The 72,089-nt window shown below is 37.5% G+C and overlaps 3 protein-coding genes across 5 annotated transcripts in view; 1 reads left to right on the top strand and 2 right to left on the bottom strand.

Moving 5' to 3' along the window:
* Window positions 1-5,152, bottom strand: part of LOC135597205 (uncharacterized) — a 16,187-nt gene extending 11,035 nt beyond the window's left edge. The window contains exons 1-5 of one of the 2 annotated variants that reach the window (XM_065089849.1): window positions 4,694-5,152; window positions 3,501-3,663; window positions 3,320-3,413; window positions 1,159-1,236; window positions 871-973 (exon numbers count right to left, since the gene is read on the bottom strand). In XM_065089849.1, coding sequence (XP_064945921.1) covers window positions 871-973; window positions 1,159-1,236; window positions 3,320-3,413; window positions 3,501-3,663; window positions 4,694-5,122 — 867 coding nt within the window. In that variant the 5' untranslated portion in view covers window positions 5,123-5,152. Of the gene's footprint in view, window positions 1-870; window positions 974-1,158; window positions 1,237-3,319; window positions 3,664-4,693 lie in introns of both variants that reach the window. The other variant, XM_065089848.1, reaches the window with a different exon arrangement.
* A 6,864-nt stretch (window positions 5,153-12,016) lies between these two features.
* LOC135596426 (paired amphipathic helix protein Sin3-like 4) lies at window positions 12,017-19,342 on the top strand. Its single transcript, XM_065088477.1, has 10 exons — window positions 12,017-12,147; window positions 12,331-12,458; window positions 12,555-12,809; window positions 15,094-15,521; window positions 17,608-18,240; window positions 18,322-18,422; window positions 18,509-18,647; window positions 18,730-18,879; window positions 18,976-19,139; window positions 19,210-19,342. The coding sequence occupies exons 1-10, from the start codon at window positions 12,017-12,019 to the stop codon at window positions 19,340-19,342; spliced, it is 2,262 nt and encodes a 753-aa protein (XP_064944549.1).
* Window positions 19,343-20,903: 1,561 nt separating this feature from the next.
* LOC135597204 (uncharacterized) lies at window positions 20,904-35,228 on the bottom strand. 2 transcript variants are annotated; one of them, XM_065089846.1, is made up of 12 exons: window positions 35,071-35,228; window positions 34,850-34,964; window positions 33,435-33,513; window positions 32,604-32,700; window positions 30,232-30,334; window positions 29,956-30,089; window positions 29,704-29,881; window positions 29,453-29,610; window positions 27,322-27,531; window positions 26,853-27,200; window positions 22,326-22,452; window positions 20,904-21,315 (listed from the first exon to the last, which is right to left on the bottom strand). In XM_065089846.1, the coding sequence occupies exons 1-12, from the start codon at window positions 35,179-35,181 to the stop codon at window positions 21,164-21,166; spliced, it is 1,812 nt and encodes a 603-aa protein (XP_064945918.1). In that variant the 5' UTR covers window positions 35,182-35,228; the 3' UTR covers window positions 20,904-21,163. The 2 variants fall into 2 exon arrangements, with proteins under 2 accessions (XP_064945918.1, XP_064945919.1); XM_065089847.1 differs by having other exon boundaries at window positions 33,435-33,510.
* Window positions 35,229-72,089: the final 36,861 nt, after the last annotated feature.

The raw sequence follows: 72,089 nt of genomic DNA, 5'->3' as shown, positions 1-72,089 counted from the left end.
GTCTACACTATTTGAAGACATGGAGATTGATTTCATAGGGGAGCAAAGGATTCCTTATTGTCAGCAATAGTTTAATCTTCCTCAGAATGTAAGAAAACCATGACAACCTTCCTCAGAATTAAAAAAAAGATGGAAAAGATCAAGGATATGATTCCTCCCTCTCTCTCTCTCTCTCTCTCTCTCTCTCTCTCTCTCTCTCTCTCATATGCAGGAGGCCAACTCACCTCAAAACAGAAAATACCAGACAGAATCCTATCAAAATGGCGTCAATTTTTTGCTTTCTCTCTAGATTTAAGAGTTATCAAAGAAAGATGTTCTTTTCTTTATCAAAAACAGATGTTAAGGAACTAAGTAACGTTATAGAAGTTTCATGAGGCATTTTTCAATGAATTAAATTAGACCATAACACCAACTTAAACTTTGTGTTCAAAATAAAAGCAACAAAAAAAAATGCAGCGAAGAAAAAAAATGAAAATTAATCATAAAGAAAATGTGCTGTCCTAACCAGTTAAAGAGAGTGCAACTAGATGAAAATCATATTAATGAGTGTTATTGCAGAAAGAATACATCCTCCCAAGTGCGGAAAGCAACTGTCCAACATAAAGAGGATGAGGAAGCTATGGACATGCCACAAAAGTATCATTGGGATAATTGGAGCAGAGAACCAGAAGAGCATATGATATCTAGTCAGATTATTCTATGTTAAGTAACATGACAGGAAATATTACAGATCACCTACAAACAAGTGAAAGAATTATTATATTAAGGAAATTAACACAAAAAGAAATGTGGAAACATTCAAGAACATCAGTTCAACATACTCATAAATGAGAACCTTCATAAAGAAAATTGATAGGAAGTTTCTCATACCTCCTCAAAGCGCTCAGCTTCATTTGCAGATGCAGCTTCAGCAACCATGGCAGGTGGAGGAGGCCCAATAAGCATATCATTGTCAATTTCCAGGTGAGCTTCCCTGGAAATTTTTATAATGTATTAAAAGAACTTGAATTGACATGCACACTTTGCTCAATAAGCACTAGCTGTCCATTGTGCAAGATTGACAATGAAATGAGAAACAAACTCACTAAAATACTACAACAAAAAACATTCTGACCAACTTGGGCACAAACATAACAGAAGTAACTTGTGTTCAAGTACCTTAGCAAACTCTCTGCCTCCATCAGTTCAGCAGCAGCAGCCAATAATTCATGAGATGGCATTTCAGGTCCAATTAACCTGCCAAAGAGCGTTCACTACAATTTATCACACACAAGAAAAGTGAGCTAATTTTCCAAAAAAGGGACTAGTAAAATGCCTGTGACATGTACCCCCTACACTAATCCTAGATTATAAATTTATACATGCCATGTTGCATCCAGAAAGTAACATTTCTTTCATGTGCTCCTCGTCCATAATCATATCAAGTATCCATATTGGAATAATATGATGTAGGAACAATTGTATTGTGCTGATATCTTGCCAGCATACTAAAAGAGAGACAACGCGAAGCAGCATGGGAAATCCTTGTTTCCAAAATTCGCTTGCATGAAAATAGCCAAATGATACCATATAAAAGCAAGTAAAGGGATCTCCAACATTTATGTCAATCTAAGACATCTGTTTTATAAATCTAGAACAGTTTTCTAAAGAGGTTGGGCATAAAAATTCCAAAACAGTTTTATTGAAAATGCCGACACAACAATAAGTTGGAGTTCAGACTTAAATAAGCAACCAACTAGAACAATTAGTACTAGATCCAAACCCTTGATTTAACTATTCCCCAAGAATAGAACCCTTCACACCAAATCATCAATTGAATGAGAATAAATGGGTAGCTAGTACACCTAAACATATACAACTAATATAAACTAAGTGGAGCTAACTACAGAACAGTAAATATGCACACAAAACATGAGCAGGTACTCCGCCATCACTAGAAGTATGGAGCATGGGTATAGCTTAAAACCATTTAAATAATATCCAACTTATAAATAATAAAATGATGGATATAGGATAAGTCTTATCTTAGAAAAAATAAACTCAACAACTTCCTCATCGGTTTCCTCAACCATGAAGTTGCCCAGTCTTGAGAGAGAAGAAAAGATTATACCAGCCATATTTTGCTTATTGCAGTTACCAAGGTTCACCTTATCGAGCATTCAAATCCATGTTAGTTAGGACATACCATGCCATCAAGATACTAGCATGAGACACTGTTGCATCCAGGTCCATGCTTATCAATGTGAGCATGCGACCAGCATAGGATCAAACCATGCTAGTGGCTTACCTGCATACATCAACTATATTCTGTTTATTGCAGTTACCAAGGTTCACCAAGCCGAGCACTCAAATGCATGTTAGTCAGGACATACTATGCCATCAAGCTACTAGCATGAGTCATTGTGATGCATCCAGGTACATACATGTCAATGTAAGCATTAGATCAATCATGTTAGTGACTTACCCATATACCTTAGCTCTATAACAGTTCTTTTAGTGTCTACAAGTATGTGAAAATTCGAAGTCTAGTACCCAACAACAACCAAACACCAAACTCCTAGGGAAACTAGAGTAAAGAAAGCAATTGACAGATATCATTTTCCAACAATAAAATGAGATTCCTAGACATAAAATAGCACTGACCTAAGATCATCCCTGCTACATGACATAAGATACTAGATTCTACCATACTTTAGAGAGCAACATTTATGATGATCAGTTGAAAGATCAATCTAGACTACAACAACAGAAACAGTAGCCAGTTCACAAATTCATGATTAGGAATCGTTAAATCAAATTAAACATTGAGTATAAATTCCAAATCCTAAGTGAGCTCTTATGAAATCAGAACTTGACCTAGATAAAGCCAATTGCTGATCCAGCAGAAGGTGCAGCTTGGATCCAGATTGAATCAATATTGTTTACAAAATTGAGCCTAAAATGTAACACCAACTGTCATTATTAATCACGTTTTGTTGTATTATAAAATTAACATGATTATAGAGTAGGAAAACATGATCCACTAAATTAATTATCTGGTTGTCTTAAACAATCCATTTTAGGTCACTAATTAAAAGGATTGTTTCCCCTTCTAAGTGTCCATTACAAACCTACATAGAAAAAGTGAGTGATTACTTGTGGGTGTAAATTCAACCAACACAATTAGAAAGGATAAAGTAAAGACAACATTCTGAGTGGCTACATAACAGGAATGATAGCACAGCTGCAAAACAAAGATGGTAACTGAAAAATTCAAGCAATGAAACAAAGTTCTCCATCTCAAGATGGACAACCTTCAAACGATAGAAGCCCATATCACCTTCTTCTTCCAGGAGTAGGTAATTCATGGTTTTCTTGTGCTTCATCCAATTTTGCATCATTACTATCAGCTTTATCCTTCTTATGAATATGATCTGATAGTGAAGGTTGTTGACTATCACATGCTTCAGACATAGAACAGAGATTGTCTCTACTTTTCAAATGTGACAATAATGTCATACCGACAATGTCTAAAGTAGGAATACCCTTTGGAGGTAATAAATAAACTCCATTATTTCTTTTGAGCCTTAGAGACTGGAAAAGCTTCTTCAGTATTCTCACAAGTGACCTATCAGAAATTCCCCCAACATCAACACCCTGTCCACTGTCAACCATTTGAAGAAGCTGCCACAATGGGGTACAGAAATATTAGAAAAGCAGTTGAGAAAAGAGAAACACACACACACACATGTATATATATATATATATATATATATATATATATATATATATATATATATATATATATATATATATATATATATATATATATAATGCGAAAAAGAAATTAGGATTCAAGATGTAAATCAATAAATGTTAGACATGATATCCAATTGAAGTAAGATAATTTCTAATTTTTGAAGCTTCATTTTCCTTCAAAATTGGAGTCCATGTTACAATAAGCAAGAATTCCATTCAAATGCAAGTTTTAAGCAGCATAAATATATACAGGTGCATGGCTAAGAAACGACCAAGAGATTATACTAGTCACTGTTTGAAGATAGCAGTAATACCACTTATAAAGCCTATGCCTGCCACAATGACCTCACGCTGATGATAAACGATGAATGAGTATTGAGACTTGAACCATCTTTCACTGACTAAGGTCTACAGTTCCAAACATTACAAAAAGTAATAAAAAAATCCAGATAATAAGGCCACTCTTTAAAAAGCCCAAATTATTCAACCACATGTATGAAAGAGATGTCCCTAGCAGCCATCAGATTGGTTACAATAAGTGAGAAGTTAAGTATCATAATATTCGGTATCCATTGACTCCATTGGATATCTCTAATGTTTAGAGAAGTGACAGTATTTAGCCTGGACCAGTGTCTCCAGTGACATCAGACTGACATTAGTCTAACTGAATAAGGCTTAACTTGGCCAGAAAAGAAGTTCTTGAAGGAAAGTTAGTTTGGATCCTTATAGTTAGGTTCATGAGGATCAAAATTCCGTGGTTTCCTTTGGTTTACAGTCAGTTTCGCAAGCTCAACAAGGGAGCGGCAGCAACATTTGAGGTCTCAACAGTAATTTTGACAATTCTAGAATTTTCTTTTCGGTTCTTTTTAGAGAGAGAGCAGATGGAACAAATCCCTAAACAGAGAAAACTGTACGAGCATAAACCTAATTTGTGTCAAGACGATGAATAGAGAACCTGTTTCAGATCATCAGCGGCGTTGGGGAACTTCCGTAGGAAAAGGCGAACAATCGATTCAGGTTTGAGCGACCGAGGCTCAGGATCATCACCAGAAGAGGATGAAGAGCGAGAATAATCAGAATCATCGTCATATTCCCTCCCACTCAGCCGCCGCCTCCGCTCCGACTTCCTCTTGTGCCTCCTCCTTTCCCGTCGCTCCTCCTCGTTCTCTCGCGTCCGTGAATCGGCCTTGCTGCTGCGAGAGTGCCTGCTACTCTTGCGCCTGCGGCTCTCCTTGTGACGGCTGGATCTAATCCTTTCCTTCTTGATCTTCCTTTTCCTCCTATCGGAGCTCTCGCCATGAGAGGAAGACGACGACGAAGGCGATGAGGAAGACGAGGAATCGGGGCTTCGATGGCGTTCGGAAGTGAGACGATCCCGCCCCATACCCAAAAGTGAGTTCCTGCCTGGAAGCGGGTCGACCCCTTAAATTCTATATTAGGGATCGCAGCAGCTCGGGTCGGGTTTGCTCTCAATTAACTTGATCCGTTTAAATCCGTATTGCTTCGAGATTCGTCATCTTTGATCAACATCAAATTTTTTATTTCTTCAATATTTATTTTCTTCTGGTCGATTTCCCGAAAAACTCTTTTTTTTTTTTCCTTCTTTCCTACTCCAATCTATCTTAAACTCAATCTAAGATTTGATACTTTAATATGACTTAAGTGTGTCTGACAGATGTAGATATAAAAATATATTTATTTTTCCACGTGAAAACATCTCCAACCTAATTATCGGGTTTTTTTAATCGATTTAAGCGGATTAGTTAAAGCCGATACCCGATAAAATCCGATCTCTAACAATACTCTTGCACGAATCTTGATGCACTAACCCAAGGTCTTCCCACCCACCGCCGTAAGTCGCTCATATCTATTCTTGCGCGGATCTCAACAGTTAGTTCCTTGCACGAATCTTGACGCATTGATTGTAGGCATCTCAACAAGGTCCTGGGCACGAATCGTGAAGCACCGGTCACCTCCCTCGACCCCGCGCGCGAAGAGTAATTGCCTTTCATATCCCCGTCTCCGTTCGAGAACACGAAGAAACCTTCTCTTAAACCCTTTCCATGCATAACCGTGTCTCGTTCATGAATCTGCCTCGCAAACGACGCGTTGCAATTTCGCCTCCTTTAAATCCCTCTCTTCGACCGCCCACCGAAACCCCGATTCCTCCACGTTCCATCGAGACCTGACGTCGTCGGCTGGTTCTTGTGGTTTGAGAGTTGAGACAGGGTTGAGATCTTGGAAAGAGAAAAGAAATCCGATCTTTCGGTTGATTTCTTCCGGTTTTCGTTTCGTTTCCCTTCGTTGGTAGGGATGGAAGGGTCTGGGGACGACACCGACGCCCTATGCCGTAAACGGAAGTGGATGGAATCGCCTGCAGACGATCCGTGAGTTCTTGCTTCCCCCTCACTCGTTGTTCGCCCTCTTGATTAGGTTTTGATTGTGCATTGGGAATTTGAGGTTCTGATTCGAAATTGTATTTCCTTTTGGGAAACCACAGTGCGGCTATGGCAAGCGGCAGTGATGGAGATCAGAAAATACGATTCCAAGATGCTGTGTGGTTCTTGGAGGTTTTGAAGGAGAACCTTGATGATGACAAGTATCAAGAATTCCTGAAGACCATAAAGGATATGGGCTCTCAAAGGTTTAGCTTTGTGGGCTATTTCTTCTCTATAAAATTACCACTTAAATGACCAGTTTATTGTTGATCTTCAATATTCCATTTTGGTGTTGATTGCAGAATCGATCCAGCTGAGTGTTTCAAAAGGGTGAAAGCGTTGCTTCAAGGGCATCCCGACTTGATCCTCGGGTTTGACAACTTCATGCCAAAGTGCTGGCGCCGGATGGAGCCTTCGACATTTGAAAAGAAGCCAAACTATAACGATGCCTTAGCTTTTGTTTACAAACTGCGAGTAATTCATTATCCTTCTTTTCTGAAAAGTGCTCAACTACCTATTTTTGCATCAGTTGTTTCTGCAGTCTCAATTTTTTTTCCTTCCTGCAGAATCGCTTCTCGAATAATGACGAGAGGTATAGGTATTTTTTGTATACCCTGAGCATGATTTGGACTGAGCACAAGTCCATCGATGAAGTATTCGAAGAGGTTTTTCGCTTTTGCCATATACCATTTATGTTACAATTTCAAATTTTGTTTCTGGAGATCTCTCAAATCATTTAGTTCTTCAGGTAATGGTGCTATTTCAGGATGACAATGACTTGCTTGAAGAGTTCTGTCGTTTCATACCTTTTGGTTCAGAAAGATTACCTTCTCATCATGTGTCATCTGTTGGACCTTTGAGGCACCACGATGAAGGGAAACCAACATATACGAATGATGCTCAAGGTGAAGAGGTACTGGAGTTTTGTTAACTTTTTCTCAGTATTCTGGATGTGTGGGTCATAAATGAGTCTGATTACATGTAGACGTAGATTATAAGTGAACAACAATCTTCTTTATTGCATATGGTCACTAATGGTATATTTCTGCATAGGAAAAGACTTTAGGAAGTAGGAACTGCTTGGTAGTGATACCCTGTTGTATTCAATTTAACATACTCTGACATGACACATTGTGTCTTCTAGTTGCTTCAGAAGAAACAAATATGCAATTCACATGCTGAAGGTGAATTGAACAATGAATTGCATGACCTAGAGCACAACAAGAGAAGAAAACACCTTCAGAGAAGTCACAAGGATCGGAGAGAGTATGAGTCAGCCAAAATGGACATGGAGCATGAAAAGGATTTGAACAATATGCTGCTGCAGAGAGGTGACGAAAGTACTTGAAACTTTCTAATTCATTGTAATAAAAGCTTTTTCCTAAGAATCATAGGAACATTGTGCATAGTAACTTGGTAATTAATTAGTGATTCATGCATCACAGGACTTTCTATGTGCATTCTCATTGAACATAGATGCTAAAATGTCCACAGACATGTCAATTGTTTTTAGTTTCAATTGTTAATTCATCTTCGTTCCTGCTCAAACCTTTTACTGAAAGTAAAAACTGTGAGTCTTTTGTAACTGGCCTTTGCACATATATGATGTTTATGATTTTTCATTCTAACTTTAAACAAGATGTTGTTAATTCTTTCTTAAGATATGCTGTTATGATGAGATTCTGAGGGACTGTAGTTATAGTAGTATTGCCTTTACAAACCAAACAATTGCAGGCCTGCTTGCAGTTGCCACATCATACCTGCTTCAAATACCAACACCTTCTCCACATCATTCCAACAACATAAAGGTCTTGTTAAACATACTCTACATTTGATTGTGTGCCCTCTCTCTTAGATTTGTTAAATGTCCTATTAGAAAAAAGCAGAAAAGTGGTCAGGTTTACCTTTTCTTTTTAACTTGCTGTATGATAACTGAGGCATTTCTCATGTATGATCTAGAAAAATCCCACCTCTCATTTTCTATAAGCTGGTAACTAGATTTTGGCACCAAGTTACCTTTTATCTTTCATAGTTGTTGTTTCATCATGCCGACAAACCTCCTTGCTCTATTTAGTTATAGTATTTTATCATAAATTACTGCATCAATATTGCAATCATGTTATTTTTCCTGCTGTGTGGCCCCTTTCTTATGAGGAAGATTTCCATGTGGTAAAAATGATAAAAGGGACAAAATAGGAGTATGCACAAATATACCATGTACTAGTGTTGTCAGGGATGTCACATTACAACATTGTAGGAACTTGCATATTATGGACAACATTTATAGTAACTTGCATATTATGGATGTTATACAAAACATTGTATTTTTATCCACATTACAACAATAATAACAAAAACAAGCCATAGTGCCTGGGGTCTATAACATCTCTTACTCTCTTACACAACTAATCCTAATCGGCTTCACTGACTAGTTGGATCATCTACTGATCTCCTTTTGATATTTCAATATTATTTTAAATACTTTTCCTCATTTTATTTTCCATCAGAGCATCACCTGATTGTTCAAGGTTGTATATTTTTCTTATTTTGTTTTTTCTAGTAAGCTGCACATCCACATTAATATCCTCATCCAGAAAACGGTGAACCCTGTGCACTCAGCAACATTAACTTGTTGTGTGTGTGTTTTTTTCCTAACCATCCAATATTCCTCTCACATTTATTTAAAATTAATTTTTAATTTGACCCAACGGTATTCAGATTTTTTCTTATCTCCATTTTGACTTGATCACAAGCTTACCAATATTATTGTCTGATTGCTAATCAAAATCAACATGGGTTAGTCTTGCTTCAAGATGACTCAGCAAATCCAGTGGAGTTCGATACCCATTTAAGGTCATTATTCCTTCTCGTGGTGGTGACCAGTAGGATTCCCATGACCACCAATAACCCACTAGAAACAATTAATTTTTTCTTCATTTTTATCTTGAACATATATAAATAAATGTATAATATCTTTCTCTGATATTATTCTTTGAGAAATAGATCTATTAAAAGGACAGGTTGTGAATCTGAAGAAACCTTAATGTAAATTATGTCCAGTTCATGGATTTATAAACTATTTAGTGCAAAGTTATTATATCAAATAAAGACTTGATTGTAAGTTTGTAACTGTGAAAGATATGTTTTTTATTAGAGAAGAACAAGAAATATATTTAAACAAGAAATTATCATCAAAATTGATGAAATATACTCTTACCTTGTGTTTGATAAACCCATGTCCAAATATATGTTATCGTTCAACTTGGTGTGACATCGAAATCAAGGCCATGTTGCAGAAAGAAGAGGATGGGAAGGCAGGAGGAAAACAGTGTAGGTGTTACTTAGGAAGATATACGCCATCACTCATTCACAAGTATATATATCCCATCCAACATCCACAGTATATGGCGAAGGTTTGAATAAACTTGTAATGCAAGTTATTGGGATTGTGACTTTATAATTTAAGTGGACATAGATGTAAAATAATATAAATTGGAGGCATCATTTGACATGTATGTGTGCATGTGGATGTATGCAATCAGCCATTGACAAGTATATACATCTCATCCAACATCCACAATCTATAGTGAAGGTTTGAATAAACTTGTGATGCAAGTCAATGGCATGTGATTCTATAGTCTATACAATAAACACACAGTACTCCATTTCATCTTGTATAACAACATTGATCATATCCAACATCAGGCAGAGATAAATGATTTTTGTTAGATGATATAACCATATTACTATTCCAATGGATATCTAGGGCTCCATATTTTCTCTATTTATATTCCCCTTGGTTCGAGGCCAATATCCATGTTATTTTATGCAGATGCTAAAAATACATTTTTCGTTCTTATTCAAGGCACTTATATTCTAATATTATCACATACTAAAAAGGGAGATATGCATACCATGATATGCAAAATTCAAATGTTGGACCAAATGTTTAAATGGTAAAACAAGCCTCATTTATAAATTGGAACAAATTTCTCACTTCAATGTTTGGTTGAGCTAACTCCTTATAGACAAACTTACTGTTAATGGACCAGATACAATGCGCTCAATGTCTACACAGTTAGGACGCTTTTCATGCAGGAAAATAACATTCACAAAGTAACACTATGATTTGAGCAATCTTCTAGAAGATGTCTTGCATGTAGTGGGCCTTTCAGACCCTGTCAATGTGTATTAGGTTTGGGAATACTATCTTTGTGCATGTTCGCCCACACAGAGAGATCACAATGTTGTCCTGTTACCACCATTTACCATGGCCAAAACTGATTTAGTAACTCAATAACTTGTATAAAGCAAGCCTTGACAATATGTTCTGAAATTCTTAAACTCAAATCATATGTAGTATGCCAATCAGGTAATACAATGTCACACTTTTGACTTTACTTTTCTTGATATGGGAATATGAGGACAAAACCAGTAAAGATGATTTAGAAGATGAACAATCTTCCAATTCGTGAATCCAATTAAATGTTTTTATTAATTAGACATTTTTTTAAACAACATATGGTAAATGCAACTATTTAGTCAGACCCACGAATGGAGTTCCCAGTTCCCATGACACTCCATTTCATGTCTATTACCAAAGTTATCATTAAAATTTTATTTAGAGCATGAAAGAATTAATGTTATTTTTTGATTAATATTGATTTATTTGAACATCAAAACTCGGTATTTGAATATTGATTTATTGATTTCATGTCTATTGCCTTTTCCAATCACATAATATATTTCTTTCAACATGCTAGGCTACTAACATTTTTTAAAAAGTTCCAATGCCTCAACATATAAAAGAAAATGAAGAATATGTTATTTACTTTTAAAAATGGAAAAGAGATTGTTTTGTTTATTAATTTATGCTAAATATCTGGTTTTGAGTTGCCCATTTTATTTGGTGACAGTGAGGAGTTAGGTGGAGTGGGATTGTTAGACAATATTTTGTGATGATTTAATTAAGGATGACTGAGTTGACTTTCATTCACACTTGGACATGATCTCTTATCCAAATAATAAACTGGAAGCACAACCTGATTCTTTTTCTTTCTATTTTGCTCTGATTTTATTGTACTTGGGTAAACTCTTGCTTTAGAAACCTCCCTACATGGCATTTGGCCTATGTTAGTCTACTGTGTAAAGTGTAAACAACAGCAGTTTGCATTTCTGAAGCTTCTTCATGACATATCAGTCCATGCTTCCATGATTATGTATCATTTTCTTATAGGAAAACAAGATTTGATGGGGATAAGTTGCAGGATAATTTCCATTTGTGACCCGATTTGTTGACTCTTAACATCGTGGAATTGCTTCCTGGATCCATTATCATGCCAAAATGGCATGTGCATGTTGCCAGTGCCTAACTTGCCAAATCTATATTTGGTTGTTATTTTCATCTTATTTAGCATTTAATATTCAATAAAATTATCATCCTATTCTAATGCAGCTCTTTCTCTTGAAGGCCATCAAGCTAGACTAATCATGGAAAAGGAGTCTTTCATGGATGTGGACCTTGAAAGAGATGATATCAAGAATGTAAAATTGTCCAAGAGTGATAGGAATATAGAAGGGAAAAGGCTAATTAAAAAGGGTCCTTCTTCTAAAGATGCAGATGTTTCTAGAGAAAATGAAAAATGTGATCTCAGAAGAGCAGATTCAGAGCTAGATCTCTCAAACTGTCAGCGTTATGCCTGTAGTTACTGCTTTCTTCCTAAGAATGTAGACTTCAGATCTTATATTACTTTTTCTGTCTTTTAGGAATTTAGTTTTCTATCTTTTGCTAATCTATTATGTGTGCTTTTCAATAGTATCCAGTACCTCCAGCAAGCGGCATGACTGAGCTTGGTGCATCTGTCTTGAATGTTCATCTGGTATCTGTTACTTTTGGAAGTGAGAATTGTCCTTTTAAGTTTACACGCAGGAACAAGTATGAAGAATGCTTAAATAGATGTGAGGATGATAGGTATGTTTAACTTTGTAACCAATGTGAAATCTTGCATGTAGATTGTTCAAGACCATTATAGCCCTTACAATAAGGTCTAGCACTGAGAAATGCGTCATAAGAGCCCACAACCACATCTTTTCTTTCATGACTGGAAGATGCATCAATAGTTGAATTCTTTTATAATATCATGACTGTTTCCAGGTTTGAGCTGGATATGTGGTTAGAGATTGCAACTTTAACTGTCAAGAGAGTGGAGGAGTTACTAGAGAAAATCCACTCTCACAAAATTGAGCCAGAAATCAATATTCGAATTGAAGACCACTTTACTTGTAAGTATATGCATAAAGTGACAAAGCTAAACTTGTTTGGAGTTTGCATTAAAAATTTTGGATTGGAGATTATGTTATGTTTATGTTATGCTACAGCTCAAGACTTGAGATGTCTAGAACAGTTGTATGGTGACTATGGACTGCATGTTGTTGATATTCTACGTGAGAACGTGAGTGCTTCATTGCCTGTCATATTGACTCGTTTAAAGCAGAAGCTAGAGGAAGGGTTAAGAATGCGAGCAGACCTTCAAAATGATTGGGCTGAAGTTTTCGTCAAGAACCATTCAAGAGCACTTGACCACCGTAGGTTCTATTTTAAGCAGCAAGATCCAAAGACCCTGAGTTTCAAAGGTAACTTTAGCCTGACTAGATATCATGTACATTCTTTTCTGTTTTCCTCTTTTCTGATTCTTTATTATTTCATAAAGTTTGGCTGGGCCTTAGACCTAAAGAAGAAGAAGAGAAGGAAGAGGAGGAGAGGAAGAGGGGAGAGTAGGAGAAGGGCAAGAGGAGGAGGAGGAGGAGAGTATGGGTGGACTGGCAGTGGCAGTGACTGATGGGCAGCGTGACGGAGGTGAATGCGAGAGGAGAAATCATGTGCAAGAGAGAGGCTGGTGGGGGTTATGTATTCCTAGTAAAAAAATAAAGAAATAATTGGGTATGGACCAGATGGTTAGCCCTATTCGATAGACTTACCAGGCAGCAAGCCATGTCTTGGATCTGCTTTGCAACCTCAGAGCAAACACATTGTTGAGAGGGGTAGGATTTCCGTCATCAATCTAACTGTTATCTGATAGCCTGGCCAAGGGGATGAGGTGTCAGTGGAAAGGAATCCTCTTCCCTAGATACCAGGGCGAAAAATCTAAAGGGATAGTCATGTCTTAGTTCATGCTCGGAACCGGCTGGTATGTACTGGTTTAGGTGAAATGAAGTTCCCTGCTTAGACCATTCTATAAATTTTGTATAAAATTGGGTTCTAGTTTGTTGTGGATTTATTTCAATTGGCATGCATGGGTAGTCCATTCTATACAGAATATCAAATAGCCATTAGCTGCAAACAGATGCTAATGTCCATGCAGCAGCGACACAATTTATCATTATCTAGCAATTTATGTTTCTTTGTTGTTTCAAGCAAATTGGCAACTTTAAACTTGAGGTAGTTGTTGCTTCTGTTACAGTCAACGAGTTTTATTATGGCATAGGTTCTGCAAGACTTTGGATACCTATGTTTGTTCTTTTGACAACTAATTTACTATATTTTATAAACATATCTTCATAATTTGTTCATCCTGTAAGAACTGCCCAGAAGCACTGATTGTTCTCTGGTGCCCTGCTCATGCACATGTCTGGCCACATTCTGGAGAGTTGAGCAATCAGCAGTATGGTGATGAGTGACCTTGTTCTCAAAGATCATATCCTAGTATTATTTTAATGAGTAGTTTTTAGGAGTTTGCAGACTTTTGCTGAGGGGAAAATTCATCGCCTAATATAAGGTACAATTTATATCAAAGTTCACAATTTCATGTACCGACAATGGACCTTTCAAGGCACAGACCGGTACCATACCAGTCCATACGACTGTCCTGAGTGTTGGTATGCCGGTACATATCAATTTCGAAAAAAATCCTGAAAAAATACTTAAAAAACAATAAAATGTCATGTGGTACAGGCATTATACTGGCTGCCTTTAAGCATAGAATATCAGGCCTATGGATTCAGAGTACTTGGCTCCTTGTTAAGGAAGAAAGTTTTTATTGACCTATCAGATGAACATCTCTTGGTATGTACGGTTGCAACAACCTAGCTGATTAGAAAAGAATAATGCATTAATAATCAAGTGAGGTGCCAAAAGTCACAATATTCATTTTTTAAACCTAGCTGATTAGAAAAGAATAATGCATTAATAATCAAGTGAGGTGCCAAAAGTCACAATATTCATTTTTTTTTCTATTTCATTTATCTAATTTGAATGATCCTTGTGCATTTCTTTATCCACTAATGTGATGACATGATTGTTCAGCTATTCAATGATAATATCTGCAAGTATCCTACCTCTTCATTATACGCTCTTTTATATATTTGGAAAAAGGACATTTAAAAAGAAAGCAATTGGTGTTTTACACTGAATTATGATAATCTAACAATCTAGAAGCTAAATGAGACTGGCATGGCAAAAGAACAACCTTAATATGCCACCTAGACTCACCTGCATCAGTGGAATAAATGATCATTCTGCATGATTATTTTTTGTGTAATCTTTATAGACCAATTGGTTTTAGGTAGAAATTTATTATATCTTCGTGAACTTCTTTTTTTAGAAGAATTCTTAAAAAGGATAAATCTAGTGTACAAGGCTCCCGCCAATCAATGCACTTAGTCTTACCCCTTCAAGTAGAGAGGTGTTGCATTTGTTTTTTTTATAGAAGTTCTTTTGTGCAAACCTATAGTAGACAATCTGTATATTGCATTTGTTTTTTTTTATAGAAGTTCTTTTGTGCAAACCTATAGTAGACAATCTGTTGTCATATTGCATCTGCTTTTTTTTTTTTGTTCTATAAAGTTGTTTTATTCCTGCTGTACTCAAAATTTGCTGTGTTCTCAGTTCATAGTTTGATGTTTTTTGTCATCTCTGTAGCTTTGTTGGCTGAATGTAAACTACTAAATGAGAAAATGGATGAGAACAATCATCTCAAGAGTGCTGCTGGGAATGGACATATTATATCTAATATGGTATTTGAATATACAGACACAGAAATCCATGATGTACTGTACAAAATTATTACGTTATCAAGTGTTGAAAATTGCACCTCAAAGGATGAGCTGGACAAGATCATGAAGGTATGGACAACATTTGTGGAGCCAATGTTTGGAGTTTTTTCACGGCTCCAGGACACTGAAATTAACAAAGAAACTATGAAACATGATTATAAAGGTAGTGTGTCATCCTCATGGCAAAGCCATGGTGCTCCTTGTGCTAGAGGTTTTTCAACACATCTCAAATCTGGTTACCTTTTCAACCCATCTGTTCCTCAACTTGGAAAAGAAAATCTTAAGAATTTTGAGGTATTATTCTGCTTATTTTTACATTAGCAAAAATTTTAAGTCTGAAGTGCATTGTACATTTTATCCTTGCTTTTACTTTACATATTAGCCATGATCTATAAGTTTGTATATAAGTTTATACATTTTATCCTTTTACATTTTTCCTATTAGCTTAAGCTTTTCTAAGAGGTGCTACCTTAACTAATAATCTTATTATGCAAGTTGTGGTCTAAATCCTGGTTCTAGCCCCTTTAATGTTTAGTTTGCTCATGCAGGGTCTTTTGGCAAAGCCCGATGGTTTTTGGCTTGGGTCCACTTGTCAAACCCATTAATTCTTGCTTAGGCTTGCAATTTGATAGGGGATGTTAGAATCTTAAGTATAAGTTGGGCCTATTTCCTATCATTTTAATATCAAGATGAATTATTAGTGTTGTAGTTAGAAGAGGCAACATAATTAGTATTAGTGATGTGAGAAGAGGTGGAGGGAGACATAGAAAGACTTTATTGTAAACTATAAATAAAAATTATAATTTTTAAATTTAACTAATGACATTGTTAAACGATCCATGTAGCCTATCCCAAATCGTTGAAAGTTGAAACATTATGACTTGTTATTCTTGTATCAAGATAAAGAATGCAAGTAGATTTTCTTTGTAGCACTATTTTGTTTATTGAAATATAATTTTACTTCTATCTACCAATTGAAATATTTTAGCAAGGATTGTATGTACCAAGAGTGATTGTACATAGCATTCCACACACACATTCTCTCTCTCCGTCCCTCTCTCTTACTCTCTCACTCTCTGCCAACCACCAGAGACATGCCAGAACTAGGTAAGTATTTGGTTTTTGTATTTGTTCCTCTTTCCATTTGATCAGCTTTTCCAATCCAGGATGGAACATACGGCACTAGCAATGCCAATGAGCTTCCAGCACAGTGTTGATAATGTTTCAATTTTTTTTTTTTTGGCATAAAATTCATTTAAGAAAAGGAATAAATGTGCTAGAGTAGGTTACATCCTAATCAATGAGTTTTGTAATCAATTACCTTCTTTTGGAACAGTGGATATTGGCACTAGTCAACGGAAATTATTTGACATTTTTATTTCCTCAGTTATTTTGACACATATTCTTCTTTTTTATTTAACATTTCTCCTATTGTATTGTACTTATTTTATTGTTGGAATGTTGTCTATAATTTTCGATCCTTCAATTCCCAATCTTTTGTACTTGGTGCATGTTGGGTATTTGTTTGATTCCCTGCATTTCTGGTACTTCTTGGGGTAAGAGTTTTTAAATAGCTTGAATATATGAAATTAACTTGAGTTTATGTTGGAATCTAGTGTATGCACTAGGACAGATACTTTACCACAGTCTTCCCAGCAGCCAATCACCATAGAAGTCTAGAAACTTAGCCAGAGGCATTCCGGGCTTCATCACATAATAACAAAATGTTGCTGTGTAGCCTTTTATGAAATATTCAAGTGGAAGTTGTATTTTTCAGTTTGTTTGGTTTAACAGATTCATTTTCTGAGAGAGACTGTTAGTGTTATGTGAGTGGGCCTTCATTTTGTATATATCCAATCCAAAAGCCTTGCATGTATATAGTTTGAAATGATGCCCAAACAAATACTAGTCCTAATTCTGAGGTCTTTTGGTGAATGATCACTCTTCATTGTCGTCTTACTGAGCCATCATTTGAGTTCTCTTATTTTTATAGTATATCTTTTCCATTTCAGAGTTCTCACTTCACTTTGTCTCATTAGTGCTATCGTGCTATTTGAGCAAAACCTTTTCTCTATGCTTTCTCTCACATTTATGATCCAAACATGAATCAACTACCTCTTCTATGCGGTCACCAATGTACATACCTTCTTTCTTTTTTCTTCTTTTTGTGCTGCATTGTTCTTCACATTGCTGATTTTGTGCTTTTCCAACCTTATGTTGCAACCTTATCTAAACATGTTCTTCTATGTTCTCTTTTAGCTAGTAATTGGTACCATGCAAGTCTATTTGATGACCTATTGTGAAAGTACTATGCACCTTCTATTCTATATTACTGATGAGCATAGTCTGATTGAGTAATAATGTTTTGTTTGTTCTATAGGGATCTCAGAATCGTAAGTCTATTGCGCACAGGACATGTGGTGAACAACTAGAAATTTTTGATGAAGTTTATCAATACAATGAACTTGCTGCCATTTGTAATTGTGAAGATGGAAGAGAAGATGGTGAATTGTCACCTGAAGTACATTTTGAAGAGAATAGCCTTTTAGATCTTGAAGGTACTGTGATTGACAAAGTTGAAGTTAAGGATGGTCCAGAAGGCAAACAATATCAAGTATGTCCTGGAGAATCGATGTGTGATGTTGAGGCAGAGGCGAAGACCAAAGTGGATGATGTTGATGCTGTTAATGATGGTGATGAAAGTTCCTCAAGGCATTTGAGGAACAGCCCAAATTTATCTGAGACAGTTGTAGATGCATCTAACAATCAATGTGATGATGTTGGTTATGATGTCCAGGAATCCTCTCATGAACATGATGGGGAAGAGGAAGGTATAGATCATGACGCCAAGAGTGACGAAATGTCTGTTTTAGACATTTTTGAGGGAATTTGTCATCCAAAAATGACAAAACCTCTTACTGAGCGTGCACCTAGAGTATTACATCACAAAGACAGACGATCAAGGATCTTCTATGGCAATACTTCATTCTATTTGCTCTTTAGATTTCACCAGGTCAGAAGAATGTATTTCATTTCTGTATATATAGCTAGAGAAACAATTTTCTGTAATTTTATATAATATTTTATTTGGCAGATATTGTATGAGAGGATACTCTCTGCTAAAACCAATTCATCAGCAGCTGAGATACAATTGAGAACACTGAAGAATACAGGCCTTCCTAGTTTTTACGCCAAGTAATGTATCATAAATAATTTATTTATATGCATATATATTTAATGCTATATCATTATGTGCTATAACATTTTCCATGTCGGTGCAGATTTAAAGAATCACTTTACAGATTTCTTAACCATTCTATTGATAAATCAAAGTTTGAAGATGACTGCTATACTTTTGTTGGGCCTCAATCATATTTGCTTTCTACATTGAACATTTTGATATCTAAACTCGTGAAACAGGTACAAATTATCTAAACTCGTGAATATTTGCATTCTACTTTTGAATTTCATTAAACTCAAGTAATTCACATCTTTCTGTCAGCTACAAGCAGTTGCATCAAATGAGATGGACAATAGGTTTTTTCAGCTCTATGCATATGAAAATTCAAGAGGACCAGGGAGATTCAGTGATTTGGTTTATCTCCAAAATGCTTGTGTCATTCATGATGGGGACATTTTCCGATTTGAATGTGTAGGTTCTCATGGCTCTCTGTAGCTGAATTATAAGTTTCTTTTTGTTTTGCGAGCACTTTTCTCAACTCATGACTCATCAAATTTATTTTTGCAGTCTCTAAACCCTACACGGTTATCAATCCAGTTGGTGGAACATGCCTGTAAAGAAAGTGACTCAACTAATATTTCTCCAGGCTCTGATTTTGCAGATTACTTGTATAATGGTTTCCTTAAAAGTGTTCCAGATATAAAGGAAATGAGCAATGTTTTTCTACGGAGGTATCTTTTTGTATGATGGTTGAGGTTTTCTTTAATTGGCTGTTTTTTTAGGATTTATGTCTAACTGCAGGAATATGCGTAAGTGTAATTGTGATGATGAACATTCTGCAACTTGCGAGGCCATGAGTAAGATTCAGATGATCAACGGTCTGCAATGCAGGATGCTCAGTTCTTCTCAGGCACTAATCTCAAGATTTAACTAAACTTCGTGGCCAACTATGCTATGTTCTTAGTTGGTAATTAACTCCTTTCTTATTTGACACATGAAATGGATGTTCTGCAGGTATTATATGTGCTAGGCACAGAAGATTTCTTGTTCCGCAGGTGGAAGAACAGGAAATTGTCGGATGGTATAGGCTCCTTACACATGTACCCGGCAAGAGTAGAGGACGTTTGAGGCGCTTTCTCTCAAAGTGTTTAGATCAATAAACTTTGAAGGAAGCAGCAAGTATATCAAATGCTCTGATGACATTTCGTTTTAATATATGGCATTGCTTCTTCAGTGCCATAATCTTTTACTTTCATACCACTATTTAGGTTTTATGTTAGAAGAAATAACTTTGACCAATGCATTTTTATTGACCAAGAACTAACTCTTTCTTGGTTCTCCGCTTTTGTTTCTTATATGCAATTGTGGAACTCAAATCTATTGAGTTAATTGTTAATTGGCAAGAATGCGAAATCAAATATATGGACAATTCTATTCATTCTTGTTGGTTGCAGGATTGTAGTTGATTTTTTATGATGCGGAACTTTTGTGGATCAACACAAGATTTTACGGAACCTGTTTGGATTATCTGAGCTACACAATTTCAGTTTTGTCGATGATCTGATCTTCATCTTTGATCCTACACCAAACACGACGGCTCAATTTTTCACATCATCATCACCATCCACATAAGGACAAGCCATATCAGGTCAACAAGATCAGTTAATTGGCTCAATCGACAAAGATATACAAACAAGTAAGCTGATTTCTGCATAATTTAAATTGTTTTTTTTTTTTTTTCATTCATTATTGTGGACAAGCTAGATTCATCCTATTTATCATTGCAGATAGAAGTCCAGAAAATATGCACATGATGTTGATATTTAAAGTTGCAGTATAGATTAGAACAAATTGATTGTTCCTGTGCATTCGTTATCGTGTATGATTTTAAGTGCATATCAGTCAGTTAATATAAGGCTGGGTTTAGGGTTTACCATGCTCTTAATCACCACATTAATATTGGATGGCGGAGTGCGAGCTGCTACCCCACCATCCATCAACATTGAACTCCATGAACAATTTGATGCATAAGTTGGCTTTGGATACACGCACGCACGCACTTGCATGCACACACACGTACACTTAAGATATAGAATTGCCCTGCGCGGTTGACATGCCCGCTGTAAATTTATTATGTGAGACCTCAATTGAGTATGGTAGCAGCAGCTCTTTGTTTTTGGAGTTTGCTTTGTTTGCTATTCTTGGCCTGCAATTCAATATAAGTGTGATATTTCAGCACCCAATGTTTTCTAAAATACAAACCATAATATCTCAACTATTTGTGATCGACTATTAATATCCCTTACAATAACATCCTGTAATTAATTATTTCTAGTGACCACAATAGATTACGTTTATTCGGGTACCTGCCATTCTAACCCACTTAAGCTAGATTTGTGTAACCATTAATCATATTTGGAAAAGGTACTAACAAAAAAAAAATAGATATATGAGTTGGACCTAAATAAAAAAAATTAAAGCACCTGTATAGAAAATAAAAATAAAATTCATGATATCCTATCCATTATCATTCTTAATTTTGGTGACAATGGTATTTATCATTCTACCACTTTCACATGGATATGAAACCTGCAGCAACAAAACCATGACAATCCAATGAACGAGAAAACAAATATTATATTATTTGCCTCCAGTCACCATGCGTGTAGATTTTGGCTTCACCATTTAGTCTTGCTTCTGAACTGTATTCCTCTGTCAGGAATTTTCTCTTCCATACTTGGAGAGAAGATGGTCTTCAGTGCCTGAAGTGTCGGACATTCGTAAAGACAAGAGAAACTCCATATTTGTTGCAGCAGTCCACGGCATCTCCGTCTCTGATACTGCCTCCAGGTTCAGCAATAACTCCGATACCGTTCTGGCATGCCTCTTCGACCGCGTCCTTCCAAGCTGCCAATGCAGTAATCTCGTTTCAATAATAAAGCCACTACAGATCATTTTGTCTATGTCTTGACAAGGTACACTAGAAGCCCACCAAAGAAGTAAACAGAAAAAAACAAAACAAGGTTAAGGTAGCTGTTGTATGAACACTTTGCCATCAAAAGTTCTCAGTGTCCAGTTGGAGGATAAATAAGTGACGGTGATCCCCTTTTTGAGAGACCCAGTCCTCAAGCAGATATTGTTTCACTTGGTTTGCATGGTTGGTTCAGTTGCAGCACCCAGATAGCCCATGATGGAACTATCGACTATTATTTCTATTCTTCTGCCTATCCGGATCATTCCCTCTCCCAAAAGAGAGATCATAGTGTTGCGGGATTGAAAATTGTAGTACAGATTTTAAACTTTATCAGCACGCAAACACTAAGGATGCTACGATGAAGATACTCAGATGGATGAATGCGATTATTAAAAAGCTAAAATTGAAGAACAATGATACAAAGCTTTGATAGAAAAAAAATCCGAGAGAATCAGAGAATCATTTAAAACAGCATGAAAATGCTAAAAGGAAACTTATAAATTATTAGTTAAACAAGGTGAGTCAATTAGAATTAGCTGGTATGACATAGAGGAAGACCTATGAAAATCTATTAGAGACTCATCGATTAGAATTAGAGGTATCGCATGATTTTACAGCCAATACGACAGACTCATCGATCCCATGGAGTATCCTCGATTATATAAGGCACAGAGGATGATGACACAGAAAACAGATCGATGTAGACACATATCTAGAGTACAAAGAACAAAATCATGTATCTAGGAGTTGATATGCATGTTTGGTGGCAATTTAGCAAAAATAAGATCAAAATTGGCTATCATCCTATGTTGAAAAGATGATAATGAAAACCACACGTTCAGAAAATTCAAAATAAGAGAAAGAAACATGATGTATAATCATTTGATGCATATGTAAGAAAGAACAATGGCTGCAGCATGTCTGTTGATTTCATAGTTCTTACCAAATGGGAAGAAAGCATCACTAGCCAAAGCAGCTCCTTTTGCCTCTTCTCCTGCTTTACTAAAAGCTATTCGTAAGCTCTCCACCCTATTTGGCTGCCCACTCCCCATTCCCAACATACAGTTATTCTGCAAAAAGAAACATTCAGTTTCCTGTGTATGAGAACACTTGAGGAATATAAGAAACACCACATGGTCGCAGAAGCCAAAGATAGAGTAGATTTCCTTGTAATTTGTCAGAAGCCAGACTCTGTCTGGCATATTGTGCTTTTTAGCTGTCTACTAAGCAGAGGAATTAATCATCAATGGATAGCTCAAGAACAATAATTTTTTTTTCCATAAGCTAAAAATACATAAAATCATCATTAATCTACAGATGCTTTGCATTCAAATAAACTAATCTAAGGAAGAACCTCCGATCTACCTTAGTCCATTACTAATATCAACATATAGATTTCCCTCAAGCTATCTAATTAATTGGAAAAACTGCGTATCATATCAGCAAGAACAGGTGCTCAAAGAACGGTCTGACCTGTCATTCATGACAAGATGTTTCATTCATTCTTGTTGTTTTCCAACAAGGACACATGCTAAATCCTGCGAAATTACACTTGTACCAAGCCTTGCTCGGTATGTATAGGCATACCAATGATCAGTGATTTCAATAGGCGCTCGGGCGCTCGCCTAGGCGCTCGGGCGAGGCGAGGCGAGGCCCGAGCGCCTCGCTTCATGTCCAAGCGCCTCGCTTCAACGAGGCACCGCCTAGGCGCTCGCTCGAGCCCAGGCGCCAGGCGCTTCGGGCGAGCGCCCGAGTTAAACCAGGCGATCGAACCAGTGTTTTACATCTGGTTCGGTCTCCGGTGCTTTAGTTGGTTCAATCGAACCAACTAAATCACCGATAGGCTCCCTCTCACGATTTCCCCGACTTCCCCAACCCTAACACTCGCGATTTTGCCTTTGAGATTTCTTCTCCGTTCTCGTTGCTCTCTGCTGCCATTGTCGCTACTCGCCGCTACCACAATCGTCGCTTATCACTGTTGTCGTCGCTCGCAGCTCCCGCTCCCACTCCCACTCCCGCTATTGCTCGTCGCTCCCGCTACCGCTGTCGTTGCCTTAGCAGCCTCGGTCTTCTCACACTCTTCTCACTATACTGTTAACAGTATATTAACAGTATACTGCTAACTGTATACTAATAATAGTATTTTTATTTATTAGATTAATAATATATTATTTTGATTTTAATACTATTAATTTTTATTTATTTAAAATTATTGTTAGGTTTCAGAATAAATGGCAAGTGTACAGAGCAACTCAATAGATTTGATGTAAAATTTTATTGTTTTGATTTTTGAGACTTTTTATTAATATAACATTGTGATTTTGTACTCGATTTTCTTAATTTAATAGCATATTTTTTATTCAAATAATTATATTAATTATATTATATATTTTTATATTTTAGCGTCTGGCTTCGTTCGGGCGAGCGCCTAGACGAGCGCCTAGCGCCTCGGGCGTTTTTGGACCTTGGCGCCTTTTGACGCCTAGCGCTTTTTAAATCACTACCAATGATATGCCCAAAATCATAAAAAAAAACCTCCAAAAATACTTGAAAAATAGAAAAAAATTAGATTAGGGTTTTTAAGTTAGAAATAAATATAATTTTAATATAATTTTATCAAAAATAATGTAAATTAAGAAAGAATAATGTCACATATCTTTTTCGAGCTTTGAGGAGTAGTTTTGTAATATGTTCCAAATCGTCCTTCCATTAATAATGAATTATCTACAAAAAAAATTATTTAAATTGTTAGATTATTTTTTATATAACTTAACTTTAAACTTTAAAATTCAAATGAATCAAATAATCAATTGATGAATATGCTAGGTTCTACTACCAAAAAGAACAATGAGACTCCACAATCGATGGATCGAGGTCCTCGATCCTATGTGTATCTATATATCAATATGATATGTTTGTTGGGTCCAATCCTGAAATTGATCCCACGACATAGTGTACTGATACACTGTATGTTATTGGTGCATCAATATGGTGATGGTCGTAATCTGATTGTCGTGAACCACATATATCTAAGGCAGCTCTTGAGGGAAGGACGAATGTGGCATGTATTGGTGCGGAGAATAGAGAATGTCGGAACTTCTACTTTCGCTACTGATCAACTACTCCATATTGTAAGATCGAACATCGTACTGTCACTCGGAAAAGTATGACCAACTATCACCATACCGCTGTTGGTCGTAAGATTCTCCATAATATGACGATTGTGAATACCATGAGATCAATCTCTGTTTCTAAGCCTCAAACAATCAAATTCGACCAATAATAATCAAAATCCGACCTTGATCAGTAATCTCAACCCTTGATCGATAATAGCCGAAAATCGACCATTACCGATTGGTACAAGTCGGTAACGATCGGATTTCGACCGTTACCACCTAGTACAAATCTTATATCGCCTGATATGGGGTCAAGTGGCCGATACCGCCTAGTAGAAGGCGGTTCGTGAACCGGTATCTTGTCAGACCGGTACGTATCGCCCATATCGAGCAGTACGCATCGATACAACAAACCCTACTAAAAGGAACACTATTTGTTGAAACACCATGTCAATCACTATCTGGTTGTGTAGTCAATTATTACTGGTACATTTATGGGTCTAGCCACAAAACCCACCACACAATCACTAGTATGTAACGAATAGATCTCTATTTTCTTAGAAATAGTTAATAAATATAACATCCATGAAAGAAATTCTCCTTATTAAACAATTTGACAGCCATATTTTAGTTAAAAGCAATTGGCGTTGGTTTGATCAAAGTACAAATCACGTGAAGGACAAATGACTCCGACACAAGCTACTAAGCTAGTAAGATTTAAATAATGAGCTTAGAAGATGCAATGATAGATAAAGAGTCCACGAGCAACATAACTAGGGATGAAGCATAAAACACATCAAGCTCACACAAAGGGTATTTACATATGACTTAGTTACGTCTATCTTTGCCAACTTCTCCAATACAGAACAGGATTAGTTCATCAATAATTTGCATATAGAAAAAAGAAAATTGAAGATCATCAGCACAGGGGCATGAGTGCTCATCTAAAAGTGAATTGAAGAAAGCAATGGTGCAGTGAATTTGATGAAACGACAATTAGAGTATATGTCTGGGAAAGAACCTGCAAGCATTTACAAACTAGATTGGCATAACATCAAAACACAAAATGGTAGAGGTTATATACCCTGCTCCAAAAGCTCACCAAAATATGATTAGGATCTACATATTGTTTTATTGACAATAATAAAGCAAATTATTAGTGGGTGTTAAGGCAAAGAGTTCTTTTGATGTATCTCAGAGAAAGATGGGGTGATCATCATTGTAAATCTAGGTAAACTGGCCGTCAATGTTTAAGGTATGTGGTGCATGCAAAACGCAAGATTATATGGATCATTGATAGAAAAAAAAAGTGTCCAGTCGCTTTATACTATTAGAAGATTTCCAAAGGACAAATTTTACCATATGAAATACAGTTGTATTGTAGATTATACAGAAAAAGCATCCAAAGTACAAGAGTCTAACCATGATTACATTCAATTATTATATTGAATGCAGATGTAGTGAAAAACTGAAAATTAAATTGAAAGGCAGACCTCAGATTAATCATCTTCATTCTGTAGGATCTTTATATATTATATAATAAGATGATGATTTTGATACTATGCATTGTTAGTGTTCTTCACTCACTTGACCTAATCTTAATGTTACCCAATCAATTTTGTCCAAAATACATGGTTAAAATAAAAACACCCACATAAGGTTAGGTTAAATTTTGGCCTATGCCAACCAGCGAAGTAGTATTGTCAACATGCACAACACAAAATTTTAAGATGCCAGAAGGAATATAGTACAACCTTATCCCATTGAATCTTAATCCTTGCCGTCAGTTCCAACTATGACGGACAGGTTACAATCATAGTTTATACACAACATAAACATCCAAGATAGAAAGATTTCAGTAACATTTAATTCTAAATGTTTCTAAGTTAATTGAGGCATCTGTTACCACAAGTAAATCTAGGGCAAATCTGAAAGGACAAAAACAAAGATTTAGACCTTGCATTGTGTTGAAAGATCTTGCCTAGTTTATGTTGATACACAACATAAATTCATAAGATGATGCATGTGCAAGTTGTATATTATAAATATCAAGCTATTATAAAGGATCTCAAGGTAAAGAGCAAAAAATTATAAATTTCAACAGAATGATAAGAGTGAAAAGTGCAGAAATATGCAACTGCTGTAACTCATGCTTCAATCATTTTGAAATCTATGTTGTTCCTTTTTAGAAATAAAAGAACTTTAATCACCTAAAATCTCCAGACAAATCCAGATATATTAAATTACAACCAACTGCCTCCTACATATAAAATTAAATAATCTAAGACTTAACTGGCTTAATTATTGAATTACTGCTTAATAGCATATAGTATTGAAGTGGAGAACAGAATTACCTTGGCTATTACAATTGCATTACTCTTGACATGCTTAACACAAAGCCATGCAAATTCCGCATCTTGAAGCTCAGCCTCATGTGGTATCCTTTCCGACATCACAGTGAATTTGATATCTTCTGGGGTTAAATCATCAGAGTCCTGAGCTAACCAGCCCCCAGCAACCTGTCGCAGTGAAAGCATCCCTTTCTCACTCTTTTTTGCCTCAAGGATCCTCAAAGTCTTTGACTTGCCACGGAGGATCTCAAGGCCTTTCTCAGTATATTTAGGTGCAACCACAATCTCGTAAAACATTCGAATCGAACCGTCTATTGGACTCCTAAACTCACGGATTTCCTTTGCTAGGTCCTAGGCATTTGATTGTCAGAAATTAATACATGTGAATCAAGATATGGAAATTCAAATTCATCTCTGTGTTGCTTATGAAAAAGATACTGTGCAATTCAATTTTCATTTCTTTGATAAATACCTCATCTACTATTGTGTTGAAAGCGACAATGCCACCAAAAGCACTGACAGGATCAGCCTTTACAGCTAGCCTGTAGGCTTCAAGGATGTCTTGACGTGATGCTACACCACAGGGATTTGTGTGCTTCACAATCACACAAGTAGGGTTCTTGAACTCGGAGACACAGTTCCAGGCAGCATCAGCATCCAAATAATTATTGTACGACATTTCCTGGATCAAACCAGAGAACAATTTTGACAAAAAGACCCAGCAAAGTAAGAATAACCATATATGACCAAATACCTCAGATCAAAAGCTAAACATACATGCCATTTGAATTCCAGAACTATATTGGCTAATCAACCATTTATCAAGTGAGACATAAGTACTTGTCAGGTAGAGCAGACTCATAGAATCTTATAAAAACTAGAACAACAAGATTTCCCAAATTTTCAAATTCACAGGAAACCAAGTAGGCATTCTGATAAATAATACAGGTAGATATTTGTAATCCCATGGAGTCTTGAACTCTTTCCTAATAGCTTAAGATTTTTAATTTAATGTTAATTAGAAACTTTATTAAAAACTTTTCAAAAATAGTACATCTCGTATCCAAAATCTGCACTAAGGTGACATTTAAAGTATAAATACTTGAATTTTACATGTTTAATGAATCATTCGACCTACCTATATCAATATAGGAACTCAAAATTAAGTAACCAACTCAAAAATCAAGCAATAAATTTAAAATGGGCCTCCAGTAACTCAGCAAAATTATGGAAAAAAAATCATCTGAAAATATCAAAATAATAAATGACATGACTGACCCAAACTACTGGACTTGGTCACAACTCTAAATATAACTTCAGAGTGCAATCAACATGGACCATCAAACTTTCTTGAATCTAATATTTAATATCCTTTTTTAGAACTTCATAAACTTCAACACTTGTAATAAAAATTTAAATTTCTTGCAATTCTATAACATCAATATCACTAGCACCTATAAATTTCTGTATGCCATCTTCCACATTTTCAAGTTGTTCTTTCATCCCACATCTAAAAATAACCAAGATGATACTTGTCCTTCACAAGGGCTTTAGTTTTTCTCACTTTGTTATCAGTGGTTCGCTTTGATTTCTAAAGTAGTTCTCTACACATCTCATCTACTTGCATCACCTTAAATCTTCGCTTTGATGCAGCAGGATTTATTATTATACAAATATGACATGTACCAAACAAATTATCTTCCCAAAGTAGTTAATCATCAAACTCATAACTAACAATATACATGTCAACAAAAATTCCATAAAAAATATGGTTTAACTATTTTATAATAAACACTCCCATTAATTTGATAATTGCAACATGCCTTTTTTATACATTTAAGGCTTGGGGTAAAGACTTTTACATTACAGTCAATATAGGGTTTATCTAAAATCCTATCTAAAGTGATGCTTAAATTAATAAAAATTTGGTTCTTTCTGGCATAATGACTCTTCCAAACTTATCTATATTCATCAGTGGACTCAGTAGTAAGTAAACAACTAAAAATGGACTCTAATAACACTTCAATGTAGAAGAAAATTTATCCAAAATACTAAAAGAATGAGCAATAATAATATTATTTAACCCAAAACTACATAACTTATTTTAAACCCTAAAGTGGACTCCAAAGTGCATTTTTGCTTGGACAACTCCCATGTCAAAGAGAACGGATAGGTGACACAAGATGCAAGATAAGTAGATAAATATTTTGTTGGCTATCTTCTTCAACATAAATATCGTTTTCTTGGCTTTCTCGTTCTACATATTTCTATTATTGTTCGTTTTACTTTTTCCCTTTTCCATTCTATGTTTCTTCTTCTAATGGCAACATTGCCATGTTACCTAGCACAGAATGAAACAAATTGTTCTAACAATTGACTAACAAGAGTCCTTTTTCTAAACTATGGAACTTTCCATAGTCAAATCAGTTTGACCACTACTGTATAGGAGAATTAAGATGCTCGACAGTAAATGTTCTTTTCTAGCTTCCTTGATCTGCCTGTTGCCATGTTAGTTTTTCTTTTTGTAAACATTGATTTCTGTGATGGCTGGTGCAGCATGAAATAAGAAAATTGTATCACTAAACCCAATGAACTTCTCTCACCTTCCCATGGTGTTGTATAGCAGTGGCAATACCACCAGCATTAACCAGGGATAAACTCCTGTCATCGTAAAATGCAGCTTTCTGATGAGGATTTTCACCATATCGAAGAGTACACTTCAGTGACAAGGGCACTGTAAAGCTTGGAGGCATCTTATCTCCTAAGATAAGATCACACATAAAAAATAATATGATTTGCAAACCTGTTTATAAAGTTCATATGATGTATAAAACAAAGAGAAAAAGATGGTTACCATCCTCTGTTTGCTTCCACAACCACTCTGACACTGCAGAATCATAAGAAGCAACATGTTGAAAGGCCTTCCATGCCAGTTTCCTCCGAAAATGCTGATTATCTTGTTTTCCTTGCAGAAATTCCAAGACTGCAGGATAGTCTTTGTGGTCAACAACAACCAAGACATCTTTGTGATTCTGTTAAAACAAGCACTTAGGCAAGTTCCCAGGCAAGTCATAACTGTAAATGTCCCATCAAGTTTTAGAACAACCTTTGCTGCAGCACGTATCAAGGTAGGGCCACCAATGTCGATATTCTCAATTCCATCCTCAAAAGTTATTCCATTGGCAGAAGTAACCTTTTCATAGAATGGATACAAGTTCACCACCACTATATCAAATGTTCCTGCAAAAATATGAAGAAAATATTAAACTGTCCAAATTATAAGTTTTAGAATCTCATAATCAAGAATTATTTACATCCAAACGATACTAGAAGGATTCTTGAATAATGTATGAACTAAAAGACATAATGATGAGTAACTTACCAATGTTGTGCCTACTTAAGGCTTCCATGTGATGATTATGATCTCTACGAGCAAGAATACCACCATGTATACTAGGATGTAGAGTTTTCACCCGTCCATCTAGCTGCAGAAATCAATAAAATGGTTAGGTAACCTTTTATGATGAAAGATGATCAAGCAGAGGAAAGTTATTCAGTTTGATAGAAAAGCACCTTCACAACATCCTTTTAGAAGTATACACAACTATGTGCATCAGATCAAAGTTATGTTCAGTGATTTCAATAGGCGCTCGGGCAAGGCGAGGCGAGGCCCAAGCGCCTCGCTTCATGTCCAGGCGCCTCACTTCAAAGAGGCGCCGCCTGGGCGCTCGTCCGAGCCCAGGCGTCGGGCGCTTCGGGTGAGCGCCTGGGTTAAACTAGGCGACCGAACCAGATTTTTAGGTCTGGTTGGTCTCCGATGCTTTAGTCGGTTCAATCGAACCAACTAAATCACCGATACCATGCTCCCTCTCGCGATTTCCCCAACTTCCCCAACCCTAACACTCGCGATTTTGCCGCCGAGATTTCTTCTCTACTGTCGCTGCTCTCTGCTGCCGCTACCACTGTCACTGCTCGCCGCTGCCACAATCGCTGCTCGTCACTACTATCGTCGCTCACCGCTGTTGTCGCCGCTCCCGCTTCTGCTCGCAGCTCCCGCTCCCACTCCCGCTGTCGCTCGTCGCTCCCGCTCCAACTACGGCTATCGCTTGCTACCGTTGCCATTGCCTCAGCAGCCTCGGTCTTCTCACACTCTTCTCACTATACTGTTAACAGTATATTAACAGTATACTGCTAACTGTATACTAATAATAGTATTTTTATTTATTAGATTAATAATATATTATTTTAATTTTAATACTATTAATTTTTTTTTATTTAATAGTATATTTTTATTTAAAAAATAAAAAATATACTATTATGATTTATTTATTTATTTATTGTGATTTTGTACCTAATTTTCTTAATTTAATAGTATTTTTTATTTAAATAATTATATTTATTAATTATATTATATTTTTTATATTTTAGCGTCTCGCTTCGCTCGAGCAAGCGCCTAGCACCTCAGGCGTTTTTGGACCTTGGCACCTTTTGGCGCCTAACGCTTTTTAAATCACTGGTTATGTTACCCTAGTGTATTTTAAACTCAAAATAGCATGTATATAGGACCTCATACTACAGGGTATATCAAATTCCTGAAAATTATTTAAGAAATTCAAGATGAAAAACCTGAATAGCGTACCAAGTTTAGACTATGGAAAAATTCTCAATTTATGCCAAATCCTAGATCGACGTCCACCAACTTAGGTAAGTGTTTTATCAACATATGTAGCAAAAGAACATATCTAATTTAGCTCTTTCATGCTTACTATAACTAGTTATTTCGGTTTTCTACTGGCTGCTTTAACTATAACCTCAGCTCTATTCATTGGTTTGAACAAGATACGACTACAAAAATGAGCTACAGAATTGGGATACTTAAGAGTTATGTGCTTCGCTGTTGTTTGTTCTCAAGACATGCAAACCATCATGTCAAGACTGCGTATCCTAAACTCCCAGCTCACCTTTGTAACAAAGCTAAAAGACAACAAAGTTATTTCTATTTATAGATATCTCAGAGGATTTTCTACAACCAGTAAAAAAATATCAACCTTTTAAAAGGCAAATAGTGAAGATAAGGAACAAAATGCCCTTTGTTTTCTTGGCACAGCTTTCACCAAGTTCCAATCAGCAAACTCCAAAGTAAAAAAGAACAAATTGAAGATCAGATATCGTGAAGGTTCAACCCAAAACATTTCACTCATGCAACCCACAGAGAAACAAAACACAGTCGCTTATATGACATCTCACACAACTCTCCTTGGAACAAACTAGTAAGTTTGCTTAAGTGAAAGTTGAACTTGAAAATTTTGGTGAAGGCACTGAAAAAAGAGAAAAAACATAATTACATCTATCATACACAATATACATAGTGCCACCAGAGAAGGTTAAATGGATGGATTGTATAATGAGTAACTACTTTCTGCTGCAAAATCATTTATATACAAAATTATGAGTCTTTATTTGTTGATATCTAGTGATCACTTAATTCTTCCAATTCCTTTGTTCTCCATCCATGTAAATATCCAGCACATATCCAAAAGTGGATAGATGATGATACTTGTTTCTCAACCCAAGCAGGTCCCGTTTTGAGAAGCAATTATAACCATATTAACAAGAATAGAGGTTACTAGAAGACAAATTCATATAATTCAAATAAACTGAAACTACATAATAAAGTTATTATTTATGTTAATCTAGATATTTATAAAGAGGACACGTACAAGTGGTCAAGGATAATAACATAATAAAGTTTACCATTTCTGGAAAATGGGTGATCTCTTCAACTTTAGTTACAGAGACACCAGCTTCTTCTAAAGCAAATGCTGTTCCGCCGGTCGAAACAATAGAATACCTATAAAAAAGTATTTGCATGAAGCTAGGGAAGACTAGAGGCAAAAGAAAAAAAACAAAGCCAGACCATTCCATTGCTAAGATATGCATTTTAAGAATTACAATAATGAGATGCGCATGGAAGTGTGCTGCCAAAGTAAAGAGTCCACCAAGAGAGAAGAAAAATAAAGAAGAAAACAACTTGAGATTTATATCAAGGACAACAAGTGAACGCCCATTAAACAAATCCACAGCAGTCGAGAACTGTTCAAGAACTTGATTGTTATATACACAGAACAACTTGATTATCTACAGAATGAACACTGTGGTGAGTCAAGGAACTTGAAGATATTTAATCACTTGTAGAGACAGTACAACTAATTGTTCATCACTCTGCCAGCTTTCCACACTTTAGAAAGTCTACGTATTTTGCATGGGGAAAGTGTGGATGCTTTGTTCAGTATCGAATTTGCTCATCTATCATAAAGAAAATTCATGAGAGTTGCACCAGAATCCTTTGAAGATAATTCAATTAGAGCAGAACTATACATATGCAATTTTTGCATCAAAGATGTTCATTGTTCTGATACATATTTCTCTTTCAGAAAGCAAGGAAATAGACTACCTACTGTGAATAAAACAACCTTAAATGTTAAACTAAACATACAGCTGGGAGGAACAATAGAGATTAGATATTCCAAGATAAAATTTTAATAGCCAATACAAATATTAAAGTTCACACATGCTGAAGCTTACCCTAAGCCTTGGAGTCCATCTCCAAGAAGAGATAAGTCTCGCTTATCCGACAATGATATCAATGCTTGCTTATGCCCTACTAATAAAAGATCTATAAACATTAGCACCAGAGCCAGAAAAAGATCACTCAACTATATATATAATTTAACTTATTACTTCATTGCACCAAAAATTGAGTCTGGATTTAAGTATCATCTATACAGCAGCATATACAAGGCAGCAACCAATTAACATCTGGAATCTTCAAGAAAGAATGCATTAAAGTGCTGCCTTTGCTGCAGCACATTATCATGCCAGTACCAAACCAGTATAGTGCTAGTCATACCATAGCACATTACCATGCCCAGTTGCATGCTACATATTGTGCCAATGTAAAAGCACACACATCATGTGAAGATACAACCAGCAACCAGTAGTTAACAGGCACAAAAACAACATTTAGAACTTATCCTCGAAAACAAATAGACAAAGAGATAAAGGAATTGACAATCATCATCACTAAAAATGAAAAAAATTATAATGAGTTGTTAGTTGAATACGGATAGCTCACAATTATTTAACTTTCCTGTGAGAAATGATAGCAAACATAAGTTTCCATTGACCTAATTGCAGGCAAGAAAAATATCCAATCCACGCAAAGCTTCATCAAAAATAATATCAAAGATCCAAAATTTGAGGAAACAAAATTCTATTTACAAGATTAATGAATATTCAGTCAAAAGAATTTGCTTGATCCTGTGAATAAAGAGAAAGAGTAATCAGTTTTTCTATGGTTAGTCATCAGCAAAAACCTTATTTTTAAAGTACTGATGAAAATATTCATCACTTTTCCAATACTTTTTCCCATCAACATGGCACAAGCTATGGATCACAATTCAAAATCAAGAAGACTCAAGGAACATTTGACAAAATTGTATAATTGACCATCAGAAGATGTAAACTTCCAAAGGATGGTTTAGAAAAGCAAGTAGGCCAACAACAAACTTGGCAAAAAAGGTGGCCAATTGTAGGTAGAAAGTAACATCTTCTCCATTGTAGCTTAGTCACATGTAGACATGGAGTAATTCCTTTCAATTTCCACCTAAGAGAGGGTAACCATGTGGAAGAATGTGAAACAAGAACGAAATACAAGTTCCTCAATACAGTTTTGAAATGCACATAAATCCAAATAATAAAGAGGCTAAAAAGGCCGATTACATACAGAAAAGGAAAAAGAAGTAATATGATTTTCCCTGATTAACTTAAATTCAAATTTTTAGCACAAAATTTTTGAGAGGCGGAGAAACGAAATATCAAGCGGCTAAATGAAAACCACAAACACTACAACCTTTCACCCCAAAAGAACCGAAAAAGTTCAAAAGTTCAATCTTTTGCCCAACAGAACACGAAAAAGAGGCGCGAAGGGCAGATAATACCAGCCAATATAGAAGGAGATGCAGCCTTTTGCGTTTCCACATCTGCCATGCCCCTGATCAGACCGCGAGCTACGGAAGAAGCCCGACAGGGAACAAACGAGAGAAGTACGAAATTCTGTTGCCAAGGCACAAGACCAAGCATCACAAAGGTGGTATATTTCCTTGGTGGCCCTAAACAAAGCAGGGCGAGAGAAAGGACAGAGGAGAAGAGAGAGACTCACTTTTCCAGCGCGGTGGAGGCACGGCCGGTGAGGATAGAGGAAGCGGTGAGCGGCTCCGCTGGCGGCAGTAGTAGCGGCGGCAGTGGGTGAGGACGAGATAGAAAGCGGCATTGTTTCTTAGCTCCGCCGCTGAGGCCAAGGGGGGAAGTGAATTTGTGTTGCTTGCGAGTAGGGGTTTAGTCGTTTATATATATACCGTCCGGTTTCGTTTCATCGAAAAGGTGTCCAATTATAGTAATTTTCGTGAAGGACCAAAAATATTATAATCATACTAAAAAATACCGTAATTAATACAGAAATAAATCAATAAATTGTTATACTTTTTATAGTGATCTAATACAAAGGGCGAGATTTTATTTTATATGTCCACGTTTTCTCGGGATAAGGAAAACAAAAAAAAAGGGTGTCAATCGAAAAAATAAAATAAAATGAGAGGTTTTTCTCGTTAATTCGTCCTATATTTATTTATTTCTATTTATTTTTTTATAGTGACTTGGAGGTAATCCTAATCTTAGAACCATATCTTTATAATCGGAACCAAGTCGAATCCAGACGATTTTCGAATTTGTGGTTCCAATTCTAGTTTTGGTTACATATCAAAACTATCTATTCTGATTTTTTTTCTTTTTTTATTTTTATTAAAAATAATCTATAATAATAAAAATAATTATATTTTTATTAAAAAATCATCAGATGTATTTCTAGACACCTAATGACATAAATTAAGTAATTTACATCGATAGATGCATCAACAAATAAATCTTTGTTATTATTCATATTCAACTCATTACCATTTTCATATTCTTCTAACGCACCATACTATTAATACATTTAATCAAAAATAAATGAGTAGTGGAATAATAAACACTAGATAAAATATAAGTAGCATAATTAAAAACTTTTAGAAAATATAATTCTTTTCACAAACATTCCAATGTTATGGAGATAAATTCAATTGACTTTTATTATTTTAATAAAAGTATATAATAATTATCTACATTCAAAACTCACAATTAAGATTCATTTTAGCCCTTGAATCATGGATCGCTTAAGTCCTTATAATTTACTCGTGTCTAAATTAACCCCTACATTTTTAAAAACGTATCATATAAGCTCCTCCCGTCAAGTCTGAGTTAATAGATGTTAGAATCTACTTACATGACATGTTGACTCATAATAAAATATTTATATAATATTATATTTTATATAATATTATATTTATATAATTTAAGTTAAAAAATTTGCTTACATGGCATGTTGGCTTGTTTCTTACGTGGCATGTGGACTCACAATAAATCATTAATATAATAACATATGTAATTTAAGTTTAAAAAAAAGTCCATCTTATCGAGGAAGAGAAAGTGTTGGAGGCCATAGCGACAAACGAAGGCAGAGAGGCAGAGGTAGGAGAAGCCGGAGGTGAAGATAAGGAAGAGTTGGACTATTCTAATTTACTTATCATTAAGAGGAGAAACCTTTTAATAGCGTTTTCCCACTTCTCCTTTTTACAGGTTTAGGAGTGAACCTTTTACGAGCACTCACTCCTCCCTAAACAGAATTCTAAACTTTGAATTAAAGGAGGGATTCTCTCATGTGATTTCTATAGTGTTTTCCCACTTTTAAGCTCTATGTGCTTGTGTGTTTTAACTAGGGATGAGAGGGGTATTTATAGGCCTCAAGTTAATTCAAACTTGAAGCCTAAAAAGCTCTCATCCCGGGTTTCCTAGGTCCTGGCAGTACCACCGCCTACAACACTAACATTGGGCGGTACCACCGCCTGGGAGATGTTAAATCTCAGATTTTGATGATAAAATCAATTGATGGGTTAATTGATCTAATCCATATTATTGAGTTAAGTGTGCAGGATTAACTACGATAACCAGAAAACATAAAGCAAGAATACCGGAGTCAAGTTCGATTGACGTTTAAGAGTCCGAAGAATCGTCGGAGATGCTGCCAGAACCAACCGAGAAGAAATCAGGAACTTGTCGGAATTTTCGGAAGTTCGCTGAAGAGATCATCGGAGGTTCGCGGAGATCACCGAGAAGGCTCGGCTACTCGTTGAAGTCGTCACAAGATCGGGAGCTACTGGGAGTCCGTCGGAAGAAACCCGAGAGCATATCGAAAGTCCGCCGGAAGTTCGTCGGAAAGCTCGTCGGAACAAGACTCGACGTTGAAAACTTGCTTGGGATGTTTTTAGTTATGTAGTTCACATGTAATTAGGATTAGGATTAAAAGATAATCCTATATCCTGGTTAGGGGCCAATTGGGCCCAAAATTAGACTTGGTTTGGGCTGAAATTAAAGCTCAACCTATGAACCGAAGGGTCTGGCGGTGGCACCGCCCAGCACCCGAGAGCCAGGCGGTGGCACCGCCAGTCCACTTTCAGTGTCAGACACTGGTAGGCGGTGGCACCGCCAGCATCAGGTGTTGGGAAAATCTTGGGGGCGACATCATATGCGCAGCGGAAGAACAAGAAAACAAAATCCCCGATTCCCAAAGAGATGTTCGTCGTCGTGCGAAGATTGGTGCGCAAAGTCCGCAAAACTTAAAACTGCGTATAGAGTAGATTGTGTTACCTAGGGAGATCGTATATCCCTGTTTCCTTGCAGATCCTTAGGAGAGGGTGAAGGAGGTCAAGCGTCCTCCTCTCTAGCGATGATCCACACAGCAGGGTTGCGACGACGCTCCTCAAAACTCCAGGCCTGCTCTGAGGTGGAGAGGGAGAGGAGAATAGGAAAGGCAAGCAAAGACTCTAGCCTATGAGGCTTTGAATCCCTCTTATTTATAGAGGTCCCCTGTCAAACCCTAATGGGTCCTCCCCTAGTGGGTATTGGATCTGCATCCAATAAGACAAAGGCTCCGTCGGATATCTCATATCCGAACCTCTACTCATCGCAATGCCTACCATATGTGTGTGACCCTCTAGGCCCAATATCGAGCTAGCCATGAGTCATACCCGTCAGAACTCCTTCTAACTCAGTGAATTATTATCTCTGTAATAATTCACTTGACTTATCGACTACGGACGTACTAGGCCACTACGCCGTAGTCCCTAGACGATATAGGGGAATCCAATCCATTGGACCTGTCTGTCCTCAGTTACCGTGTACCTATAGTCCCTCATCCATCTAATATCCCAGAGACCGTATATCGAGCATGGTGCTATCAGACCCATACGGTTTCTACTCAAGTCTCACTCTAATCGGATTCTCCCGGAGAACTCTTTCTCTTTCAACCCGAATGACCCTGGCCAGGGATTTGTCTGAGCAAGAACACATGGGATATTCCTCTCATGACGCCGAGAGTGGATGATCCTCTATCGACACTCAATAGCCCTCGTAAGGTCGACTACCACTCCCAATGACCAGCTGTACTAGATTTGGGACAGCCAAACCTATAAGTCTGGTATCAAAGAGTGGAGCACTCATATAGGACATCCTTGGTGTCTCAAGTCTAAGGACCAGATATACCACTAGGACTACGGAATCGCTGTCTGACAATAAGGCATCATCAACCATCCAGCATTCTGTAAGCGGATCAATCAATGAACTCATTCTCCAATGAGCACCTGTATTGTATCCCTAGTGTCCCTACACGAGCAGCTATAAGACCAGCTGCATCCATCATATGGACGGGTATACAGCACACCAGTCTGTCCGGTTATCACGATGTCCCTCTCGAGTAACCTATGACCGGGATTATTTAGGATATATGTTTAAAGGTGAATCGATCTCATTATCGTGATCTCATCACGATCCGATTCCCATTGCACAAATCCAAGGACATCACAATATATATCTGCACATATGCAATAGTTATAAAGTGATATACGTCAAAATATAATAAGCAAAAAGATTCTGTATCAAGTCACACGTGCCATCACTCACGTGATTGGCTTGCTGGGCACCTATGACTAGCAATCTCCCACTTGACCTAAAGCCAATCACCTATGTGTCTGATCCCCATCAGACCCCTGTGACGCTCAAAGACAATTTGAGACAACGGCTTTGTCAGTGGATCTACAATGTTATCTTCGGATGGAACTCTTTCCACTGCTACATCTCTTCGGGTTACGATCTCTCTGATAAGCTGGAACCTCCTCAGAACACTTCTGATGAGACCCAGGTTTCCTTATTTGAGTAATCGCCCCATAGTTGTCGCAATATAAGGAAGTCGACTTCTCGCTATCCGGAACGACTCCCAAATCTGTAATGAACTTCTTCAACCAGACTCCCTCCTTTGCTGCATCTGATGCAGCAATGTACTCCGCCTCTGTGGTCGAGTCAGTAATGGTATCTTGCTTGGAACTCTTCCAGCACACTGCTCCTCCATTCAAGGTGCACACATACCCTGAATTCGACTTGCTATCATTGACATCAGACTGAAAACTTGAGTCAGTGTAGCCTTCAACCTTAAGGCTATTACCTCAATATACTAGTAAAAGATCCTTAGTCCTTCTCAAGTACTTAAGGATACACTTTACTACTTTCCAGTGCTCCAAGCCTGGATCCGCCTGATACCTGCTCGTGACACTAAGAGCATGCGCTATATCAGGCCTAGTACATAGCATGACATACATGATAGACCCTATTGTTGAGGCATAAGGTATCATATTCATGTTCGCCCTTTCTTCTGGAGTCTTTGGGGACATACTCGTAGAAAGCGATATCCCATGTCTCATCGGTATGAGACCTCTCTTGGAATTTTTCATGTCAAACCTTTTGACAATGGTTTCTATGTACTTGGACCGGGACAAGCCAAGCATCCTCTTGAATCTATCTCTATAGATTCTAATCCCCAAGATATATGATGCTTCCCCTAAGTCCTTCATGGAGAAGTGTCTAAATAACCAAGCCTTTACTATGGATAACATTCCTACGTCGTTCCCAATGATAAGGATGTCATCCACATATAACACCAAAAAAGGTAATAATGCTCCCACTTACCTTCCTGTACACACAAGGCTCATCTTCGTTCTTAACGAAGTCATAAGATCTGATTGCCTCATCAAATCTTATGTTCCAACTTCGGGAAGCTTGCTTTAATCCATAAATGGATCTAAGCAACCTACACACCTTATCTAGGCAGTTCTTGGATACGAATCCCTCAGGTTGTATCATATACACCTCCTCCTTGAGGTTCCCATTGAGGAATGCGGTTTTCACATCCATCTGCCAGATCTCATAATCATAGTGTGCTGTAATAGCCAATAGAATTCTGATGGATGCATTGCTACGGGTGAGAAGGTTTCATCGTAGTCAACACCTTGCCTTTGACGATACCCCTTAGCCACTAGCCTTGCTTTATAGGTCTCTACCTTTCCATCTACTTTGATCTTTTTCTTAAAGATCCACTTGCAACCGTTGGGTACAATACCTTCGGGCGCATCAACTAGGTTCCAAACCTTGAGTATATAGAATCCATCTCAGAATTCATGGCTTCTTGCCACTTTCCGGAGTTTATACTCATAATAGCCTCCTCGTAGGTCTGAGGATCAATATCCTCAACATCCTCTCCTCTAATATGTTCCACATATCCTTCAGGAGGATGAGATACTCTATCAGACTTGCGTAAAGTTGAAACTTGTGTATTAGGTACCTGAACAGACTCGGGCTGTAGAGTGGTGCTTAAGCTTGGTTCTCCAACCTCGCTCAACTCTATCATTCTCCCACTATCTCCGCCAAGAATGTGTTCCTTCTCAAGGAACACTACTCTCTTAGCTACAAAGACCTTTTGGTCCTCGAGATGATAGAAATAATACCCACAAGTTTCTTTGGGGTATCCCACAAATTTGCATCGCTCTGTCCTTGATTCTAACTTATCGGGGTTGTGTCTTTTAACGTGGGTAGGACAGCCCCAAATCTTAACAACCTTAAGATCAGGCTTCTTCCCTTTCTATATCTCATATGGTATAGACACTACCGACTTAGTTGGAACTCTATTCAGAAGGTAAGCTGCGATCTCTAGGGCATATCCCTAGAATAAGATGGGTAGGTCAGCGAAACTCATCATGGACTGTACCATATCTAATAGCATACGATTTCTCCTTTCAGAGATACCATTGAGCTAAGGTGTATAAGGAGGTGTCCATTGGGATAATATCCCATGGTCCTTGAGGAACTGAGTAAACTCTGTACTTAAGTACTCACCTCCTCGATCTGATCGAAGAGTTTTGATACTCTTTCTAGTCTGGTTCTCCACCTCATTCTTATACTCTCTGAATTTCTCAAAGGCCTCGGACTTATACTTCATTAAGTACACATATCCATACTTTGAAAAATCATCAGTAAAGGTAATGAAGTAGGAGTAACCACCAATGGCATTAGTTAACATGGGTCCATATACATCACTATGTATGAGTTCCAATAGCTCAGTGACTCTCTCTCCAATTCCACTAAATGGAGAGTTGGTCAGTTTTTCACGAAGGCAAGGCTTGCAAGTTGCATATGACACATAGTCGAATGGATCTAGATATCCATCATTTAGCAACTTTTGAATCATTCCCTCATGGATATGACCTAGCCTACAATGCCATAGGTATGCACTGTTCACCTCATCTCGTTTCCTCTTAGACACTTACATTCATGATATGTGGAGTAGTGTCTTGCATAAACAAACCTTTATGCAATATTCCTCTCGTCAATCTCCCCTCGGCTTTGCTAGAATTTACAATAAATTGTAGATGTAATAAGCAATACTGGTATCCAATACCAATGCACTATCACAAAAATCTGCCAATTGGAGATTGATCATGAATGTACCTGAAGCTTCTCCAAGCTTCTATTTCGCCCTTTCTGCAAGGTACTCTTTGTAGTTCCTCTTCCAGTGCCCATCTTTACCACAGTGGAAGCACTGGCCTTTATCCTTTGCTGGGTCTTTCTTATCAACCTTTGCTTTACCTGGTTTGCCCTTGCCCTTTCCCTTCTTAAGGGACCTTTCTGCTTTCCTTTTCTTTCTAGTCTCACTAGTGTAGAGAACTGGCTTCTCTTTCTTAATAGTACTCTCTGCCTCCCTCAACATATTGAGGAGCTCTGGGAGAGTCACCTCAAGCTTGTTCATATTAAAATTCATTATGAATTGTGAAAAGGAATCTAGTAGGGACTGAAGCACAATGTCCACATACAAGTTATCCTCTAGGACCATTCCTAGACCTGTGAGTTTCTCTATCCACTCAATCATCTTTAGGACATGGTTCTGAACCGGTGTCCCCTCAGTCATCCTAGCGCGGAAAAGGCTCTTGGATATCTTATATCGTTGAGTCCTTCCCTGTTCCTCAAACAATTTACGGACATGTAGGAGAATGGATCTGGCATTCATCTTTTCATGTTGTCTCTGTAACTCAGGAGTCATAGAGCCCAACATATAGCATTGAGCAAGAGTGGAGTCATCAATGTACTTCACGTAGCGAGTGATCTCATCCTCATTTGCCCCTTCTTCGGGCGTAGGCATCACTGTATCAAGGACGTACACGATTTTCTCCGCTGTGAGAACAATTCTCAAGTTACGGAGCCAATCCGTATAATTTGGACCAGTGAGGCGGTTGACATCAAGTATGCCACATAAGGGATTTGAAAGCGACATTTTTTGAAAATAAAGATGCAGCAGAAATGAATAACATGCAGATTTTGCAAGAAATAAACTATCAAGATATGGACTTCTATCTTAATATGCTCCCACTATTTTACTAACGAGTCACGCGACACCCTCAGCATATGAAACGAAAGTCTCCGGTAGACTTCTAGTGGGGATCAGGATCCAATCAGCGTCTTAGTGTAACCTCGAGGGACTCGACCAATCACACTAAGCCTAAAAGGTAGGCAACTCTTGCCGATCACAACTCCTTGTGATTCCCGTCCTGTTCGGCCTCCGAATCACCGTGGCCTCGAGGGACTCGACCAACCATGATGCTCGGTTAAGTCAACATATTCGTTACAAGATGAGTCTGATTTGATGATATACCCTCGAGGGACTCGACCAAGCATACCATGCCCTCAGGTCACCGATGACATCTCTATGTCGTAAGCAAGATAGCGAATTACGATATAGGTGAGTCTCGAGGGATTCGACCAACTCAACCTACACCGGGAATCGGTTCCTACTTATAACGATGGAAGGCCACGTTGGTCAATCTAATTGCCTCACGTTTACCGACTTAATATTATCGAGAGATGTTTCTATGATTTGGTCTCCTAATATGACATGTCACACATATACATATTTAATATATATCTACATCGCATGCAAATATATATACATATCTAGTATGTGTATAAGCAATCACACCAGATGATCATGGACCACAACCTAATATGATTAGGCCCGAGCCAGTAGGCCTAATCACTTACATCAAGATCTATGTGTGCAACGGTGCATCTCCATGCCCTGTGATCGTCCATCTCGTCCTCGTCGGTTCCGTCGACATCTTGATGCATCTTCATGCATCACGATCGTCCGTCTCGTGGGTCCCGCTATCGCATCCACGCTCCTACTGCACCTCCTTATGTGATTACAACTTAATCATAGGCACGCAGACCCGACAATAAACGAGAAATATAATGGAGGCTCGCAGACCTCAATAATAATAATCACAAGTACACATATCATATGGTCCATGATCATCCGTCCACACATCATACATCACATGTATAAATAATCATCATCATGTAGGACTACTAGATAATAATAAAAATAATAATCAACTAAACCTTTTAATTAATTAGTATTTTATGAAATCAGGGACATGTAGGGAATTTCTCAATTCCTAAGGTTATTTTCATAATTTAGACAAACGACAGAAATTAGAATTTCTCAAATTTACAAGGGCAAAACTGTCCTTTTGCCCAAAATCCTAATTCCCTCTTACTGCTGCCGCCGCCACCCTACTGGCGGCGGCCTGTGCGACTGGGCGAGGGCGCTGCCCTAGCCTGTAGGCGACACGCCCGCTGGCAAAGCTGTCGCTGCAGGTGGGCGCCCCCACAGGCGGTGCTGTCCCGCCGGGCGGCCGCCCCTACGGGGGGGGGTTTCACCCGCAGGAGCAGCAGTGGCAAGCGCCGCTGCCCTACGGCGCCTCTGCCCGCGGGCTGCCAGCCCCGCCGGATGCAAGCCTGTTGCAAGCAGGCCGCCGGCCAGCTGCTGTAGACGCACCCCTTGTGCTGCCCGCCTTCGGCTGCGCTGCACGTACGCAGATCGAGGGTAGCAACTGTTGCTGCCCTTCCTTGTTTTTGCGTCAACGATTTTGACGTCAAAAGTCTTCCTAAACACAACACACGCAATTCAAAACCAATCATTCGCATGAACAACCTGGCTCTGATACCACTGTTGGGAAAATCTTGGGGCGACATTATATGCGCAGCGGAAGAACAAGAAAATAAAATCCCCGATTCCCAAAGAGATGTTTGTCGTTGTGCGAAGATTGGTGCGCAAAGTCCGCGAAACTTAAAACTGCGTATAGAGTAGATTGTGTTACCTAGGGAGATCGTATATCCCTGTTTCCTTGCAGATCCTTAGGAGAGGGTGAAGGAGGTTAAGCATCCTCTGTTGAATCTCGTATTTTGATGATGAAACTATTTGATATATGTTTATGATTTAATCTACGTTTTGAGTGACGCAGGGTGCTTCGATCAGGATGAGACAATTAAAGCAGGAACATCATGTTGTGCCAGAGGAACATGTCAGAAGATTGGACGTCGGGCCGGTGGATCGGTCGACGTATCGACAGAAGGCTTCGGGCCGTGGACTCGGGCATCGAGCCAAGAAGAGCGGGTATTGTGCCAAGGATATCGGAGTTGCGGAGTCAACTGGCCGATTGGGCAATAGGCTGCAGGAAAGGACGATGCGCCGAAGAATCAGACGAAGCGTCGAGGGACCAATGACATGCCGGACAACTTGGTTAATTGCTTAGGATTAATTGTCTCGATCGAAGTTTTGTGTTGAGATAAGTGTGCAGGATTAACTACGATAAAAGATAGACAAGCAGCAGGAGTTGCGCCGGAGTCAAGTTCATGATCACGTTGGGAGTTCGAGAGTTCGACGGAAGTTCGGACGGTCGTCGGAGGTTCTGCGAGAACAGATCCGAGAAGTCCAGAAGCTTGCCAAGCGAAGCTCGTCGGAACTTGCCAAGTGGATCGTCGCAAAGTCCAGGAGTTTGCCGGAAGTCCGCAGGAGCATCACCGAGGGTTCATCGGATGATCGACGGAAGTTCGCCGGAAACTCGCCGGAAGGAGCGATTGACGCACCGAAGCAAAGCTGCAGAAGTTGTCTTAGATTTAATCGTAGTTAGCACGTTGATTAAGTTTGAAAATGGGAGGTGATCCCATTGGCTTAATCTTGGGGCAATTGGGCCCCTGAAAGACTGAAATTGGGCCGAATGGAATGAACCATTCGGACCCTGATTGCACCAGGCGGTGCAACCTCCCCAGCCAAGAGGTGCAACCGCCCAGGCTAGGCTTTCCAGCGAGACTGGGCGGTGCAACCTCCCCAGCCAAGAGGTGCAACCGCCCAGGGCTCAGTCTCCAAGCAAGACTGGGCGGTGCAACCTCCTCTGTCAAGAGGTAGCACCGCCAGAGCTCAAGTTTCGAGCTCTGCCAAGAGGTGCAACCACCGAGCTCGGTCTTCGAGCTCTGGCAGAGAGGAGCAACCTCTCTGGACAGGAGATGCACCGCCCGAGCTCGGTCTTCGAGCTCTGGCAGAGAGGTGCAACCACCTCTGGCAGAGAGGTGCAACCTCTCTGGTCAGGAGATGCACCGCCTGAGCTCGGTCTTCGAGCTCTGGCAGAAAGGTGCAACCACCCCTGACAGAGAGATGCATCCGCCTGAGCTCAGTCTTCGAGCTCTGCCAGGCGGTGCAACCTCTCCAGTCAAGAGGTGCAACCGCCTGATCCCGAAATTCCGGGATTTGATCGTTTTGAGCTCCAAATTTGAATTGGGTTGGGGCCTATAAATACCCCACCCATTCAGCACTGAAAAGAGCAAGAACTCAAGCCGAAATCTTGATCTTTTCAGTGGTTCTTAGAGCTCAAAACTGCTAGTTTTCCTCCTCCTTCTGTTCTTCAAGTTTGAGTTGTAAAGAGAGGAGAGGAAACATTTGTAAGGGTTGTCTCCTAAGCCCATCAAAAGGAGTGAATCTGTAAGAGGGTAGTTGGCCTTCGCCTATTGAAGGAAGGCTTCTAGTTGACGTCGGTGACCTCATCTGTGGAGGAAGCCAAAAGTGGAGTAGGTCAAGACTGACCGAACCACTCTAAATCTCTGGTTTGCGTTTATTTTGAGCACCTTATCATTACTGCAAACCTCCTACTTAGCCTCTGCTCTCTGCGCTTTTACGAACGAATTCTGTGCAGTTTACGTTTACGTCTTGATTTCATTTACAATTGCAAACTGTCTTCTGCGCTTTTACGAACAAGGTTCTGTGCAGTTTACGTTTACGTCTTGATTTCATTTACAACTGCAAACTGTCTTTTGCGCTTTTACGAACAAGGTTCTGTGCAGTTTACGTTTACGTCTTGATTTCATTTACAACTGCAAACTGTCTTCTGCGTTTTTACGAACAAGGTTCTGTGCAGTTTTCGTTTACGTCTTGATTCCATTTAGATGCAAACTGCGTTTAGACGTAAACTGCGTTTAGACGTAAACTGCATTTAGACGTAAACTGCGCTTAGACGCAAACTGTGTTTATACGTAAACTGCGCTTAGACGCAAACTGCGTTTAGACGTAAACTGCGCTTAGACGCAAACTGTGTTTAGACGCAAACTGCGCTTAGACGCAAACTGTGTTTAGACGCAAACTGCGCTTAGACGCAAACTGCGCCTAGACGCAAACTGCGCTTAGACGCAAACTGTGTTTGGACACAAACTGCGCTTAGACGCAATCTGCGCTTAGACGCAAACTGCACTTAGATACAAACTGTGAATTAGCTTTTGCATCATAACAGTTTTTATTGAACGAACGCAGCTTTTGGTTTTTAATCGCTGTAAGATTTCCGCTGCACTAATTCACCCCCCCCCTCTTAGTGCTCTCGATCCTAACATCCTCCTCTCTAGCGGTGATCCACACGATAGGGTTGCGACGACGCTCCTCAAAACTCCAGGCCTGCTCTGAGGTGGAGAGGGAGAGGAGAATAGGAAAGACAAGCAAATACTCTAGCCTATGAGGCTCTGAATCCCTCATATATATAGAGGTCCCTTATCAAACCCTAATGGGTCCTCCCCTATTGGGTATTGGATCTGCATCCAATAAGACAAGGGCTCCGTCGGTTATCTCATATCCGAACCTCTACTCATCGCAATGCCTACCATATGTGTGTGACCCTCTAGGCCCAATATCGAGTTGGCCGTGAGTCATACCCGTCAGAACTCCTTCTAACTTAGTGAATTATTATCTCTGTAATAATTCACTTGACTCATCGACTATAGATGTACTAGGCCACTACGCCGTAGTTCCCAGACGATACAGGGGAATCCAATCCATTGGACATGTATGTCCTCAGTTACCGTGTACCTATAGTCCCTCATCCATCTAATATCCCAGAGACCGTATATCGAGCATGGTGATGTCAGACCCATACGGTTTCTACTCGAGTCTCGCTCTAATCGGATTCTCCTGGAGAACTATTTCTCTCTCAACCCGAATGACCCTGGCCAGGGATTTGTCTGAGCAAGAACACATGGGATATTCTTCTCATGGCGCCGAGAGTGGATGATCCTCTATCGACACTCAATAGCCCTCGTAAGGTCGACTACCACTCCCAATGACCAACTGTACTAGATTTGGGATAGCCAAACCTATAAGTCTAGTATCAAAGAGTGGAGCACTCATACAGGAAATCCTTGGTGTCTCAAGTCTAAGGACCAGATATACCACTAGGACTACGGAATCGCTGTCTGACAATAAGGCATCATCAACCATCCAGCATTCCGTAAGCGGATCAATTAGTGAACTCATTCTCTAATGAGCACCTGTACTGTATCCCTAGTGTCCCTACACGAGCAGCTGTGAGACCAGCTGCATCCATAATATGGACGGGTATATAGCACACTAGTCTGTCCGGTTATCATGATGTCCCTCTCGAGTAACCTATGACCGGAATTATTTAGGATATATGTTTAAAGGTGAATCGATCTCATTATTGTGATCTCATCACGATCCGATTCCCATTGCACAAATCCAAGAACATCACAATATATATATATATATATATATATATATATATATATATATATATATATATATATATATATATATATATATATATATATATATATATATATATATATATATATATATGCAATAGTTATAAAGTGATATACGCCAAAATATAATAAGCAAAAAGATTCTGTATCAAGTCACACATGCCATCACTCACGTGATTGGCTTGCAGGGCACCTATGACTAGCATCGGAACCAAAGAGAATTCAAATTTTGGAGCCTAAATTTGAATCCTCTTGAGGCTTATAAATACCCCTCAATTCTCAACTGAGATTACAACTTTTTGAGAAGCAATTGATTGAGAGAAAGGTCTTAGAAAAGTCTTAGCAAGTCTTGTTTTCAATTTGCTAGAGTGTTCACCTCCTTTTTTCTTGCTAAAAATTTGTAAGAGTATGAACCGCTTGTAAAAGGTTGTAAGAGGAGTATTTACCCTTCCCCTTCAAGAGATTTGCTAGTGGAAGGTGGGAGCCTCATCGAAGAGGGCCTCGCAAGTGGATGTAGGCCATTTGACCGAACCACTCTAAAATCGACGTGATCTCTGGTTTGGATTTTCTTATTGCTATTTACATTACTGCAAACCTTCTTAAGTGCTTCATTTCCTCATTACCTTTGCTGCATATCTTTACGAACACGCGTTCAAGTTAAGCTTTTCAAGTTCGATTATTATCGTATCAAAAGATTTGTCGAAACAAAAGTTTTAATCCGCTGCACTAATTCACCCCCCCCTCTTAGTGCCGCTCCGATACTAACAATTGGTATCAGAGCTAGGCTCACTCTCATATTTGGTTTGATACCCAAGAGAGATGGCTTACTCCGGCATACATGAGGGTCATTCTATCACATGTCCACCCATGTTTAATGGGTCTGATTATACTTATTAGAAGACTCGTATGAGGATCTTCCTTATTTCCATGGATTTTAAGCTTTGGACTATTGTCGAAAACGGATTTCAAAAATCTTCTCTTCCGATGAGCGAATGGAATGAATCGGAGAAGAAGGTTTTTGCTTTAAACGCAAAGGCTATGAATGCCTTGTTTTGTGCACTAGACAAAAATGAATTTAATCGTGTTTTAATTTGTGATTCGGCTTTTGATATTTGGAGAACTCTTGAGATCACTCATGAAGGGACTAGCCGAGTGAAAGAGTCCAAAATCAACATCCTTGTGCACTCTTACGAACTTTTCCGAATGAAACCAAGTGAGTCCATCGGAGACATGTACACCCGGTTCACGGATGTCATCAATGGACTCAAAACTCTTGGTAAAGATTTTACTAACTTTGAACTAGCAACTAAAATCTTAAGATCCCTCCCTAAAAGTTGGGATCCAAAAGTTACGGTAATTCAAGAGGCCAAAGACCTCAAAACATTCCCTCTTGAATAACTTATTGGGTCTCTAATGACCTATGAAATGACATGTCAAGCTCATGACGAGCTCGAGAACCCCCTTCCAAAGAACAGGAAGGATATGCCACTCACATCACAAGAAGACCACTTGAAAGGAACATCAAGTGATGAGGACAATGACAATGACATTGCACTTTTGACTCAAAAATTTAAAAAATATTTAAGAAAGAACAAATTTAAAAATAATACAAAAAACAAGTTCGAACACAAGAAGGACCAAGTGATTTGCTATGAGTGCAAAAAATTGGGACACTACAAGAACGATTGTCCTCAAGCCAAAAAGAGAACATCAAAGAAAAAGGTGCTCAAGGCAACGTGGGATGATTCAAGCGCGTCCGAAGAAGAGGAGTCCAACACCGAGCAAGTTGCTCATTACGCCCTAATGGCCATCGGAGAAGAGGTAACGAATTTAATTGATGCAGATTTACCTTATCATGAATTATTAAATGCCTTCCATGAGTTATTTGATGAATGTAAGACAATTAGTAGAAAATACAAATTACTAAAAAAGGAGCATGATAGTCTCACTTGTAATGTCGATAAATTAAAGACTGAATATCATGATAGTTTAGCTCTATGTATAAAATGCCACAATCTAGAAACTATCCAAAAGGAGAACTTACTACTTAAGGACACCTTGAAGAAATTCGAGGTTGGTAGTAAGTCTTTGAACATGATCCTTACAAATAAGGGTCACGTTCCTAAAAGAAGTGGAATCGGATTTATGAGAAGTCCTCACCAAAATCCAACCACCTTCATTAAAGGCCCTGTCTTACATGTTCGACACCAAAGCAATTGCAACTTTTGTTACAAATATGGACATAAAACTTATAAATGTCCATTCAAGAAAATTAGTCTGAATAAACTAATTTGGGTTCCTAAAGGAACCATGATTAATTCTATGAAATATGATGAACAAGTTAAATTAGTTTTTAAGGCACCCAAAAGAAAATGGGTACCTAAAAATAATCCCTTCTTATAGAAACATACACCATTACAAGCTAGGAGCAAGAGATGGTATCTAGATAGTGGATGCTCAAGACATATGACTCGAGATCCATCTCATTTCTCTATGCTCACTAGTAAAGAAGAAGGGTACGTCACCTTCGGAGACAACAACCAAGGCAAAATCATTGGCAAGGGAACCATAGGTAACAAATTAAAATCTTCTATTGATGATGTTTTACTAGTTGATGGATTGAAACATAATCTTTTGAGTGTTAGTCAATTATGCGATAAAGGTTATATCGTTAGATTTGAATCAAATGTGTGTATTATTAAAGAACCAAACCATAACATAACTATGATTGCATTAAAACAAAATAATGTCTACACCATCAACCTTGATGAACTAAGTAATGAAATGTGCTTCTCCGCTTTAAATGATGATGCTTGGCTTTGGCATAGGAGACTAGGCCATGCAAGCATGAAACTAATATCTAAGATCTCATCTAGAGAATTAGTACGAGGAATTCCAAATATGAAGTTTATTAAGGACAAAGTATGCGATGCATGTCAACTAGGTAAACAAATAAAAACTAATTTTAAACCAAAAATTCAAATTAGCACCACTAGACCATTATAATTGATTCATTTGGACTTATTTGGACCAATTGACACGACAAGTCTAGGAGGAAGCAAATATGCGTTTGTAATTGTGGATGACTATACTAGATACACTTGGACCTATTTCTTAGCTCACAAAAGTGATTGTTTCAAGTGTTTCTCTAAATTTTGTAAACTCACTCAAAACGAAAAAGACTTCATGATTTCATCAATTCGGAGTGATCACAGTGGCGAATTTCAAAACCGTGACTTTCAAAATTTTTGTGAAGTTAATGGATACAATCACAACTTCTCCACTCCGAGAAATCCTCAATAAAATGAAGTAGTTAAAAGAAAAAATAGAAATCTATAAGAAATGGCAAGAACGATGTTAAATGAACATAGTCTACCCAAGTATTTTTGGGCCGAAGCCGTGAATACGACTTGCTACATCATGAATAGGGTCCTAATAAGACCATCCCTATCAAAAACTCCCTATGAATTATGGAATAACAAAAAACCAAATATTTCCTATTTTAAAGTTTTTGATTGTAAATGCTTTATTTTGAATGAAAGGGATGCCTTAGGAAAATTTGATGCTAAATCCGATGAAGGCATCTTTCTTGGTTACTCTTCCGTTTCTAAGGCTTTTTGGGTTTTTAACAAAAGAACCTTAGTAATAGAAGAATATATTCATTTAGTTTTTAATGAAATTTCTAATTTAAAGAAAAATGATTTTGATGATGATCTTGGTTTTGATAATTTGAATTTAAATGAACCCCCTCCTCAAAATAGCAACTTGGATGCACCTTCTTCCGAAATTTCCTTACCCAAGGAATGGAAGTATATAGATGCTCATCCAAAGGAGCTAATTATAGGAGAAACATCAAAAGGGTTCAAACTCATTCATCTTTCAAGAATTTTTGTGCTAACACCGCCTTCCTTTCTCAAATCGAACCTAAATGCATTGACGAGACCTTAAAAGATGATTTTTGGGTTATTGCAATGCAAGAGGAATTAAATCAATTTGAGAGGAATAAGGTATGGAAGCTTGTTCCTAGACCCAGTGACCATTTAGTTATTGGTACTAAATGGGTCTTTAGAAACAAGCAAGACGAAAATGGTATCGTGGTTAGAAACAAGGCTATATTAGTGGCCAAAGGTTTCAACCAAGAAGAAGGTATTGACTACGAAAAAACCTTCGCTCCTATAGCAAGATTAGAAGCTATTAGGATGCTCCTTGCCTATGCTAGTAGTAATAATTTTAAACTGTTTCAAATGGATGTCAAAAGTGCCTTCTTGAATGGTTTTATTTCCAAAGAAGTATATGTCGAACAACCTCCCGGACTTGAAAATTCTCTTCTTCCTAATCATGTATTCAAATTGACTAAGGCTCTCTATAGCTTGAAACAAGCTCCTAGAGCTTGGTATGAAAGGCTTAGTTCCTTTCTTATTTTAAATAATTTTACCAAAGGCAAGGTTGATTCTACATTGTTTATCAAACATTTTGAAAATAATTTTCTTATTATGCAAATTTATGTTGACGATATTATTTTTGGCTCTTCGGATGAATCACTATGTGAATCATTTGCCAAATGTATGAGTCATGAATTTGAAATGAGTTTAATGGGTGAATTAACTTTCTTTTTAGGATTATAAATCAAACAACTTAGTGATGGTATATTTCTTAACCAATCTAAATATACATTAGAATTGTTAAAATGATTTAACATGGATAATTCAAAAGCAATAAACACCCCTATGAGTACTACGACTAAGTTAGATATGGATGAAAATAGTGAAAATTTCGATCAAAAAACATATAGGGGAATGATAGGTAGTCTACTCTACCTCACCGCGACTAGACCGGATATTATGTTTAGTGTAGGACTTTGCACTAGGTTTCAATCTAATCCTAAATTATCTCATCTTAAGAGTATTAAAAGAATATTTAGGTATCTTAAAGGAACTCCAAATCTAGGATTGTGGTATCCAAAATCTGAAAAATTTGATTTAATAGCTTATGTAGATGCCGATTTTAGCGGATGCAGGATAGATAGAAAAAGTACATCCGGAACATGCCAATTTTTAGGACATGCACTTGTTTCTTGGACTTCCAAGAAACAAAATTCAGTTGCACTATCTATAGCGGAAGCCGAATACATTGTTGCAAGTGCATGCTGTGCACAAGTTGTTTGGATGAAAAATACATTAGAAGACTATGGAATTCACTTTAAAAACGTTCCTATAAAATGTGATAATACTAGTGCCATATATCTTACTAAAAATCCAATTCAGCATTCTAGAATTAAGCACATCAACGTTAGGCATCATTTCATATGCGATCATGTCCTTAACAATAATGTTGTTCTAGAATTCATTGACACAAAGCATCAATTAGCAGATATATTTATAAAAGCTTTGAATGAAGACCAATTTGAATTCATTAGAAGGGAATTAGGTATGTTAAATTGTCCCTAAGAATAAACTTGTTTGAATGGATTTTCCGTAAAGTTTTTTATCCTCTCTCCGTTCCTCAGTGAATTTGATCCTTCTCTTTCGAGTCTAAATGACACGTTAAATTACCTTATCCTATCTTGAGTCAAACACCGCTCCCATCTAATCAAGATTAATGATTTTATGATATTTTGTGAATCTCGAAATTGATTTTGATGGCTTGATTATGAGTTTCAAGTTGACGATTTGAATTTGAATGAGTTTGTATTCAAATTATGATCTTGACTTATTGGAGTTACTACTTGAAATTTTTTTTTTTAATCACAATCTCTTCTTTGTACACCTACAATTTTTGTTATTTATAGAAAGAAGAGATTTGATAAAATGGATGAATGCTGAATTTTCCTTTAAGATGAACTCTGCGTAAATATTTTATTATACTTAATTTTGAATGTTGAATTTTTGTATGATCAATGCTGAATTCCTGATGTTATAATCACAAATTATGTGCTTCAAGTCTCATTCCCTTTTTGTTGATGACAAAGGGGGAGAAGTGATGACTAAGTGATGACTTATACCATTTCGATAGCATTACTTAATGAAAATGTCTTATGCGCATCGATAACATGACTTATATGAATTACAAGAGCTTGTATAATACAAATATCTTATATGCCTTACAAAATCCTTGAGTATATTGCAAGTTTTTAGATTGGTTGATCATATGAAATCATGCCTTACATCTATATCATGAAATTCATGTTGAAAATCTTTATCTCCTGCCGTAGTAAAAATCGTCCCTTATCATTTGACTTGAAAATGATTTTCATCGAAGTTTCGTATTTACTATTGCTTAATGAGAATAACGATAAGTTCTATGGTTAGAACTTATCGGTTTATGCTTGAATTCAATGGAATATAATTCAAGTGTTTTTATCTTCTCATAATATGGCATATAGATAGGGAGAGTTATGTTTGACTCCCTCATCAATTGATTGTCATCATCAAAAAGGGGGAGATTGTTGAATCTCGGATTTTGATGATAAAATCAATTGATGGGTTAATTGATCTAATCCATATTATTGAGTTAAGTGTGCATGATTAACTATGATAATCAGAAATATAAAGCAAGAATACCGGAGTCAAGTTCGATGGATGTTTAAGAGTCCGAAGAATCGTCGGAGATGCTACCGAAACCAACCGAGAAGAAATCAGGAACTTGTTGGAATTTTCGGAAGTTCGCTGAAGAGATCGTCGGAGGTTCGCGGAGATCACCGAGAAAGCTCGGCTACTCGTTGAAGTCGTCACAAGATCGGGAGCCTGATGGGAGTCCGTCGGAAGAAACCCGAGAGCATATCGAAAGTCTGCCGGAAGTTCGTCGGAAAGCTCGCCGGAACAAGACTCGACGTTGAAAACTTGCTTGGGATGTTTTTAGTTATGTAGTTCACATGTAATTAGGATTAGGATTAAAAGATAATCCTATATCCTGGTTAGGGGCCAACTGGGCCCAAAATTAGACTTGGTTTGGGCTGAAATTAAAGCCCAACCTGTGAACCGAAGGGTCTAGCGGTGGCACCGCCAGACTGGGCGGTGGCACCGCCCAGCACCCGAGAGCCAGGCGGTGGCACCGCCCAACATCCGAGAGCCAAGTGGTGGCACCGCCAGTCCACTGTCAGTGTCAGACACTGACAGACGGTGGCACCGCCAGCATCGGGGACCAAAGAGAATTCAAATTTTGGAGCCCAAATTTGAATCCTCTTGAGGCCTATAAATACCCCTCAATTCTCAGTTAAGATTACAACTTTTTGAGAAGCAATTGATTGAGAGAAAGGTCTTAGAAAAGTCTTAGCAAGTATTGTTTTCAATTTGCTAGAGTGTTCACCTCCTTCTTTCTTGTTGAAAATTTGTAAGAGTGTGAACCGCTTGTAAAAGGTTGTAAGAGGGGTATTTGCCCTTCCCCTTCAAGAGATTTGCTAGTGGAAGGTGGGAGCCTCATCGAAGAGGGCCTCGCAAGTGGATGTAGGTCATTTGACCGAACCGCTCTAAAATCGGCGTGATCTCTGGTTTGCATTTTCTTATTGCTATTTACATTACTGCAAACCTTCTTAAGTGCTTCATTTCCTCATTACCTTTACTGCATATCTTTACGAACACGCATTCAAGTTAAGCTTTTCAAGTTCGGTTATTATCGTATCAAAAGATTTGTTGAAATGAAAGTTTTAATCCGCTGCACTAATTCACCCCCCCCCCCTCTTAGTACCGCTCCGATCCTAATAGGAGACTGTATCTGGGCGGTACCACCGCCTGACACTGACACTAGGCGGTACCATCACCCAGTCTGACGGTACCACCACCTAACATAGTCTCGGACATTATGCCACGATGGTGCCATATGTTGGGTCACTGTTTGGGCCTTTCACTTGGCCCAACATAGTCCATACATTGGCCCAACTAGCTCCTAATTGGGTTGGCCCAATTTCAATCCTAATTATGTGCTAACTACGAAATTTAAGACATTTAATAAGCTAAACAAGTCTGTAAGTCTAGGTTTCTTCCGGCGATCTTCCAGCGAACTTCTGACGATCTCTCGGCAATGTTCCAACGGACTCCCTACAAGCTCCTGGATTTCACGAGGATCTTCTTGGTGAGTTTCGACGAGCTTCTTTGGCAAACTCCTGGACTTCTCGATTAATTCCAGCAGAACTTCTGACGAATGTCTGGACTTCTAACGTACACTTGAACTGCCAACGAAATCACGTCCTTGACTCCAAGACTTCATTTTGCTTTATGACTTGCTACCATAGTTAATCCTGCATAGTTAAAACCTACTTCGATCTAGATAATTATTACTAAGCTAATCAAATGTTGTCCGACATGTCATTGGTTCATCGACGATTCGTCTGTTTCTTCGGCACATCGTCCTCTCTTGCGGTCTATTATCCAATCGGCTAGTTGACCTTCGCAACTCCGATTTCCTTAGTACAATATCCGCTCTTCTTGGCCCGATGCCCGAAATCATGGCCCGAAGCCTTTTATCGATACATCGACCGATCCTTCGGCTCGACGGCTCGACATCCAATCTCCTAACATGTTTTTCTCCGGCCCAACATGATTCTTCTTGCTTTAATTATCTCTCCCTGATCGAAGCATCCAGCTTCACTCAAAATGCAGATCAAATCATGAACACTATTAATTAGTTTCATCATCAAAATCTAAGATTCAATAATCTCCCCCTTTTTATTGATGACAACCAATTGATGACGGAGTTAATTTTTAACTCCCCCTATCAATATGTCATATTGATAGAACTCTTAGATTCAAAAATTCAAACAATATGTCATGATAAAATCATGCATAACATCATACTTCTCCCCCTTTGTCATCAACAAAAAGGAGAAGTTCAACTATGAATAATCTACAATTTCAACAAAAAGGAGAAGTGTTTAGACATACAAGTTCAAATCATTGCATAATCTCTAATTTTATCATCATGCAAGTTTTATAATATACAGGTAGCAAATTTCTCAAGTGTTACTTCTCTATGAAGTATGAAGGTTAGCAAGTTTTTAAAAAAGAATGCAAGATAGTAATATATTATTTTAGAATATGCAAGCTAGTAATTTTACACATATGAAAGTTGGCAAAGTTTTATATCTTTTGAGATTAGCAAGCTTTTTGCTTCTTTATGATGTGCAAACTAGCAACTTTTCTCCCCCTTTGTCATTATCAAAAAGAAGGAAAGAATATAATTTTATAATTTTTTCCCTTTACATCAATTTCTAAATCATGATAAAGATAAAGTATCATTCTTAATTGCAATATGGTATCATTTCAAAAAATGATAATTGTTAACTTTCACATCATTTCATTAAAAAAATCATAGTATTGTATACATCGTTCCAAATCATGATGGTATCAAAATATCAAATTACATTACATCCTACTATGCATGATCATAACTTCTCATTTGTATGCATCAACATAATATCATAAGTATTTCATGCATAATTTCATATCATCTCACGATGAATATCAAGAAAATTTAGTTGGGTGATGAGATAAACACTTCATAAATCCAAGGATATATACATAAAAATTATATTATGAAAGATAAAATATCAAAGATCATGAAGGATTAAGCCATGAATACTAAATGACATGATTTATCTTGACAAATCTCCCTTTTAGTAAATAACAAAAAAGAAACATGAGAGTTTAAAAATAAGATCTTGATTCATAGAAAAATTTCAAGTATCAATATCGAGAATTCAAGATGATGATATCGATAAAGACATTCCTACAGCAAAAGGTGTCATGAGAGAACACATAAAGGATCTCGATTCATGTATAATATCTCTTAATTCAATATGAATCATAAAAATTATAATTCCAAAAAATCATGATTCATTTAGATAGTAGATAGCAAAAAGAAACATCAAGGATAAAAGATCTCGATTCATATAGGGTAAATCTCAAGTTATAAATATTGAGAAATCAAGATAAACATCATGGTTAGATAAAACTCATCTAAATTCAAATCAACAAATCATCAAAATCACTTTCAAGAGATTCAAAATGATATAAATAACTTTATCAATCTCTTAGTGAAAAATCGATAAGATAGAGAAAAGGAAATTTTCAATATAAATACTTTCCTATTTTTAGTTGTTTCAATTCATGTGATTTATTTCATAGAAGCATGCCTTTTTCATTTATACCAAATAACAACATGCATCAATGTTTAAAACGAAAAAAAACTTTCATTACGGTAAAGATCGATAATCCATAAATCATAAGAATTATCATGCATAATTTCGAAGGATAAACTCATTAAGCATGATCATTATGCATCATTACTTTGGGCATAATACCAAAATAGTAAAAATTTTTAAAACATCATTACTTGGGTATGCATGATACCAAAATATGGTTTCAAGTTTTCAAGTTTTCAAGGTATAACATGCACATTTTCAAACTATAAACTCATTAAGTATGATTTCAAATCATCAAGCATGGTTTTGTTGAACAAAAAGCATTTTCAATCAAAATCAAAAAACAATATGGAAATCATCAAGATACACATTATTACTTCATTACATCATTAAAACATCAAGCATGATTTCATTAACTATAAAGCATTTTTCATCAAAATCATTTTGTTATTTGTAGTTATGCATTTTTCTTTTTAGGTGAATCTAACTTTTCATGCTTCGTTTTCCATACAAAAGCCATGCATCATCATTTATAATCGAAAGGCAATATGAAAATCATTATTGCTTCTTAAAACATGCATATAATTAATATTTTATTATATTTTTATAAAATATACAATTATCAATTTCAAAATTACTAGTATGATCCTAATTTTTTTATTAAAAAAATAACTCATGAAAAGTATTATGTAATTTCAAAATAAAGTAAAGGGGTTTCGTTTGAGTTGTTTACCTCATTGACGAAAGTCATCAAAACGTAGTTCACCATTTTGTCCTTGTTGGTTTGCTCGTCTTTGGAGGTACTCGTTTCGTCTCAAAGTGCTTTCTTCTTCTTGTGTTCATAGCAAGTAGTTGCATTCTTTTTATGTTTACTTTTAATTTTCGATTCTTGTTTTAAAAACTTTTTAATCTTTATTGTAAGAAGTTCAAGTTCACCATCACTTGAGCTTTTGCTCGAGTGGTCTTCTTTTGTTCTAAGTGCAAAATCCTTCCTATTCTTTGGAAGGTTGTTCTCAAGTTCGTCATGTGCGACATTGGTCATTTCGAAGGTCATCAATGACCCAATAAGTTCTTCCATTAGAAAAATATTTAAGTTCTTTGATTCTTGTATTGCCGTTATTTTCGAATCCCAATTTTTAGAAAGTGATCGTAAAACTTTATTCACAAGTTCAAGATTCAAAAATCTTTTACCAAGTGCTTTTAAACTATTGACGACATCTCTAAAACGAGTGTACATGTCAACAATAGTTTCACTTGGTTTCATATGAAACAACTCGAAATCATGCATCAAAAAATTAAGTTTAGAGTCTTTAACTCTACTAGTGCCTTCGTGTGTGATTTTGAGTGTGTGTCAAATGTCAAAAGCTGTTTTGCAAGTAGAAACTCGATTGAATTCAATTTTATCCAAAGCGCAAAATAGAGCATTCATAGCTCTAGCATTTAAAGAAAATGTGTTATTTTCTGAATCATTCCATTCTTTCATTGGAGTAGAAGGCTTTTTAAAATTATTTTCGATAATATTCCATAAATTCAAATCCATAGAAAACAAGAAAACTCTCATTCTAGTTTTCCAATAAGTGTAGTCCATCCCATTAAACATGGGAGGACGAATGATTGAAAAACCCTTTTGAAATCCGAAAAGAGCTATTTCTCTTGAGTGTTAAACCAAGTGAGAAATAACGTGGCTCTGATATCGACTGTTAGGAATGAGTCAGCACTAAGGAGGGGGGGGGGGGAGGGGGTGGGTGTGAATTAGAGCAGCGGAAAAATTATGTCGATTTAAAAATTTCTTCATACAACTAAAACCGATTTCGACGAAAGCTGTTTCAGAGAGATGTTAACTTTTAAATCGTATTTGTAAATGTAGGGGAAATAAAATAATTAAAACAGTTTGTAGTAAGGGAAAATAGCAAGAATAGAATTACAAACCGTTTTATAGTAGTTCGGTCATCGTGACCTATATCCACTCTGTCGATTCCCCTTCCGTCGAGGCCACCGACATCCATTAATGATCTTCTTTCAATGGGTGAAGATCAACTGCCCTTTTACACCCCTCTTCTCCTTTTCATAGGTTTAGGAGTCAATCTTTTACAAGCACTTACTCCTTCATAAACAAAATTCTAAACTTCGAATTAGAGGAGGGATTCTCTCAAGTGATTTTTGTAGCATTTTCTCACTTTTAAGCTCTCTGTGCTTGTGTGTTTTAACCAGGGATAATAGGGGTATTTATAGGCCTCAAGTTGATTCAAACTTGGAGCCTAAAAAGGTCTCATCCCTGGTTTCTTGGGTCTTTGTGGTACCACCGCCTGTAGCACTAACACTAGGCGGTACCACCGCCTAGTCTAACGGTACAACCGCCTAGGAGACTGTGTCTGAGTGGTACCATCACCTAACATTGACATTGAGTGGTACCACTACCTAGTCTGACAATACCACCGCCTGACATAGTCTCGGAGACTATACCACAACGGTGCCACCTATTGGGTCACTGTTTGAGCCTTTCACTTGGCCCAACATAGTCTACACATGGGCCCAACTGGCTTCTAATTGGGTTAGCCCAATTTCAATCCCAATTATGTCCTAACTATGAAATTTAAGATATTTACTAAGCTAAACAAGTCTGTAAGTCTTGGTTTCTTCTGATGAGCTTCCGACGAACTTTCGACGATCTCTCGGTAATGTTCCGGTAGACTCCTGACAAGCTCCTGGACTTCACAACATTCTTCTTGGCGAGTTCTAATGAGCTTCTTTGGCAAGCTCCTAGACTTCTCAATTAATTCCAGAAGAACTTCCGACGAACTCTCGAACACCCAACGAAATCGCGTCCTTGACTCTGAGACTTCATTTTGCTTTGTCTTACTATCGTAGTTAATCCTACATAGTTAAAACCTACTTCGATCTAGACAATTATTACTAAGCTAATTAAATGTTATCCGATATGTCATTGGTTCATCGACGCTTCGTCCGATTCTTCGGCGCATTGTCCTCTCTTGCGGCCTATTGCCCAATTGGCCAGTTGACCTCTGCAACTCCGATTTTCTTGGCGCAATATCCACTCTTCTTGGCCCGATGCCCGAACTTATGGCTCGAAGCCTTTTGTCGATACGTCGACCGATCCTTCGGCTCGACGTCCAATCTTTTGGCATGTTTTTCTTTAGTCCAACATGATTCTTCCTGCTTTAATTATCTCTCCTTGATTGAAGCATCCTGCGTCACTCAAAACGTAGATCAAATCATAAACACTATCAATTGGTTTCATCATCAAAATCCGAGATTCAACATAATCAAGTTCATCTGAAGATGAAGAATAAACCAACAAAGGTAAGGTGGCAAACTACGCCTTAATGGCTTTCGACGAAGAGGTAACTAAAATCTCCTTAATTTATTTTAAAATTACATGATGCTTTTCATGAGTTGTTTTTAATTTAGTTTAGAAAAATTATATATAGTTTTTTCAAATTATGTGTTTAATGATATATAGAAAATGTTAAAAGTTTTAGGATCTTACTTATCTTTCTAGTGATTTTGAAAAATAAAAATTGAGCATGACAATTGTATATTAACTCCTAGCACTAAGTATGATAAGTTAGATTCACTTAATCATTCTAATTGAAAATGATCATGTTGTAGATTTAATGATGCATAATGATTTGAAAACTTATGTTTTGGAATTATGTGTTACACTTTTGATCTTATATCTTTCATGACATGACTTCTTTGTATTTATGATTTGTATGTCTCATGATATAATTGAATCATTGATGCAAAGAAGGAAAATACATTACTACAACAAACTAAATGATTTTGATTAAAAATGCTTTATGAAATCATGCTTGATGAAATAATGTAATGATGATTTGAAATCATGATTAATGAGTTTATATTTCGAAACTATACATGATGATCTTTGTGATGATGAACTTTACTTTTAAACAATGATGCATGTTTTGATTTGGTGTAAAAACTTGGGCATGCTTGTGTGAAATAAATCAAACAAAAAAAAAGAAGGAATACATTTTTCATAAGAATTTCTCAATCCCTATCTTATCAAGTTTTCAAAAAGGAGATTAATGAATCTATTTGTATGAATCTCTTGGGATTTTGATGATTTGAAGCTAAATGAGATATCTTCTATTTTATGTAAATCAAGATATCTTCTTTGTTCATCTATGCTTCTTCCTACCATTTACTAAAGAGGAGATTTTCTATATGAATCTTAAGATTTCTTATGCAGGAATATAAATCTTTTTCTCATATGTTTCTTTTTATGATTTACTAAAGAGAATATCTTCTTCAAAATTCATGGCTTAAAATTTCTTTTAAAGATATTTTATTATTTGATCTCCTAAGATTTCCTTTTGAATATTTAAGAGGAGATTTATCAAAATGAATAATGTCTTTTGGTATTCACATGATCTCATCTTTCATGATATGATTTTTTGTCTTTGTATAATTCTTTGTATTTATGAAGTATATCTCATCACCAAAATTTTCTTATTATCCTTCATGTGATGATATGAAATTATGCAATACTCATGATATTATGTTGATGCATACAAATGAGAAGTTATGATCGTGTATGGTAGGATATAATGTAATTTGACAAATTGATACCATCATGATGTGAAATATTTATGGTTTGGAATGATACATGCAATACTTATGATTTTATTATGTATAATTCTTTTGTATTTATGGTTGTATACCTTATGTGATGCTTAAAGAATTGATGTAAAGGGAAATGAATTGCACCTTTTTATTATTCTCCTTTTCTTGCTAATGACAAAGGGGGAGAAAGAATTGCTAGTGTGCACATCTCAAAAGAAAAAGATTTGCTGGCTTGTACAATTCAAGAAGATGCAAAAACATGCTAGCTTGCTCATCTCAAAAGAGAACAAAGATTGCTAACATGTATATTTCAAGAAGCAAAAGTTGCTTTCTTGAACATCTCAAATATTGCTAGCCTACATTTTCTAAAATGACGTAAAAATTTGCTAACTTGCTAGAGTTGCTAGCTTGAACATTGCAAAGGAAGCAAAAATTGTACTTCTCAAAAGAGAAGAAAGAACTCACTAGCTTGCATGTTCTAAAGTGATGGAAAATTTGCTAAATTCTTAAACTTATATCTCTAAATCTTGAAAGTTGCACTTCTCCTTTTTGTTGATGACAAGGGAGGAGAAGGGATGATGATAATCATGCATGGGATGATATTCTTGGATATTTTGATTATGCATGAGTTTATGTTGCATGCAATGATATGATAAATTGGTTATGTCAATATTCATGATGCATGCAATATTGAAGTACTTATATGTTTTAAAATATTACATGATTTTCTGAATTTAAAGATTCTATCAATATGACATATTGATAGGAAGAGTTAAAGTTAACTCCGTCATCAATTGGTTGTCATCATTAAAAAGGTGGAGATTGTTGAATCTCGAATTTTGATGACGAAATCAATTAATGAGTTTGTGATCTAATCTGCTTTTTGAGTAACGCTAGACTAGCTTCGATCAAGGAGAGGCAAATTAATTAAAGCATGAAGAATTATATTGGGCCGGAGCAAATATGTCAGAAGATTGGACGTCGGGCCGGAGGATCGGTTGATGTGTCGGCAGAAGGCTCATGCCATGAATAAGGGCATCGGGCCGAAGGATTGGATATTACACCAAGGAGATAGGAAGTTGCGAGAGTCAGCATGCCAATTGGATAATACGCCAAAGGAGAGGACGATGTGCCGAAGGATCAGATGAGTGTTGGATGAACCAATGACATGTCAGGATTCATGCTTTGTAATAATTTGTTTAAGATCAAAGTAGTTTAGGAGACTAATTGAGTTAGCTTTTGGTGTAATCATGCTAACTCAATTAGGGGCCAATTGGGCCTTAAATGGGACTGATTTGGGCTCACTAGGAGGCCCATTCAATGGCCCAAAAGTTGGGTCAAATGGTGGCATCGCCAAAACAAGCGGTTGAATCGCTTATGAGTTAGAAAACTCGAAAAACCTGATCTTCGAGGCTGTCAGGCGGTGGTACCGCCCAATGCAGGCGATGGTACCACCCATACCCCGAAATCTCGGGGATTTGAATTTTGGGCTCCATATTTGAATCTATTTGGGGCCTATAAATGCCCCACTCTTTCCTGCTTGGCAAAGTAAGAAAGTGAGTTAAAAAGGGGGAAAGAATCCTTGAGTAAAATTTATAATCTCTCTTGAAGAGTAGAGTCCCTTCTTCCTAGTATTTAGAAAGTTCTTCTAAAGGGAGAAGAGGGGTCTAGGTCTAAAAGAGAGGTATAAAGGTTCTCTTCTGAGCCTATCAAGTTTGAATCTAATGCTTGCATTATAGAAATATCATACATGAATAGATATTTGATTGCCTTAAGGACCAATAATGTCTATACCATTGATCTTGATGAGTTTTGTAATAAAACTTGCCTTTCGGTTTTAAACGATGATGTTTGGCTTTGACATAGGAGGTTAGGTCTGTTAGGATCAGAGCGGCACTAGGGGGGGGGGGGGGTGAATTAGTGCAGCGGATTAAAATGTTGGTTTCGACAAATCTTTCATACGATAAAAATTGAACTTGAAAAGCTTAACTTGAACGCGTGTTCGTAAAGGTGTGCAGCAAAGGTAATGAGGAAATAAAGTACGTAAGAAGGTTTGGAGTAATGTAAATAGCAATAAGAAAATGCAAACCAGAGATCACACCAATTTTAAAGTGGTTCGGTCAAATGACCTACATCCACTTGCGAGGCCCTCTTCGATGAGGCTCCCACCTTCCACTAGCAAATCTCTTGAAGGGGAAGGATAAATACCCCTCTTACAACCTTTTACAAGTGGTTCACACTCTTACAAATTTTCAGCAAGAAAAAAGGAGGTGAACACTCTAACAAATTGAAAACAAGACTTGCTAAGACTTTTCTAAGACCTTTTTCTCAATCTATTGCTCCTCAAAAAGTTGTAATCTCAGCTGAGAATTGAGGGGTATTTATAGGCCTAAAGAGGATTCAAATTTGGGCTCTAAAATTTGAATTCTCTTTGGTTCCCGATGCTGGCGATGCCACCGCCTGTCAGTGGCGGCGCCACTGCCTGTCGGTGTCTGACATTAACAGTGTACTGGCGGTGCCACCGCCTGGCTCTCGGGTGCTGGGCGGTGCCACCGCTTGGTTCTCGGGTTCTAGGCGGTGCCACCGCCTAATCTGGCGGTCCACCGCCTACACTATTTCTGTAACATCTCCTATTTTTGAAAATTTAGTAAAAGGTTTGTTTGTAAAAATAAGGGTTATTTAATAATTATTTTATATTCAATGATATTATATTAAAAGTTTATGGCTAGGGACCTAAGAGTAAATATTAGAAGTTTGATATAATTTATGAAAGATTCAGATTTAAGTTAAAAAAAAAATATATATAGTGGACATGTGTCACTAGCTAACCTAAGGGTGCCACTTATCTTTGCTCTAAAGATGACACCTAGCCCCTTTCATGCATGCATGACACCTTGCAACTTTTGTATTAGCCAAAACCTAAATAATTAGATGAAAGGTTAAAGAAAACAAACCTGAAGAGTTGCAGCCAACGTGAGTTTGAGAGAAGAAGAAGAAGAAGAAGAAGAAGAAGAAGAAGAAGAAGAGCTTGAGGTTTTTCATCAATTTTCTCACATTTGGGATTCAAATAATTTGAAGGCAAGTGTTCTAACCCAATCCCACAGTAACCTTAATCTCTGTTTTCATTTTTATTCTGTAAAATTTGAAAGATTTCAACTGGGAACCAGACCTTCTTTCGTTTTGATATAAAGTTATGAATCTGTAATTTTTTGGTAATCTGACCTCTATGCAATGTTTCGGTCATAACATTTTGTAATAAACTCTGATTTAGACAAAACCTATTCCATTTGAAAGTAGACAAGAAAATCTTTATTTTGATATAAAGATCGAATGATTTGGAGTTTAAATGCCTACTAAGACTTCTGTTTAAATTAACCCTACAGATTCTGCAAAACAGGGACCGAAATTTCTGACCTCTTGTTGCTTAACTACTTATAACTTTCTGTTGTGAACTCAGATTCATACAAAGTATGTTTTATTCGAAGCTACACTCAAAATTCTTTCTGTATATACCTGATTTGAAATTTTTGGAGTACAATTGCTAACTGAAACATCTGCTTTCATCGACCCTATAGATTCAGTAAAACAGAGCTAATATTTTCAGACCTTTCGCTGCAAAATTATCTATAACTCCCGGTTGTAAATTCCAAATCTTGTAAAACTTGATTTTCATAAAACTAGATTGACAAAGCTTTCTAATGAGACCTATTTTGTATAAATTGGAGCATAATTGGTTATCCAAATAGTTCATACAATGTTCCTATCAAATTCTGCCAGAATCGAGCTTTGGTCGATTTCGGCTTTCCTTGTTACTTTCCTTTGGAAATTGATTTTGGCAAAAACTCTTACTTCAGTTAAGCTTTACATTATTATCTTAAATTCTTGTATACTTTAGTCCTTTATTTATTTGTATATCTGCAGCTATCATCTAAAGTTCATGTTTGCATCGTAATTCGGCACATGCATCCCATTGTTCCGCATTTGCTTTTGAAATGTGCCTCTTCCAGTTTCATTTCGTTGGCCATTGTATTCACCTAACTTTCTTATTTCAATTGAGCTATATGTGATTTTTTGAAATCCTTGTATGCTCTTGCTTTTGCTTCCTTTCAAATCTGAATATACTTGTGAAAGATTATTGCTTACTTCGGATTGACTCGTAAAGGCACATGTACGCTTTGTTGTTCCGCGTGTGCTTCCGATATATGCTGCTTATTGTTAAAACTGCCCTCTTGTACTCTGGTGTGTGGGATTGTCTGGACCCTTGCCAGAAATGGTAAAGGATATGCGCTTGTTGCCCGCTATGTGGGATCCCGCTATGTGGGATATGCGCTTGTTGCCCGCTATGTGGGTATGTGCTTGGAGCCTGCGATGCTCTGCCGGCCCCCTTTGACTTCACCTAGACGTGGGTGGATGGAGCTCCCAGACGTGGGAGACTTTTGTCAGGTGGTCATTCAGAAATGGATGAATCACATTCTGACTGAGATCCCACTACACCTTCTGTATGTTTGATATGATATCCAGAGCTTTGGTTGTGTTTCTGTACATGCTTTGGATAAGATTGATATGTTTGCATTGTCATGTGACATTTGAGCTTCTATTCATGTTTTGTTCTTTGATATATTTATGAAATGTTATAAGTCTTTGTTATACCTTGAAAACTACCATATGTCATCGATATGCTCCTTATGCCAATGATATGCTCCAATTACCTTTCCTCGATTGTATGAATAAAACGTGCTTCGAACGATATGATATTGAAATTCTGCATTCAAACAAAACATGCTACTGTTTCATCCTGTATCTCTGCTTTGTATTTTGATACCTCATTTGTTTGAAAACTGTCCTCTTTGCTATGGATATGTTAGTCATTTGCTGAGCTTTATATGCTCACCCCGTTGCTATATAAATTTTTCAGGATAGCTTATCGCTCACTAAAATGTGTAAATTGGGTTGAGGCAGTGGAAGACTAGAAGATTTTGGGGCAAATATTTTGTACTTGATAGGTTGATGTTATATAAGTTCTTTTTGGGTGTAATGAAATATCAATGACAAATCTAGATTGATGTATCTTATAAATATTTGATAAGTATCTTATGTCAGGATTTTGGAAATGTTAAGTCTAAACTGTGTACTGATATAAACATGTAGTATATGTTGGTTTTGTGATTGCATTAATTGCCGCGCTTATGGATTTATGATATAGTTATGGTTTAGTTAAGTTGCTTTTGGATTTTAAGAATCATCTAGTGACATGATGTATGATTATAAACTGCACAGGTTTTGTGAATTGTGGATTGTAGAGGTGAATGACTTGAATGTTTTTCTTAGTGACCTCAAATGTGTGATTGGATCCTGGATTGTTTGTTGAATTAAATATTATTAATCTTGAATTAGGTTCACACCTCCTAAATGAGAATTAAATTCGGGGGGGGGGGGGGGGCGTGACAGAGTGGTATCAGAGCATGGTTTGAGGTTCACTGAAATATTTGATATGTTGACGTGCAAAATATATTGAGGTCTAGTGAACTATAGTGATTGGTGAAAATTTTCTTTGATGCATTTTTGGAATTTAGGATGATGAGGACATTTAGTCCTCCTACTTCATCTGCTTTTGATTAATGAAGTACGATAAAAGGGTTGATCGAGGATATTAAATCAGAGTAGCGCAGTAGAAGCGTGGTGAACCTAATACATTGGTAGTAGAAAAATAGATGATGTGATTGGAGAAGATATTTGATGCCCAAAATTATTCTGATGATCAAAAGAATTTCTAGAGATCAAGGACAGCAATAGAAAGGACAAGTTTACCCAAAAAAAAAAAAAAAAAAGATTAAGAATGAATCTGAATGTGATAATAAGAGGGTCAAGACATCATCGATTTGAAAAGTGAAGTTACCACAAAAGATTCAATCATGTGTATGACGCAAGTTAAATTATGAAATAAGTTTGTATTTGTAGGTGACTGGAGCCTATTTTGCTTATAAAAATTTGGATCATAAAATGAAAGACTGCCCTTTAGACAAGAAGAAAGAATCACTGCCGCATAAATCATCAGCCCATGTCAGAGTGTATGTTATCACGGAATATGATTCTAAAGCTTATGAATTAGTGGTCGAAGGTACTATGCATGGTTCTGAAAGAATGCAAATATTTGTTTGACCATGTGTCTCATCTATGATTTGATTTGCAATATTTTGCTTATCACATGGGCATTCAACCTAAATCACTGGATTATATGCTATATGTAAATACGGCTATTGGGGATTGTTTGATAACAAACTCGATCTGGTTATCTTGTTTGATTTCTATTGGAGAACACGAACTTTTTGCTGATTTGGTTCTCCTAGATATTTGGAGTTTTGATATTATACTAAGTATGAATTGACTATCTTCTAATCATATCAGTATAGATTGTTATACAAAATGATCACTTTTTGCATACTAGATCATCCCATCTTTTATTTTGAGAGTATTGGGCATGATTTACCTCCTTGCCTGATGTATTTCCAAATGACTTGCTAGGTTTACCTCCAGATAGAGAGGGTGAATTACTATTGATTTGGTCCCCGGGACAACCCCAATATCTAAGCCTCCTTACGGAATGACACCACTTGAGCTAGAGGAATTGAAAAAGAAACTACAAGAACTATTAGATAAGGATTTCATTCGACTCAGTGTTTCACCGTGGGGTGCTCCGGTGCTATTAGTTAAGAAGAAGGATGGAACATTAAGGCTTTGTATTGATTATAGATAATTGAATCAGGTGACAAAAAAAAAAAACAAGTATCCCCTACCTAGAATTGATGATTTGTTTGATCAATTGTAAGGTACACAAGTATTCTCCAAGATTGATTTAAGGTCAGGTTACTATCAGTTGAAGATCATGAAGGAGGATATTCCAAAAACAGCTTTTAGAACTCGATATGGTCACTATGAATTCTTAGTGATGCCTTTTGGTTTAACTAATGCCCCTGCAGCTTTTATGGAAGCTGTTGTTAAGTGGGAAGTGTTGAATCTCGAATTTTGATGATGAAGTCAATTGTCATTTATTGTCAAATCTATGTGTTGAGATAAGTGTGCAGGATTATCTACGATGAAAGTTAGACAAGCAGCAGGAGTTGCGCCGGAGTCAAGTTCATGATCACATTGGAAGTTCGAGAGTTCGACGGAAGTTCAAACGGTCGTCGGAGGTTCTGCGAGAACAGATCCGAGAAGTCCAGAAGCTTGCCAAGCGAAGCTCGTCGGAACTTGCCAAGTGGATCGTCGCAAAGTCCAGGAGTTTGCCGGAAGTCCGCAGGAGCATCACCGAGGGTTCATCGGATGATCGACGGAAGTTCGCCGGAAACTCGCCGGAAGAAGCGATTGACGCACCGAAGCAAAGCTGCAGAAATTGTCTTAGATTTAATCGTAGTTAGCACGTTGATTAAGTTGGAAAATGGGAGGTGATCCCTTTGGCTTAATCTTGGGGCAATTGGGCCCCTGAAAGACTGAAATTGGGCCGAATGGAACTAACCATTCGGACCCTGATTGCACCAGGAGGTGCAACCGCCTAGGCCAGGAGGTGGCACCGCCTGGGCTAAGCCTCCCAGTGAGACTGGGCGGTGCAACCTCTCCAGCCGGGAGGTGGCACCGCCTGAGCTCAGTCTTCGAGCAAGACTGGGCGGTGCAACCTCCCTGACAGAGAGGTGGCACCGCCTGAGCTCAGTCTTCGAGCAAGACTGGGCGGTGCAACCTCCCTGACAGAGAGGTGGCACCGCCTGAGCTCGGTCTTCGAGCTCTGCCAGGCGGTGCAACCTCTCCAGTCAAGAGGTGCAACCGCCTGATCCCGGAATTCCGGGATTTGATCGTTTTGAGCTCGAAATTTGAATTGGGTTGGGGCCTATAAATACCCCACCCACTCAGCACTGAAGAGATACAGACCTACACCGAAATCTTGATCTTTTCTGTGATTCTAAGAGCTCAAAAGTGTTGTAAAGCCTTTAAGTCTCCTCCTTCTGTTCTTCAAGTTCTTGAGTTGTAAAGTGAGGAGAGAAAGGTCTGTAAAGGTTGTCTCCTGAGCCTGTCAAAAGGAGAGAAACTGTAAAAGGGCAGTTGGCCTTCGCTTATTGAAGGAAGGCCTCTAGTTGACGTCGGTGACCTCGTCGGTGGAGGAAGCCAAAAGTGGAGTAGGTCAAGACTGACCGAACCACTCTAAATCTCTGGTTTGCGTTTATTTTGAGCACTTTATCATTACAGCAAACCTCCTTCATAACTACTGCTTTCTGCGCTTTTACGAACAAGTTCTAAGTGTTGTTCCTTCAGAATCTGCATTCAGACGTAAATCAGTGTTTTCGTGCGATATTTACATTGCAGTTTACGTTTACGCCTTGATTCTGCAAAACTGTCTTCTGCGCTTTTACGAACGAGTTTCTAAGTTTAGATGCCCTTGAAACTGCGTCTAGACGTAAAATTACGTTTAGACGTAAAACTGTCCAAACTGTGTTTAGACGTTTTAGACGTAAACTGAGTTTAGACGTAAATCTGAGTTTAGACGTAAATCTGCGTTTAGACGTAAATCTACGTTTAGACGTAAATCTGCGTTTAGACGTAAAACTACGTTTTAGACGTAAACTGAGTTTGGACGTAAATCTGCGTTTAGACGTAAATCTGCGTTTAGACGTAAATCTGCGTTTAGACGTAAAACTACGTTTAGACGCAAACTGCATTTAAAACGTAAATTGTGTTTAGACGTAAACTACGTTTAGACGTAAACTGCACTTAATCATAAGTTATCTTAGAGTCGGCTTTTGCTTCAAAACTGATTTTTATCGAACGAACGCAGCTTTTGTTTTTAATCGCAAAATGATTTCCGCTGCACTAATTCACCCCCCCCCCCTCTTAGTGCTCTCGATCCTAACAATTGGTATCAGAGCAAGGTTAACTCTCTAACGGATTAAAACCCAAAGAGAAATGGCATATGCCGGAAACCAAGAGGGGCATTATATTACTCGTCCACCCATGTTCAGTGGGACGGACTACACCTACTGGAAGACCCGAATGAGGATCTTTCTTATTTCTATGGATTTTGAACTGTGGAACCTTGTCGAAAA

Source organism: Musa acuminata, chromosome BXJ1-11 (genome assembly GCF_036884655.1).
Source record: "Musa acuminata AAA Group cultivar baxijiao chromosome BXJ1-11, Cavendish_Baxijiao_AAA, whole genome shotgun sequence".
Taxonomy (NCBI): Eukaryota; Viridiplantae; Streptophyta; class Magnoliopsida; order Zingiberales; family Musaceae; genus Musa; species Musa acuminata.
Note: the sequence above shows the minus strand (reverse complement) of the source record. Positions and strands in the feature narration are given on the sequence as shown.

What these genes read in the sequence shown, in the direction of transcription:
- LOC135596426 (XM_065088477.1), top strand. Translation starts at nt 12,017, where the DNA reads ATGACTGAGCTTGGTGCATCTGTCTTGAATGTTCATCTGGTATCTGTT. An exon ending in AAAATCTTAAGAATTTTGAG is followed by an intron (nt 15,522 to 17,607) that starts GTATTATTCTGC and finishes TTTGTTCTATAG; the next exon opens with GGATCTCAGAATCGTAAGTC. An exon ending in AGCAATGTTTTTCTACGGAG is followed by an intron (nt 19,140 to 19,209) that starts GTATCTTTTTGT and finishes GTCTAACTGCAG; the next exon opens with GAATATGCGTAAGTGTAATT.
- LOC135597204 (XM_065089846.1), bottom strand. Translation starts at nt 35,181, where the DNA reads ATGCCGCTTTCTATCTCGTCCTCACCCACTGCCGCCGCTACTACTGCC. An exon ending in TCACCCATTTTCCAGAAATG is followed by an intron (nt 30,335 to 32,603) that starts GTAAACTTTATT and finishes TGATTTCTGCAG; the next exon opens with CTAGATGGACGGGTGAAAAC. An exon ending in GTGGAAGCAAACAGAGGATG is followed by an intron (nt 29,611 to 29,703) that starts GTAACCATCTTT and finishes ATCTTATCTTAG; the next exon opens with GAGATAAGATGCCTCCAAGC.